The sequence below is a fragment of the Saccostrea echinata genome, unplaced genomic scaffold (assembly GCF_033153115.1).
Source record: "Saccostrea echinata isolate AGI-Se365-2 ecotype Australia unplaced genomic scaffold, CSIRO_AGI_Sech_v1 ptg000009l, whole genome shotgun sequence".
Taxonomy (NCBI): domain Eukaryota; kingdom Metazoa; phylum Mollusca; class Bivalvia; order Ostreida; family Ostreidae; genus Saccostrea; species Saccostrea echinata.
In genome coordinates, this window is record NW_026889758.1 from 26,117,769 (window position 1) to 26,179,695 (window position 61,927).

At 34.9% G+C, this 61,927-nt stretch overlaps 1 long non-coding RNA gene and 1 pseudogene across 1 annotated transcript; one reads left to right on the forward strand and one right to left on the reverse strand.

Moving 5' to 3' along the window:
• The first annotated feature begins 29,643 nt into the window (after window positions 1-29,643).
• LOC133182593 (uncharacterized) lies at window positions 29,644-59,314 on the forward strand (annotated as a pseudogene).
• On the reverse strand, window positions 45,523-48,316 carry LOC133182111 (uncharacterized). Its single transcript, XR_009720513.1, has 2 exons — window positions 47,967-48,316; window positions 45,523-46,308 (listed from the first exon to the last, which is right to left on the reverse strand). It is a non-coding gene; the product is annotated as an uncharacterized LOC133182111 (long non-coding RNA).
• Window positions 59,315-61,927: the final 2,613 nt, after the last annotated feature.

Below are 61,927 nucleotides of genomic sequence, written 5' to 3' on the forward strand. Positions count from 1 at the left end.
CTCTTCCAAAATTTTGAAATTTGTGGCCCCATGGTCAGGGTTTATAGTGTGGGAGTGGGCTCTATTGATTATACATGTACATGTATAGTGAAAATGCATTATTTGAAAATCTTCTCTGCTTCTGGATATGAATAAAGCAAAGTAAATCCATGGTTGTTTAGCAGATAAATTAAGTGCATAGTTATGGTGAGCAAGGATGCTTCCTCCAAAATTGTAAAATTTGTGGCCCCAGGGTCAGGGGTTTTGTGTTGGGGATATCTGTTGATTATATAGAGAAAATTAATAATTTCCTTGAAAATCTTTTTCTCTGCAGCTGGATATTCAGCAAAGTAAGTGCATTTATGTTAAGCAAGGATGCCTCTTCCAAATTGTTAAATTTGTGGCCCCACGGTCAGGGTTCTAGTGTGGGGGTAGACTCTGTTGATTATATAGAGGAAAATCTTTTTTCTGCTCCTGGGTATTCAGCAAACAAGGTGAATGCATATATTAATGAGCAAGGGTTCCTTTGTAAATTTTATTGCTCCTGGGTCACGGGATTTGGTTTGAGGGTGGGGCTCTTTTGATTATAAGTGAAATGCATTTTTTGACAATTTTCTTCTCTGTCCCGGGGTATTTAGCAGACAATCTAACTGCACAGTTATGAAGAGCAAGGGTGCTTCCTCCAAAGTTCTGAAATTTGTGGCCCCAGGTCAGGGGTTCTCGTGTGTTGTCTATTGATTATATATAGAGAAAATGCATTTTTTTCTGCTCCTGCGCATGGAGCAAATAAAGAAAGTGTATATATTTGATGAGCGAGGGTGCATCTTCCATAATTGTGAAATTTGTGGCCACTGTGTCAGAGCTAGGACGGGGCTCTATTGATGATATAAAGAAAATAAATTAATTCTTCGAAAATCTTCTCTGGTCCTGGGTAATAAGTAAAGAAACTATTAATGAATAGTATTAATGAGGCCCCAGGGTAAGGGGTTATAGTGGGACTGTGTTGAATCTATAATAAATATGCATTATTCTTCCAAAATCTACTTCTCTGCTCCTGGGCATCTAGGAGACAAACAGATTTCTTAGTTGTAATAAGTCAGGGTATTTTCACCAGATGTTTTAAATTCTGGACCATGCACTTGGTGGAGTATTCTGGTGCTGGACAAGCCTCTATTAATTTCTAGTCTAACGAGAGAAGTTGTTTCCATTTGCTTCCTTGACTTATGATAATCATTCACTGTAATAATGTAATTGAAAGGTCATTTAATAAAGAGAATTATACAAGAAACCTTATAATATAAAATACAAAAAGATCAGGTAGAGTTGTAAATAATTATAGATAAATAAAGAGAGAGAAATACCGTGGCTTTATATATCACTTTATTTTGATTTATTTTATACTTCTATGGATCCGGATCCTATACCATGTTTTATTATACTCAGGTCACCGTTAAGGCCCCTGGATCTTTAGTTAAAAATTCTCACCGGTCACGGTAATCCAGTTGTAGAGCGTTCGCTTCGGGATTGGGAGACCCAGGTTCGATTCTCGTTCGCCGCGCTACGTCAAAACTACATATACGACGTAAATATAGGTAGTGACTGTTCCTTCGCCAAGCAGCCGGCATTAAAAGTGAAAGTTACGGGTCTTTCGGATGAGACCTTAAGAACCGACGTCAAGGTAGGCAGGCGTTGGCACAACAAAGAACCCTCACTGCTCAATGGCCCTGATATAAGTCCAAATTTGAAGCCCTTCACCGGTAAATGGTGACGTCTCTATATGAGTAAAAAAAAACCAATCAATCAATCGCTAAGATATCGTTTGTCTGATTTTTTAAAAAAAATTGTCCCTTTATACAATGCAGACCGTTGAGAGACTGACCTTTGCGATCTCTGAAAACCTCGAAAATACACTCTCCAGAAAGCTAAGGTGGTCTCTCTAAGATTTTCCAATATCTTTCGGACATATTATTTCTACCCGTGACTAAACATTCACGATTACATGTATACAACAATTTTAGATTGATGCAAATCATCAAATCGGCCGCAAAATTTCGCATTTTGAAGTTTTTCACAAAAAAGAGGCCACTTGAAGGAATACATAAGATTTTGCTGTTGGTAATTTGGTAATACCATATGATCAAATCAAATAAAATTTTGTAGAGACTGAGTGCTAATAAGCAAGTATATTGAAAGAGTATAGAATAAATTCCGGGAACAGTTCCTCCCCGCCTTTACAATAAGTGTAAATGTTCTGATGCTCAAGCTAATGTCAAGTAAAAAAAATAATCGATCAACTTTGGAATTGATTTCAGCATATCTCGGGAAGCATACGGAAATTCGGAATGAACTTTGTAGTAAGTAGAATGTATATATTTGTAAAGATATGAAAAGAACGCAAAATTTTAGTTCATTTAATTTTTAAAGTATTTTATTGGCGAAAGTAGGTACGCTATGCAAGGAGTTCCATACCTTTAATTCTTTAACACCTCAATTTTTTTGTAAGTCACTCAGGTGACCATTTGCTATCTGTTTTTGTCCGTCGTTGTGCGTCGGTAGTAAACTTTTGAACGATTTCAACTTCTTCTTTTAAACTGCTGAACCAATTTTAACCAATTTTTATGCCCCCGTAATCGAAGATTCGGGGGCATATAGTTTTTGCCCTGTCCGTCCGTCTGTCTGTTTGTCCGCAAAAACTTTAACCTTGCCCATAACTTTTGGTTGGAGATATGGCTTTCATATTTCACATGTGTATTCCTTGTGACTTTCTTTGGGTACAATCATATTTGATCTTTTGACCTTGACCTTGGAGTTTGACCCACTTTTGCAAAATTTTATGAGACTTTAACCTTGGCCATAACATTTGAACAGTTGGTGCTTGGGCTTTCAAACTTCACATGTGTAATCCTTGTGACAAAATCTTTCTTTGGATACCAACACCTTTGACCCATTGACCCTGGAGTTTGACCTACTTTTGAAAAAACTTTAACCTTGGCCATACCTTTTGACCAGTTGGTGATATGGCTTTCATACTTCACATGTGTATTCCTTGTGACAAGACATTCCTTTTGATACCAACAACTTTGACCTTGACGTTTTACCTACTTTAATGTTGAAAACTTTTGATTGGTTGGAGCCATGGCTTTCATATTTAACCTGTGTATTCCTTGTGAAGACCTTAACTACCAACATAATTTTTGACCTTCTGTCTTTGGAGTTTGACCTACTTTTGCAAAATTTTATTAGACTTTAACCTTGGGCATAACTTTTAAACAATTGGTGCTTGGGCTTTCTAACTTCACATGTGTATTTCTTGTGATAAGACCTTTGTTTGGATACCAAACGACTTTGACCCTTTAACCTTGACCTTGGAGTTTGACCTACTTTTGAAAAAACTTTAACCTTGGCCATAACTTTTGAACAGTTAGAGCTAGGTCTTTCATACTTCACATGTGCATGCCTTTTGATAAGACCTTCCCTTGGATACTAACAACTTTGACCTTGACCTTGGAGTTTGACCTACTTTAATTTTGAAAAAATGAACCTTGGCCATAAATTTAACAGTTAGTGCTTGGGTTTTCATACTTCACATGTGCATGCCTTTTGATAAGACCTTCCCTTGGATACTAACAACTTTGACCTTTTGACCTTGACCTTGGAGTTTGACCTACTTTAATTTTGAAAAAATGAACCTTGGCCATAAATTTAACAGTTAGTGCTTGGGTTTTCATACTTCACGTGTATTCCTTGTGACAAGACCTTCCTTGGATGCCAACATCTCTGACCCTTTGACCTTGACCCATTAGTTTGACCTACTTTTGAAAAACTTTAACCTTAACCATAACTTTTAAACAGTTGGTGCTAGGGCTTTCATACTTAACATGTGCATTCCTTTTGACAAGATCTTTCTTTGGATACCAAAAACTTTGACCCTTTGACCTTGGAGTTAGACCTACTTTGGAAAAACTTTAACCTTGGCCATAAATTTTGAACGTTTGGTTCTAGGGCTTTCACATTTCATGAACATGTGTATCACTTGTGACAAGACCTTCACCATTTGACCTTGACTTTGACGTTTTACTTACTTTTAAAAACAGTTGGTGCTAGGGCTTTCATATTTCACAAGTATATTCCTTGAGACAAGACCTTTCTTTGGGTACCAGCATTTTTGATCTCTTGACCTGGAGTTTGACTTGCATTTGAGAAACTTTAACTTTCGCCATAAGCTGCTATACGGGGGGATCAGTGTTTCACAAACACATCTTGTTGCATAAAGCATCAGTTGGTGAAGGGGTACAAAATTGTAAATTACATGATCCCTACTCCCCCCTACCCCCCTGGGGTGGGGCTAAAGCCATGAAAATTGTTGATATCTTAAAATTTCTTTACTCCTGAAAATCAAGCAGTCAAACTAATGGCAAGATTGTAATAAGCTATTAGCCCTCTACAAAAATTGTAAAAATTCATGGCACAGGGTCAGGGGTTCTAAACTAGGTGCATGATTATAATGAGCAAGGGTGATTCTTGCAAAATTGTGAAATTTGTGGCCCCAGGGTCAGGGGTTCTTGAGTTAGGGCGGGGTACTTTAAAAATCTTCTCTTGCCCTGTATATTTAGAGGACAAACTAGATGCATGAATATGATGAGCAAGGGTGCCTCTTCCAAAATTGTGAAATTTGTGTTCCCAGGCATAGAGATTTGTCTTCCGGATTGTTAAATGTTGAATATGCTTCAGGTATTCTTAAAAAGGTGTTACAATAAAGATTTTGACACTTTCAGACAAGAAAAACCATGTTTAAAAAAAACGTACCACTTATATACATTACCTCTACAAGGGACGAGAGCTCTCATCTTGGAAAAAATACACCACCCACTTCACCGCCTATTTCTGGACTCTAAAGCATTAATTTATTTCTGTCTTCTACAATGATTTTCCTAAATGTTGATGCGTTTGTCAGCCGTCATCACGCGTTTAATCAACAGAAAACGGATACAATATCTTTGATTTGGAGCTCATCTCTCTAAATCAACTTTGTTAATAACATTAATAACAATCCGGAAGACAAGCACCTATGGTCACTGGGTCTGTGATTCTGGAGTTAAGGCGGGGCTCTAATAGTCATAGAAAGAATGCATCAATTCTTTAAAAAATACTCTGCTCTCTCTCTTCCTTTATATTTAGCAGATAAACTATGTGTATGGTTATGATAAGCGAGGATGCGTCTTCAAAAATTGTGAAATTTGTGGCCGCAGGGTCAAGGGTTCTGGCGTTAGGTCGGGGTTATAATGATCATTTAGTGAAAATGCAAACATTTTATAAAATATTTTTTCTTTCTGTATATTTCCTGTATATTTAGAAGATAAATCAGAGGCATGGTTATGATGAGCAAGGGTGCATCTTCCAAAATTGTGAAATTTGTGGCCTCAGGTTAAGGGATTCTGGTGTTAGGTCGGGGCTCTATTGATCATGCAATGAAAATGCATAAATACTTTTTAAATCGTCTTCTTTCTTCCTATATATTTAGAAGATATATCAGATGTATTATGATAAGCAAAGGTGCCTCTTCAAAAATTGTGAAATTTGTGGCCCAAGGGTCTGGGGTTCTTATGTTAGGGTGGGTTTGTAACGATCATGCATAAATTCTTTAAAAACCTTCTCCCCCCCCCCCCTCTACATTTAGAAGATGAACTACGTGCCTAGTTATAATAAGCAAAGGTGCCTCTTCCAAAATTGTGAAATTTGTGGCCCCAGGGTTAGAGATTCTGGAGTTAGGGTGGTGCTCTAATAATCTTATAGTAAAAATGCATCGATACTTTTAAAATCGTCTTCTCTTGTCCTGCATATTAAGAAGATAAACTAGGTCACCTCTACCAAAGGCTCATACAGTCACATCTGTCCTTGGCTCGCGTATATCAAAGTGAAAAGTACATGAAATAGTGCATTTTTAAAAATTCTTTAAATTAAATAGCTGCACTTATGTTTGTCTTTATAGGTTGGTGTATACTAAAAAGATCTGCAACTATTAGTTAAGTTTGAAATAATCCTTGGAATATCATGTTTTCTACGTTATGTCAAAAATCTTGACGCGAGCCCATTGCAGGGGTGTAGGAGAGTAACGAACGACAACTCTACATGGGAGATTGATTATGATGAACAAGGCAGCCTAGTTATAATAAGCAAAGGTGCCTCTTCCAAAATTGTGAAATTTGTGGCCCCAAGGTCAGGGGTTCTGGAGTTAGGGTGGGGCTCTAATGATCATATATAAATTAATGTATATAAATTCTTTGAAAATCTTCTGGGTATTAAGCAAACAATCAAACTATATGCATAGTTATGATGAGCAAATGTACCCCTTCCAAAATTGAGAGAACAAGAGAGACCGATGTGAAAGGGAAGGCAATTGGAATTCTAATGAAGTCCTTCTGTTTTGTTTAGTCGGAATGGTGATGGTGACAAATGGGGGAAGGTATAGAAAAGTAAATAGATCCACTTTAACATGTGTTACTGAGTATAGCTCAAAATGGCATCAAACTCCGAGATCAAGCTCATAAGGTTAAATATCATAATACAATCTGAAAGATCTTTTCATATGTTTTAATGCACAAGTGAAAAAATATGAAAACCCTGTCTCTTATGGAGCAGAGATAAAACTTTTGGTAAGTAGGTTAAATTTCTAGGTAAAGGTCTTGAGCCAAAACTGATATACCTTTTTAAATGTTGTCATAGTTAATGTACATGTAAAATATAAAAGCTCCGTACTCTTTTATTCAAAAGTTATTACCATGTAAAAAAAAATTGAAAAAAGACTAGGTTAAACTTCAAGGTCAAGGTTAGTCTGAAATATCTGACGTTTTCCCGGCTTTTTTTTTTTACTATTTTTATATTTTACGTGCCAGGAAAACGTCAGAACCGGCGCCATTACGAAAACTGGAAATTCGCCTCCTCTAACTGGAGGCGTCATTCTCGGGTTGATTTTCGATACTTGCGAACCAAATTCAATGCTGAATTCACAACTTATTAGTAGTACAATGCCTTTAGTACTCAGCAACATCGTTTTTATGGTTTGTTTATGAAATATACAGTCTGGTGAAAACATTTTATCAGACCGTCGAGTTTTCTTTTCATTTCGTGCATTTTAAAATCTTGCAAGACCTGTATCGAAATGTGGAGTGATATTTTCATATTTTCTGTGAGTACTAGAAGGATTGTGCTGCTGATAAATTGTAAGTTCGGCACTTAATTCAGTTCGCAAGTATCGAAAATCAGCTCCGGTTGGAGACAGTGAAATTTCCAGTTTTCGTAATGGCGCCGGTTCTGACGTTTTCCTGGCCACGTAAAATATCAAAATCGTGAAAAAAAAAGCCTGGAAAACGTCAGATATTTCGGACTCGATCAAGGTCACAACGTCAAAAACCAGAGAACATTCAGATAGGCATTAAACAGGTGATGCACAGGTCAAATATAAATGCCTTATCGTCTCTCATTCAGAAGTTATCAGCTAGTTTTCAATTTTTGAAAACTAGGTCAAACTTCAAGGTTAATGGTTAAAAGTCATAGTTCATTTGGTAACGTTTTGTCTCAGGTAATGCACAAGTCAATTATGAATGCTCTATCTTCTCTCCTTCAAAAGTTATATAATTATCAGCAATGATAATTTTTGAAATTAGGTCAAACCTGAAGGTCAAGGTCACTGGGTCAAATATCATACCACATTCGGAAACTTCTTGTCACAGGTAATGCACTTGTAATGTACTCATTCAAAAGTCATTCATAAAAATATTAAATTTTTGAAAGTTAGTTCAAACTTCAAGGTCATGGGGTCGAAAAGTAGAGCATATTTGGAAATGTCACAGGTAATGCAAATGTAAATTATGAATACTTATATTTTCTCATTCACAAGTTATAACTAATGTTAAAATTATTGAAAAGGTCAAACGTCAAGGTGATGGGGGTCAAAAATCATAAAATATTTGAAAAGGTCTTACGAAAGATAATGTACATGTTAAATATTAATGTCCTATCTTCTCATTCAAAAGATATAATCAAGTAATGTTAAAATCATTGAAAAGTAGACCAAACTTCAAGGTCACTGGGTCAAATCAGTATTTTTGAAAAAATTTTGTGACAGTACCTCAGCCTTCCCCGAGGTGTCATGATTTGAACAAACTTGAATCTAAACTATCTGAGGATGCTTTTATATTCGTAAGACAAATCATACCTTTGCTGTTCTTGAGAAGATTTTCCTATATATTCTATATATATATATATATATATATATATATATATATATATATATATATATATATATATATATATATATATATATATCCTATAAAAATGTGATCCCAAATTGTGGCCCCACTCTACCCCCTGGGGTCAAGATTTGAACAACCTTGAATCTACTACACTACATGCGAATGCTTCCATTTCAATGTGACTAGTTATTTCTTTGCTGTTCTTGAGGAGATGATTTTTAAAGATTTTATATATTCCCATGTAAATCTATAATCGGCCATTTGGCCGCACCATACCTACTGGAATCATGACTCGAACGAATTGAATCTACACTATGTAATAAAGTTTCAAATAAGTTTCATCTTTTCTGGCACATTGGTTATTGCGAAGATTTTTTAACTATGGATTCATAAGTAAAACTTTGATCCCCCATTGTGGCCCCACCCTACCCCCGGGAGTCATGACTTGAACTTGAATCTAGGCTACCTGAGGATGTTTCAATATCAATATGACTAAGTCATGACTTTCCCGTTCTTCTTAAGATTTGTATAAAAAATTCTATGTATTCCTAGGTAAAACTTTGATCCCCCATTGTGGCCCCACCCTACCCCCGGGAGTCATGACTTGAACTTGAATCTAGGCTACCTGAGGATGCTTCAATATCAATATGACTAAGTCATGACTTTCCGTTCTTCTTAAGATTTGTATAAAAAATTCTATGTATTCCTAGGTAAAACTTTGATCCACCATTGTGGTCCCATCTTACCCCTGGAGGTCATGATTTGAAACTTTACACTATGTTTTGAAGGTTTTACGTAAGTTTCAACTTTTTTTGGCCCAGTGGTTCTTGAGAAGAAGATTTTTAAAAGATGCCATTAAACTTTCACTAATTCTTAATTATCTCCCCTTGAAAGATGGTGTGACCCTTCATTTGAATAAACTTGAATCCCCTTCACCCACGAATGCACTGACTCAAGTTTGGTTGAAATTGGCTCAGTGGTTCTGGAGAAAAAGTCGAAAATGTGAAAAGTTTACAGACGGACGAACTGACAAAATTTGATCAGATATGCTCATTTGAGCTTTCAGCTCAGGTGAGCTAAAAATCGTGTTATAAAGAGTGGAAATGAATTCTCTGACATCACGAAGTTTTTCTTGAGGAGGAATATAACTTGAAAACTGTCACACTGGAAGGGAGAGAATTGGGAGAGGGGGGGGGGGGGGGTCCTGGATACCACGTCGGAATTTTGAGAAATGTTTTAAAGAAAATATACTAAAGGTAATTATGTTAAAATTTATACTTTATGATAAGCTCATCAAGTACATCAGGATTTCCTATAGCATCAGGTTTAACATCGGTTAAAATGTTTGTTTAGAATTGCCGAGAACGGGGGGGGGGGGGGGGGGGGTCAGATCCAGGAGGACGGGAACTTCTTTTTTTCAAAATTGAAGGTAATTTAAATTATGTTGATGAAAAGCTCAATAAGAAGTGAACACACTATTTTCTGACTTTTTGTAAAGGTGTCTCCTATCAACAAAGAACCCAGTTTTGCTTAGATCCGACACTAATTAATTGTTTGGGTGGCGCATATAATAACAGCCAACAATTGATTGAATTAAAAAAAAAATCTTATTTTTAGTCAATTTATTTTTTTCCTGGAGGGGACATTTCAATGAGGCGGGAGGCAATTCCAAACAAACAATAATTTTATTTTGGCCTTTAATATTAATTTTTGCACTCAAATATCCACATAATCTTATCCCTTTTATGTCCATCAATACACTGATAATTATGTCAAATTTATCTGACATCTAAGCAAGAATCGCTTTCTCGTACTATGTTAGCTGAACAAAATTTGCAATTCTATGTAGTATATGAATTAGATAACAAAGGATTGCACATTAAATAAGTGCTATCTTGTGATCTAAGAAAATTATTTTGCAGTTCTTCCCAATTTTATGTTAATTTTGATAATCTGTTTGTCCCTTGATGTTACTTCTTTTTGTGAACCAACGGAAAGATTTTTGTGGCCAGAGATGAAAAATGTTTCGGAAAATATCGTTAAAAACAGTAAGTTAAACTACTAATTATACTAGTTCTAAATAAACCCTTTTGACTTTTACAAACTTTCAAGCAAAAAAAAAAAAGAAAAAAGAAAAAAAAAAAAAAAAACTCGGCTAAAAAATGCATGTACATGTCTGAATCAAAGCACTGTGGTCTTTTACGATAGGACATCGTAATCATAAGCTCTAAGTAATCAAGAATAATCCTTGGTTTAGAGAGCTTACATATTTTACACAATTATTGATATTAATCGGGGTAATCAGTATATTAATTGTTTCATTTAGAAGGATAACTCCTTGTAATGAGATTATCATAACCATATTTCAGACCATTAATCAGCCAAATTGGTCACGATTTTATTTAAGCCATTGAAAAATTACAAAAGATAGAAATGTTTGTTTTAGGTATGCGTCATGTTGATAGCCGCAAGGACTGGGTCAGTGATTTTAGGGTTAGGGTTCCATTTTTGATGTCGCCATCCATTGTCTCTTCATTAAGTAATGTAAGGCGTCAGCTAATACCTAAATTATAATTTACTCTTTTAGATGTTGCCTTATATTTCCGCAGTGTTCCATTAATAGTATGTACTACATGGCCGTAGGAACCGGCGGGGGGCCGTGCCCCCCCCCCCCCCAATAATTTTGCCGATGTATAGATTGCTATAGAAATCCGAGCTACTATATGCTTGTGCCCCCTCAATAAAAACGTCTGATGACTTTTTTTTTTTTTTTTTTTTTTTTTTGCTTGTCAAGGAATTTTTGGTTTATAGTGCCTCCTCAACTGAAAATGTATGGCTGTGCCCCCCCCCCCCCAAAAAAAAAAACAACTGAAATTGCTTCCTACGGGCCTGTACTAAGTACAAGTTAAAAAAGTCCTTGCATAGCGTACCAACTTTCGCCAATAAAATACTTTTAAATCAAATGATCTAAAATTTTACGTTCTATTTATATCTATTCAAATATAAACATTCTACATTACTACCAAAGTTCATTCCGAATTTTCATATACTTCTCGAGATATGCTGATATCAATAAAATCAGTGATTTGTCGTTTATAACGCAGAAAATGTAGTTTATATCGCGTATATTTAACTAAGATGAACGTAAACAACTGATCAGCCAATGTCGCCTATGACGTATCACGGTCATGTGATCGCTATCTAATTAACTTGGATTTTTAATTCAGGGATTTGTATTTGAGTCGTATTATAATTATGTTTAATTAACGCGGAATATCTGCAATTTTATAAACTATCATCCGAAGGTACGTAATACGCTTTTAATTTCAAGTAACTGAAAAACACGCGAGAAGTCTAACTTTTAAACACCATTTATTAGTAAATATTGAAATGTTTTTCCATCATTAAAGATGTATGCAAAACGTACCAATAGTTAACACTTAGTATGATATATATTCTATATTTTTTAAGGTGCGACCGTTTGGCCAAACTTAGTTGTACTATTAGAGACCTTTACACAGATTACAATTGTAACTTGATTCGCCCCTTCAAACTTCTAATACCATTCACGGTAGCTCAGTCGGTAGAGCGCTCGCTTCGTGATCGGGAGGTCGAATCTCGGCCGAGACTGACCTAAGTAAATAAAAAAAAATGGGTAGCAACTTGTTCCTTCACCTTGCTTTGAAGTGAAAGTTACGGGTCCTTCGCATGAGACTTTAAAAACCGAGATCCTTCACTGCTCAATGGCCCTAAGTACCAATTAAAGGTCAAAATTTGAAACCCTTCAATGGTATATGGTGACGTCTCTATACGAGTGAAATATTTTCGAATGTCCAGTAAAACAACATACAATCAATCAATTAAACTTCAAACTGCACGAAACACAGTCTGGATTGTAAAGTGACATGACGTCTTATTTAAGTTGCATTTCCGTAATAGTCTTAACAGGCCTAGTGCCTAGTGCAATTTTTTTAACGGTAGGCATTGTAGAGTAAAAGTATTTTCCCCTATTATGCTTTCTGCTAGAACTTAATCTTCAAGTTTACTTCGGGTCTGTTATATTCAATATGATTGCATGAATGTCTGTTTGTTGTTTAACGTCCCTTTCGACAATTTTCCTTCATATGGAGAAGCTCACACTTGCCGGTGGAGGGCTGCAAAATCTATTATTGCATGGATTGCTGGTATGGAAAGAATTTTGGAAGGTTTCACACAAAAATTTTATAGACCAATAAAGGTTTAAAGCAGATGAAGTTCTCAGGTTTTTTTTTGTTTTGTTTTTTTTTTAGATTTTCTAAAAGTTACCATGGCCACCAAGACACATGGCGACCAAATTTTAATTGATTTACATTTCTGGTGTAAAATTTTAATGTGAGGTTTCACCATGCAAGCTGGTAAGTGGTTACAGAAAACTACACAGTCTTACAGCCAAAACTTTAATTTCACATGGAGTTAAGAAAGAGTATATATTGCTCTCGTCTTCGAGGCATAAAATACCCCTGTATATGGTCATCATTAAAGGAATAAAGTAGTCAAAGAATAGATAAAACGATCAGACTATCAATGAACTTCGTCTTTGGCTTTGAGACGCTTAAATTAAATTAAGCATTGATTGAAATTTAAAGCTTGGTTGTAGCGATAAGATCAAGGATTCATTTCAGGCTGATTACCGAAGATACAAAAATTCTGTAAGGTATAAAAAGTTTTAATCTCTTTGATGGGGGAGTCATTAGGATTATAGAAGGCAACCTTTTTTATGCTTACAAGTACAATGTAACTGAAAGGAAATTGATCGATATTTTGGATTTAACGTCTTTTACTTTGATATTTTCTCAGTTCTATACAAGTTAGAATATTTTTTGGTTTGATTATTTATAATTTGTAGCTGGGCACCAAATATTAATACTTGATTCTATGGAGCATTTCTTATTATGGTTCAAATATTTTATAAATGTCTTGCATTTCATTTTCAGAGACTGAAAAAGTAGCCTTTCGGAATCTCTGTAAAGTAACTTCTTGCTTTGAATGGAATTAAATATAGAGATAACGAACATTGTTCAAGCTCAAAAAAGTCCATTAAAATAATACAAATCTTGAGCAGAGCAAACACGGACTTCTAAAAGCATCAGAGGTGCGATCAGGTTTCATGGAGGAGTAAGTATCTCTTGTCGACCTTTCACACGCGCTGCGTGCTCCTTGTCATGATTGGGCAAACAGAAAAATCCGTAGACAATTCAGTTCGTAAATATTGGCCTAACAATGAAAAACGTCAGTCAGCATTCGACTTAATAGATCGTATTTGCTGTTCAGGTCATTGTGTCGACCTCAAATGCCTAGTAACCCATTGCAACGAAAAAAAATATTTTATGCAAGCTTTTGTTTTGCAATAATATTTGATATAAAAACCAGAAGTCTCTGATGAGACTGTAGCTCTACTGGTCTGTATGTATAACAAAAGAAAAGTAGCACTTGGATTTGAAACTTTGCAACATGCAACAATAAATAGAATTACGTATCTTAATGTAGTCGACTTCTGTGCCAAGTTATATTGAAATCAAATGAAAACTGTAGGAGGAGTAGCGTTTTGAAAGTATTTCACGGAGATTTCTATTTTTAGTAACCATGACAACACCATTCACCGAAATAAAAAAAAAAACAGAAATACATATTATGTATCGTAGTGTATTCTAACTGTGTGCCAAGTTATATTGAAATCGGACCAAAACTGTAGGAGGAGTAGCGTTTTAAAGGAATTTCACAAAAATTTCTATTTTTAGTAACCATGGCAACACCATCCATTTAAATCCAAAACTTAATGCACTAAATTATGTATCCTAGTGTAATCTACCTGTGTGCCAAGTTATATTGAAATCGGACCAAAACTGTAGGAGGAGTAGCGTTTTAAAGGAATTTCACAGAAATTGCTATTTTTAGTAACCATGGCAACACCGTCCATCGAAATTAAAAACCGATGCACTAAATTGTGTATCTTTGTGTAGTCTACTTGTGTGCCAAGTTATATTGAAATCGGACCAAAATTGTAGGAGGAGTAGCGTTTTAAAGGAATTTCACAGAAATTTCTATTTTTAGTAACCATGGCAACACCGTCCATCGAAATCAAAAACCGGTGCACCAAATTATGTATCTTAGTGTAGTCTACTTGTGTGCCAAGTTATATTGAAATCAGACCAGAAATATAGGAGGAGTAGCGTTTTAAAGGAATTTCACAAAAATTTCTATTTTTAGTAACCATGGCAACACCGTCCATCGAAATCAAAAACCGATGCACTAAATTATGTATCTTAGTGTAGTCTACTTGTGTGCCATGTTATATTGAAATCGGACCAAAACTGTAGGAGGAGTAGCGTTTTGAAAAATTGTTTACAGACAGACAGACAGACGAACGGACGACGGACACCTTACTATCGCATAAGCTCTTCTGGTCTCTGACCAGTAGAGCTAAAAATGTAATCAGTGTATTTTTCTGCACTCTGTTCTTCATACTGCTTTGAAGATGAATGTTTATTTAATTTTGGATAATAATTTTACGATTTTGGATACAATTCCCTATAAATGAGACATGTTTTTAGATGTTGACTTCTGTTGTGAAACCACCGTAAAGGAACACATGTTTTACAATTTTACTTCAAATGTTGAGTAAACGTTGTAATCTTATAATCATCACTCACTGTTCTCTGTTTCTTCAATATTTGATGAACTTAGCTCTAATCTAAGGCCTAGACCACGAAGGCATGAATATAAAATTTCGGTAAAATGAATATGAAGTACTCTTTGTAATAATATAATAAATTTGCCCACTGTATTTCTCTTGGAAGATAAAACATTTTCAAAGTACATGTAATTAAAACCAACGTTTAAAAATGTTGCTTGCCCTCTGCCGACTCGGGATAAAAACAACTGGGTAGGTAGGTAGGGGATTTCTTTTTAAATTCAGAAACGCTTGCGAATATAAAGTTAAAATATTTAGTAATGGGATAAGAAAACTTCGCATTGAATAAAAAATTGTTTCCTGTAGGTTAAAAAAGTGTAACCTCCAGTCAGAAGAGGGCAAAGAAACATTTCTTTTAAAGAATGACCAAAGTATTTTTTATGTAAATTTATCCTTCCCGTGGCGCAGTAGTTAGGGCATTTGCTCTAGAGTCGTGGAGTAAGGAATTTATCCTTAGGTTGCGAATTTGAATCCGAATCTCGAATTACGTCGCGGAATCAAATTCGCGACATGGAGACCGGTCCATCGGATGAGATGCCATAGGTGATGGCACGTAAAAGATGCCTCACTGCTCAAAGGCCGTAAGTGCCGAGTACATGTTCTAAATTTGCAGTACTCTACCGGCAAGCTTGAGCTTCTAAATATGAGTTAAAAATTGTTCGAGGGGATGTTAAACAAACAAACAAAATCCTTACCTGGGATCTAATCGCTGGACTCGGGACCCGTGAATTTTATTTTTTTTTTCAAGATGTAAGTACGTATTGAAATCATGCAAACGGTTTGCTCGCTACCTATATATGTCCATGAGTAAAGAAGAAAAGTATAATTTCTCTCAATGAGACCAATTTAATTCATACCTTGAATTTGACCACAGGGCCATGAATTTCACAATTTTCTTAGAGGGTAAGTTATGACTACAGATGTATGTATACGATTTGGCTACTAAATGCCTGTGAGTAAAGGAATTAAGAAGGAAACATAATTATAAGAAATTTGGTAAATTACACATGCAAGTATTCATTCATGAAATATATGGAGATAACGAACAGTATTCAAGCTCAAAAGTCCATTATACAATACAAAATAGGAGCAGAGCAAACACGGACCTCCAAACATCAGAGGTGGGATCAGGTGCCATGGAGGAGTGAGCATCCCCTGCCGACCGGTCACACCCGCCGTGTGCTCCTTGTCATCATCGGGAAATAACAGAAAAATCCGTCAACAATTCAGTGTGTAAATAATGGCCTAACAATTAGTATGAAAAACGTCAGTCAGCATTTGACTCAATGATAAATTGTATTTGCTGACAAGGTCATTTTATCGACCAAAGAGCTTACGAAATGATGACTTTAAACGAGACAGCTGATATTCTTGTTTCATCAACTTATTTGTCAATAATTTACCTCGTTTTAGAAATTGTACATACGTAGAGCATGCTCTTGCGTATCGAATCAACTGAGAGATATATACCCCGTATGCAGGTGATGAAGGTATATTGCTGCATAAGTAAGGGAAGTTGACGATTGAAAAGTTAAAGTCATCACGTTTATCATAAAGCTTGGTTGTTAGATTACCATTAACGTCTTTTTCAAGTAAAATATCCAAATATGAAACAGATGTGTCAGACTCTGTGGTATCTTTTATCTCAAGTTCACCAGGATATATCGTATCGACATAAGAATGAAAATAGCCACTGTTGATTGACAATACGTCGTCGATATATCTAAATGTCGAGTTGAACTCCACAGCAAGTGTTTTCTTCTTTTCACGTACAAGATTTTGGACAAATTCTGCTTTATATGAATACAAAAAAGGTCTGCTAATAACGGGGCGCAATTGGTACCTATAGCAATTCCAATAGATTGTTGGAAGTTCTGGTCTCCAAAAACCACATAGATATTGTCAATCAGAAACTCAAGCATCTTTTTAATGTCAACTTCAGAGTACTTGTGTGTACAATCAGAATGTTTTTTAACAAAATAATTTTGCAAATGACCAATGACAAGGTAAGTATATTTACGAGTTCCATTTTGATTGAAAAAGCAGCTGTCAATGATATCAAAAAGCCTGGACTTTAATTTATCGTGGGGAATGGTTGTGTATAAAGTTGAAAAGTCGCAAGTTTTTAAGCTGTTGATTTTGGTAAAATCTTGTGATTTCAAATTTTCCAAAAGTTCCTTGGATTTTTTAAGTATCCACATCTGATTTACACCACTTCTCGAATATATTGTTGCACAGTACTCTTGAAGTTTCTCCTTCACCACTGTTAATATCTTAGTGAGGAGTAAAGATAGAGGCTTTGTTGAACATTTACTGGAACCCCCTATGTATCTTTGTTTGTAAGGATTTTTATGAAGTTTCGGAATCCAATATAAATATGGTTATTCGAATTCATTTTGGTTGTTTGGAATATTAAAATTATTCAAAACTGACATATGATTTTGAAGAATTTCTTCCTTAGAAAGGGAACTATGAGTAAAAGTTGGATTACCACTTGTAGAATTAAATCCAAGTTCCTCTAAAATGCATTTAATATAATGAGCCCTACAATGTACAAACAAAGACAATGTTGTTACCTGCTTTGTCAGCAGGGACCAGTACGTACTGATCATGTAATCTATCTAATTCTTTTTTCACTTCTGGATTATTGAATACAGAAGGATAGATGATTTTCATATTGCCTCTCAATTTTTTAATGCGCGATTTTAACATACATCTGATACATTTAATCCATTCTGACAAAGTGTCAAGGTCTTCTTTTTCATGTCTGGCCCATCGCCTGGCGTCGTCCTCTACAGAATCCATGATATTTATGAAATTCTTACGCCAGTTGAAGGATCTGGGTTCCCTAAATTTAGGACCTTTTAAAATTAGTGATCTAAGGTCCTCATTATTAACTATATTTACGTCGCCAGTGATAACGTGTCCAGCAGGACTATAGTTATAGGGCGAAGAAGAACATGAACACGATGGAGGATTATGTTTCAGATATTCGATATCCAGGCCCTGTAAAGTTTTCTTGTAATTAAAAAGTTTGGAAGCAATAGTCGATGTATATTTGTAGGAAATACAAGGTGTAGTCTTTAACTTGAAATATGGTGGAATACAAGACTGGACCCTTTTGTGATTAAGAATATTACTTATATTAACCGCGTCAATTCCTTTGTTGGCATATTGAAGTTTAAGGAAAAAACGGATTGTTTTAGCTGCATTTTCTTCAGTAAAACGCGGGGGTTTAAAAAGCCTATGATTGGCAATATCCATAACTACAGATCCGAGCCTATATTCTGGTATCGAGGAATCAAAAAATGGACTTTCCTTGACCTTTTCAAGAAGACTATTTAAAAGTTTCAAAGGGACAGAGTAAAGTTTGGTGCGAATATGATGTAGACCTAACTGTTGATTTACGTAAGGTAGTAATGAATCAAAAGAGACATCGTGTATTAAAGGTTTATTGTAAGACCGATGCCCATGACTACGCTTACGTCTCTGTGTATGGTTAAAAAGTCCCATCACATTTACATTGTTACACTGTGGACTGGAAAGATTTCCAACACTATCGACATTGTCATTACATCCATAGGGAAAGGCTGTCCCTAGCTTTCTTATCCAAAATTCTTCTCGTTGTCTACGGAAAGGTGTACTCAGTGATGGACTGTTTGTGTGGTGGTAAATCTTTTCCAGAATTCTAACTTTCATTGACAAAATAGAATGATCAGGTAAATTTAAATTAAAATGTTTGTATAAAAGTTGCTGATCCCCATTATTTATCTGAAATCTATGACCTGATGTTCTTATATTGAGTGATCCCTTGGTTTCACCAACATAAACAAGTCCACAAAGATTACATTCTATTCCGTAGACAACATTAGAAGATTTGCAGTTCAGATTTTCCCAAGTTTTGGTACAGAAGCTCTGTCTAGTAAGATTACTGGTGAAAGAAGTGTTAGTTATGAAAATGTCACAGGTTTTGCAGTTTTTCGCAGAACATTTTGAAATAGAAGACATGGGATCGGAAAAGGAGTCTTCGAATATATCTCTGATAGAAACTTTACATTCTTTCAATTGTTTGTATGAACTATTGGTTTTATACCAAAACTGGGAATCTGAAGACTGTACATATGACATATGTTTAATATCCCTGAGGATTATCCGAGGGGCACCGAATGAACTCCTTGAGTCTGTGTCCCTTATAGACTCAAAAGAGTGACGCCTTTTTATACTGGGCGACGCGTCTGCCAGTATCATTTCGTTATTCTGTGTACTCATAAATGAATAGGTACCGAACGACAAGTATCCTCGGGGACAGACTGTCCACCAGCAGAGATACATGTTCGGTGGTTAAAATGAAATATATAAAACAGTTTGCCTGCTAGATAAGAAAGATTTCTAAAGATTTAAATAAATGCATTTTCAAATATACAAGTGTGTGTTCAACTTGGTCCCATGCTGGAGCCTGAAACCTGAACTTAGCGGTCTTGAATTTTACAAATTTATTAGAGGGTTCAGTGCTTATTATAATCATGCACAAGTTAGACTGCTGGATGTCTAGGAGTAGAAACAGTTTTGTTTTTTTTGATAATGTAGTTTTTGCCTGAGAGAGTCTTGAAATTCACAAATCTTGCTTCCCTCTGCCTATAACTGCATGATACCAAATTGGTTCAACTGTTCCTAAGAAGAAACTATAAAAGAAAATATAATGTTCAAAAGTGTACGAACAAATGACGGACATAAATAGATAGGAAAGGTCACCTGATTGACTCAATTAATTTATCTGAAAATATCAAAAAATTTTAGCCCTTCATAGGCCTTAATTAGTATAATTTTTCATTTAGATTCTGAAGTGTATTTGGTATTTATTCTCTACTTAACCTTTCTCAGATAGCATGATTTGAATGCAAACATCGCTACTAAAGAAGTCTGATCTCTTCTTTCTTTGCTTTTATGCCAATTTTATGACATTTATCAAATACGAAAACATTGTTTAGGATGAAAATGAGACTGTTTACTGTGTTTGACCTCCAACTGACACTCGTTTATTCAATGTCATTGTTAAGTAGCCCCCTGCTTCATTAGCTCTTGTCTACAAATGATTTGTACAAATTTCAAAGTGACCAGACGGCTCAGCATTAAATAGAGTTAATTATAAAATCAGAGACAATTGATTATTTGACTAGAATGTCAGTTCCTGGGATTTATTAATTACTTTTCCATATAAACATCGGGGTTATCTAGGGGTGCCATTCTTACTATGAAATAATGGTGCTACTACTTAAGTATACCTCTATAGTACTTCTTTTTATATCCAATATTCTATTGTAAATTAAAGATCATTCGATTTCAGCTTCTTTAGCTGTTCTTTGAAGATATATATTCAATGTACAGTAAATTTTCAACGTTATATTTATTTGAAGATCTGGCAAATAAGTAATAATGGTTTATGTTGGAAAGAGACTTTCCTGATAATATAAAATGTATTGAGCTTTAAATGTAGTAACTTTTATTTGACCTAGTTATGGTCTAGTTGAAAATGATATACCATGTCAGGAGCACAACAGAAAAGAAATGTAGTGTTACCCCCCCCCCCCCCCAAAAAAAATAATTCATTCTAAAAACGTGCATAACGTCGAAAAAGAATTTTTATATGTAAAACAATAACTGATACGCATGTACCATTTAAAAGTTTAAAATGTTTTATGAAGTAGCATTAATGAGAGTCAAGTAGATGTATATTATGTCAGGAGTGCAACATTTGACGTTTAGCTCCGTACCATGGAAAGATTTTTATCAGTATATGACTCTTTGTTTTCTATTTTGGAAAATAAATACACAAAGAACATTTTTATCAAAAAAATCTATCAATTTCAGGATGTGACTGCGTTTCAGATCCATATTTCTATAGTCGGGAGTGCAACACATGTTTTAAAGATCCAAGTTTAATGATGAAATGACTTTTATTCATACTAATAAGTAGTCTTTGATCAATAAGGATGTATTTGAACAATTCCGTACTGACAGTTTTATTATTTAAATCTTGTCTCGTTTTCAATTTTATCAAACCATGTGTCTATCTTTAAAAAAAAAAATTATGAAATCAAAAAAAAAAAAAAGAAAAAATGAAAAATTGTTATAAATTTCAAGTTACTTCAAATCAGAGGTTCTTTGTTACCAAGTACATGTACTATGTGACTTGGCTCCCTGCATCTGGTTCCAAAATCAAGTTCCAAGTTCCTATTACAATGAGCTCTCGGTGCCTCACCCTTACTCAGGATTACTACACCTTGTACTTCACCACTATTCTTTTGCTAAACACACACAGGTGCTCTGTATCCTAGCCTCAATTCTCTTTCACCTTTTGAATACTTCTGTACTAAAGTTACCTTCTTTCTTCTGCTGAACCGCTTACTTCTTACTATGGTTTCAGAATGATACCCTGTGCACAGTTTTATATAGCAAAGGACTATACCTATCCAAACAGGGGTGATCAGGGTAACGAATGTTCCATTAGTCCGAGCCATATCAGTGTTTCGAAGGCATATAGACCCACTGTATCATACATTACTCATTACAATAGTTTTTATTCTTTAATTTATTTGTTGATCAATTTTCTATTAGATGCTTTCATTTACGTATCCTGAAAATATCTTCGATATGTGATAATGCCTATATAATATGATTAACTATAACAATAAATTTTGGGGGGAAAATACCGTGGGTAACTTCACATTACTTTATGAATTCAGAGACATTTTTGTGAACATTTTCATTTACTAAACTGCCGTTTTTTAGAACCTGAGGATCGGACTACATTCAGGAATCACTCTAGATTGTTGGGTATGCCAGGACATCAATGATAGATGGAAACGTGGGATAATCTGCGAAGTTGATCCTTACATCGCGGATTCGAATCCCAGTGTGGGACGTGGAGACCTGTCCTTCGGATGAGAACGTATAAACCGAGGTCCTGTGTCGCAGTAGGTGTTGGCACGAAAAAGATCCTTCACTGCTCAATGGCCCTGAGTGCCGAGTATAGGTCAAAATTTGTAGCTTTCCACCGGCAAGTGGAGGCTCCATATGAGTGAAAAATTCTCGCGAGGGATGTTAAACAACAAAGAAAGAAACAAAACAATATCTTCAGTATATGTGGAAGTAGATATATATTGTATTGTACATTTGTTTGAAGTATATCTGACCGTCACGGTAGCTCAGTGATGGGAAGGTCATGTGTTCGAATCACGGCGGCGACTGACCTAAGTCGATAAAAATAGGTAGCAACTGTTCCTTCGCCAAGCGCTCGGCACTTTGAAATGAAAGTTGCGGGTCCTTCGGATGAGACCTTAAAAATCGAGGCCCCGTGTCACGGCAGGCGTTGGCACGATAAAGAACTCGCACTGCTCAATGGCCCAGAGTGCTGAGTAAAGGTCTAAAGGTCAAAGCCTTTCACCGGTATTTGGTGACGTCTCTATATGAGTGAAAAATTCTCGAACGAGACACAAAATACAATCAATCAGTCATGAAATATATCTACGGTTCTCCTCTCAAACTTGTAGGCAGTTCTTGTATCCAACGATACCGTTATAACAGTGATCAGGTAATATGATAAGTAATAAAACATAATTAAAACAATGTTTAAAGACTTATTTTTTTGCATTTTACTTTAAAAGATGAAATGTATTTCATTCTAAAATGTGGAGTGTCAACGTGCGTTGTCGTGAATTGGGTGGTATTGCAGCAACTGCATGGGAAAAGGTACGGTGGTGGGGGTAGGGAGGTGGTGAAGAGTTGCCTCCCCTATGTACTCACAAAGTTGTAAATGTATATATGATTGTTACACTTATTTAAACATCCTTCCAATACGTGATGAAACAGAAATTCTTAAAAAGCTGATAATTGGGCACATTAGCTTGAAAGTCATCATTTAATGATTTGTTCACATACCAAATTCCATGCACAAGATGACCTTTTCAATGCTAGAAAAATTAAGACTTGTTGGATTTCCTAAACTGCATTAATAAAAACATACTTAATGAAATCCCGCGCAAGCGCGGGAATTGATTCTTCGTCTTCTTCTTCTTTTTTTTTTTTTGCTGACTGAACAATTCGCATAACATACATGTACAGTGTATCTTATACTTTCTACTAGCAGTTACATATGGCTTTATAGTAGGAAGAAATACTTTGCACAAAATCCCACTATAAGTTTAGGAGCAGAAGTGGGTAAGATATACACACCCTTCTTTTCTTTTTAACTTCAAAAATATTAATTTCATTAATTGACGATTTCTATTTTCATGTTAAAATCTTTATATTTTGATACCTGTTATACTGTTTTTGTATAAATTAAACTTCGAGTACCCTGTTTCCTTTCCATGAAAGATAAAAAGAAAAATACAAAAGACTGCCTCTGCATGTATGTACAAAAAATCCTGCAATTTATCGAATAAAGCACAAATTTATTTTTGACAGCTTTAATAAATTAAGGAAACGTAGAATAAATCACTTTTACTTCATATTTTCTAGACGGTACTATATTTATTGACATTTTCTCATCAGCAAGCTATTGTACATCGGGTTCGTTACCATAATGCTGTGGCGAAAATGCAAATTTTAATGCTAGATCTGTTAGCACCACTTACTAAAAGCTCTTCGATATATAAATATTTTCATGACTCATAGTGATATCAATTGCTTTACCATTATTTCCCTGCACATTCACATTTTTCCCTAATATTATGCTTTGACATAAAACGCCTCGTTTTTCTTTTTTTAATATCGGGTTCGATGCCATCTGACGTTCTAGAAATTTGTATCAAGTCTCAGATCGGATATAAACTGAAACGATTTGCACATTTTGTTTTGTAATCAGTAATCAGAACTTATTTCTTTTGTATAACATAAAACAAATTTTAATTGAATAATTCTTTAATAAAGTTTTATCAAATAATTAAACAGTTGCTTGTTGTCAGTTTCATTAAAATTTGTCACTAACTTGGATCCGCCAACCGGAAACACCACCTTACTCTCCGTTTTGCTATTTCACGGCTGTTTATCGAAAATAGACTTTTAATTTAATTTTTGATAATTACTATGCAAGTGAAATCTCAATATAGTTTACTGACATCATCTCATTCCTAGTGTAATATTAGAGGAGCTAGCACTTCAATGCAGGCTTTTTGGAGTTTATTTACAAAATTTATTAATTTATAAGTAAAGATATAACCGTTTAATGGTCTTAAATGGTGTAATCGCCATAAAATACATTTAACAAAATCTAAGTACTGCTTGTCACTAAAACAGTCCAAGATGTCTAATGCTGTGGGACTAAGAAGACCTGGTATTTATTGTATAAACTTGACACTAAAATACAAATTAAATTTGAGTTCCGTTGAGTCCATTATCGCACTTTTAATACATTCCAGGCATTACAAAGAGTGGTGTTCACGATACTGTACAGAGAGTCAACCGTTAAAGAGGCTGGGGGGTCAACAAATTAACCATCAGATATAACTTAAGCTGTCAACTTTCATTTGGCAAAGAAAAATTTCATAAATTTTAGTTTTAAAATTTGATCATTTTTGTATATCTTTATATGGAGCTCTTCTTCTAAAGGAGATCAATATAGTCTGAAAATGGCCACAACCCCCCAGCCTTCTTAACTATCTAATCATCTCCAGACACTTAATGAACTTCAATGTTACTGTATACGTACGTAATTGCATGTACCAAGATTTAGTTTTTTAATTATTTATTTACAAATTCGCATGTTCATATGAAAATATCATTTAAGGTTTGAAAATAATTTTCTCTGGGTGCAGAACATTTATTAAAAAATAAATAGTATTTAGCAACATATTTGAACAATATTACAAAAAGTTTGGTTTACTTTAGCATATCACTGATTGACCTGATTTTAAACAAAGTGTTCTGCCTAAAACATAAAAATGAGCAATAAATGATCTTGAGTCAATTAATATGTGTACTGTATATACATTTCAGCACAAAAATTAATTTATTTAAATAATTAATGTTCGTTACATGTACATGTGTATCTCCATATTTGATGAAAAATATGAATTCTGTGTCATATATTGTATTTTCTAGTCCTTGACAGTATACTCAAATTCAAGACAGCGAATTTATACTTTATATTATGGAAGATTTATTACAGCTTGAAATTCATATTTCAGTAGGGGTTATACATATTATCAATAATGTGATAGTCATTATTTAATATTTACATTTCCAAATATTTTTCCTTAAGATTCTTTGCAAATTAGAAAAAGTTCATGTTCTCATGAACTACCGTGGGATGAGTAAGAATATTTCCATTGTGATGTGATTGAAGTCAAAAAATAGTGCAAATTTTTTTTTTCCGTAAAAATTATCGTGTAATGACAAAAATATGTGGCAGGATATCAGAAAAATAATGTAAATATAAGAGATGAATTTAATTTTTGAGAATTCATGAGGTACACGATCTACAACGATTCACACCTGCATGAATTTAATTTTTGAGAATTCATGAGGACATGAATTACACCGCTTCACGCCTGCATATTTATCATGCAGCGCTAACGCGCTTCATGAAATATGCCGGCATAAAGTGTCGTAGTTCATGTCCTCATGAATTCTCAAAAATTAAATTAATCTCTTAACACAAACTTTCAAAGCCATGCCTTAAGATTCATGAGGTGAACTATTATAGTGGTACTCCAGTAACATCCTCCATGCAGGGCTTTTTCATAAACTATGGCACCATCTGAGTGTTCTTTTCAATACTTCTTGTAAGGGAATACGTTCCTGGAAGAAGTGTAAAGCCACTTTACTGATGACATTAAAACCGCATGCTTATGTATGCTCTTTTTTGATATAAATCATTATTTTGAAACAGTCGTGCTATATTTTTCTTAAAAACCCTAGCAACTCATCTAAATGGTATTTGTAATGGACACAAACAAGTTTCATGTAATCATGTTTGTGTCTATCGTTTACTTTTATGAAGTGTTTTTATGTGGAGTTTTCTAACATTCCTTTTTCAACTAGCTGCAAAACCGTAGCTCCTTGGGAAAGATTGATTGATTGTTTGTTGTTTAACGTCCCTCTCGAGAATGTTACACTCATATGGAGACGCCACCACTTGCCGGTGGAGGGCTACAAATTTTGATCTATACTCGGCACTCAGGGTCATTGAGCAGTGAGGGATCTTTATCGTGCCAGCACCTACTGCGACATGGGACCTCGGTATATACGGTCTCATCCGAAGAACCGGTCTCAACGTCCCGCGGTGGGATTCGAACCCGCGACGTAAGGATCAACTCAACTCTAGAGAAGATTCAGATAAACATCTCTTGGATGTCTGTCTGAATTTTATTTACCAGAGTTCTGAAGTTATTGTACAATCTGAAGTGGTGTTTTGCTTGCTTTCTGGTTATGCCCTCATTAATTTAGATAAATGTAGCTGAGTACTGATGTTTTCAATTTTTATTTTGTTCAACTTCGTTCTGCATTACATTTTTTATATTTCATTTAAATATCTTGAATGAAAATAAAAGTGAAATCGTAGCCTCCACTCCCCTGTAACGTGTTGCATTTCGTTTAAGAAATATCATATAGTATAAATAACTACATCAGTTTTAAAAAAATGTTAATTGTTTAGTATCGAACATTCTAGATAATACTTTCAGTAAAACAATGTAATTTCCGTACTTACATGTTACACGTAGTGATGTAGTGCAGTGCACATATCTTCTGAAGCTATTGAAAACTAAAATTGTTTTTGCGAATAAAAATTCTAGCCAATTCCACATTTGCATCATACAGGAAATTTGCACGACAGTAACAGAGTTAACAGAAAGGTCACTGTTGTCATTGTAAACAAGGTATGGTTTATAACCGGGAGTAACGCTGTGGAACATTTTTAATGCGACATGACTAAACACTGAATAAATACGGTGTTCCGGTGGAACTCGAAACGCAGCTATTCGCTTGTATGAAATTATGCGGATACTTTGTTACTGTGGGCTGTCACTGGGCTCCGTTTAGTATATGGCATGTGAAAAGGAGTAAGTGTACGTGTATATATTAAAAGAAAAAATGAAAGCGATTTTTTTTTTTCAGTTCTGTTTGTATAAATTGACAAAGAAATGATGATTTGTTGGTGAAGGTGCACCTAATGCACGTTTGACTGGATCCTAAATATTTCTATTTTAAGTGCTCAAACTCTCGTGTTCTCTTACTGTATCAACAATTAAGGAAGCTCTAAACACTAATGAAAAATGCTTTTTGGACTTTGAGAAAAATATATCATATATAGATGCACATGTTCAGTGTATCTAGTTCATTTTCAACATAGTGTGCCCGCCTTATTTCTTCAGAAAAAATGTTCAAGGACAATGAACTATTTGTGAACAGAAATTACTGCTGTTTAACTGCATCGGGAAAATTAATGGAAATAATGTATTAAATAACTTAATCTTGGTCTAACATAACATTAAGAATACTTTCATTCATAAGAAATTGTGTCATTAACTGTAGATTCCCATTTATTCTATTTTTCATCTAAGGAAAACTCACTCTAACTCACTAAAACTACCCTACAAATAGAACTCTTTAGTGTGCAGTGTTTAGAGCTTTCTTAAGTCACTAAAATCTCAATCCCCTGTGCAGAGTTGTCAATCATTAATTGTTTCTTAACACACATTTATTTATTTATTTAATAATATAGTTAAAATGCATTTCTTCGAAAATTTTCTATGCTTCTTGGCATATTCGAGGCAAACAGAGAAAAGTTTTAATATGCAAGGGTATTTTTACCAGAATTTTGCACACCTGGAACATTTAATCAAGTATTCTGGTCCTGGCCAGTGCTCTATTAACTTGTATTTTGCTGAGCAAAGTTATTCCCCTTTGCCATTCACCTTTGATAATAAATCACAGTGACTGTAAATAATGTATTTGAATGCTTAATAGAATAAGAGAATTATGCAAGAATATTTTTGTATAACACAAAAAGTACTTTCATAGCTGTAATGATCAAGTAGACTTGGAAATAATAGATGAATAAAATTTGAGACAAAAATAACTTATCTTTTTTAATTGTTCTTCAAAGGATGTGAGAAGTAATATAGGGTTAAAAAAAAGTCAGTTTGTTAATCTCTGCATGGCAATAGTGATAAATGGAGGACAGACAGATATTAGACCAATTATTTTGTTGATGCAAATCTTACTATTTTTCTTGCTTTTGGGCAACAAAGCTTCATTTATCAGTTTATGGATCCTCTAAATTGTTGTATTGTACTCAGGTGACCGTTAAGGCCCTTGGGCCTTTTGTTACATTTTCTACTACTATATGGGAATATGTAGAAAATTTCAACAAATCTTTTCAAGAGAATCTGGGCTACACTAAATCTTATTAATATGCAGATATTTTATGCAGTGGTTATCTTTTTTTTTCAAATCATGGACTTTGGGGTTAAAATCAGGGATCATATTTTTTGTAAACAGTAAAATAAAAATCTTTTAAAAACCCCCAACCCAGAACAGGAAGCCCATGTAAGTCCTTGATCATGTGGTGGGGTTGCAATATGGGGGGGGGGGGGTCGGTACAGTATAGAGAAATCTTTTTAAAGTCTGAAGAATCAGCAGGGCCAAGGTGACTCAGGTGAGCATTGTGGCATCTGTCTCACACAAAATATCTCTCCTACATTGTCTAAGAATGTTGCTGCTACATTAAACACCAATAGATCCCAATATAATATTGATGTGAACTTCCTCTTTAATTTAAAAATTATTACAAATTGGAATCAAATGCTGCTATTTGTCAAAGTAAGTAATATTGTAGTATCCTTTTTCATTTTAGGCAAAGCAACATGTTAGGTCTAACGGAAGTGACTCTCGAAGAACAAGAGTTTGGTGTAGAGGAGACAGAGGGCGAAGAAGCAGAAGATGAACGGGATATACAGGAGGAGGTGGGTTCTGGCTTCATACATATAAAAGACGAGGGAAATGTGCATTTGTTGACTCAAGATGAGACCTGTTTTGTTTACAAGAAGTGTCTACTGAGGTTAGTTGAAAGGTGAAAGGTTGCACAAGTCCAGTGAGCCTACGCACAGAAAATATAGGATCAGCGCTGTATATATACTGGGAAATTCATCTTGTTTCCCAGAAAACTACTGAGTTTTCATTTTACCATAGAAATAATGCTTACGGACATTTAAATTTTTTTTTTCATTTTTAAGGAATGTACCAATAAGCATGAAGCGTATAGATGGTGTTCCCAACCAGTGCTCAATAGAAGACTTCATAGAGGTGATGTCCAAATTTCCTCAGCCATCCTAACATCAGAAAATAATTTTGCAAAGTGTGCGCTACTTGCAAAGTTTTTGAAGCTGTATTTTCCAAGTTGTTCAAAGTTTACCACTCTTCAAAGAAAATACCTTGTACCAACCATCAATGCCTTCTGGAAGGAGCAGCAAAGGGAAATCATTGAAAATTTGCAAGTACAAAGTATTATTGCTTTAGGTTTTTGTATTTACTATTCACAGAGATATTATTGTTGTCTTCTGAGATAAATACTTTTAGCAGTATGGACAATGAATTACATTTTTCTCATTTATTTTTCACTTGGGTGATGGAAGGTATGACAGTCCAGGTCATAGTGCACAATATTGCACATACAGAGTGATGGACAACAGTACCAAGATAATAGTGTCTCTGGTAACATGGACAAAAGAGACAGGGAAGAAAATTGTAAATATGGAGAAGGCGTGTTTTAAAGGAAATAAAGGATTTAGAGGAGAATGGTGTTGGAGTTTCTGAAGTGGTAACTGATGCACACCTGCAAATTTGATCAGTGGTGAATGAGACTAGTATATGATAATCTCTCTTTTTCTCTTTGTTCATTTCTGTGTATTGGTGCAACTTTTTTTCTGACAACTTTTGCAGAAAACAGGTTTTCAGGAATTAAACACTCTGACGATATTTGGCACGCTGCTTAAAACATGAGGAAAAAAATTACAGTTGTTGGACATAACAAGGAATGTAAACCACTTTTAGAATGGAACAGGGACATCATAAACCACTTTTGGTATTCATGCTCCTATGCCACAGATAGGACAGCTTTATGGTGAGTACCATATTGAATAAATGTACATATACGGTGCAGGGAACTAATTTTGTTACGTATACCAGCATAAGCATTAGTAGCATCAGGATCGAGCTAGCATCAGCATCACCATTTAAAAAACAGCATTACCAGGATCAGCATCGGCAAGAAAAGGATAAAACTAGTATAGCTTGTAGCATTGACCTATTTAAAACCCAGCAATGACCTACTTAAAATGAGGATTATGCTGGTTTACTAATAATACAGATTCGTTTTTCACAAAACGAAACAGCAAGAAGATATTCTTATTTCAGTCGGGAACAATTACGAAAAATATATTTCTCGCGGTTAAATTATCCAATACAATCTTAAGATAAATATTAAATTAATTTAATAGCAATAATCCCGCGATATTTTTCAATCTGAATCAGCTGATCACCAAACGTCCTATGGAGTCCACTGCTGAGGCCTCGCCACGGCTTGATGTTATTGAAATTGGTGATTAAAGGGTAAGTAGTAACACTTGGTCAAGAAAAATAAGTTTAATAATACAATAAAAGTATGATGTTTGGTGTATAACTATTTACTATAATTTTTATTTGGTTTTATGTGCATACACTTATAAATATGTAAAATTCCGGAAATTTATAGTGTGACCATTCGGGTTTAGCTATAATGTTGCAGATGTAAACTTCCGTGTTAAAAGGTATATAAAGGCTGAATCCCGGTATAGACAGTCCTTTCCAGTGCAAGCTGTGGAAAGTGTAAGACCGTTAAGACGTGTTTGAACATAACAGTGGTAAGTGAGACTATAGAGAAATAAAGTCAGCTTACAGAAGAGGTTGTCCTTTTGAGAAAAGAAAGGATAGTTATAAAAAGGCTGTTGTGTTTTGGAGTGGCAAGCCATTCAGAGGCTAACCAGCAACGGAGGTGAGCTACCTGTAATTCCTCTAATTGACCTGTCTGGCGACCAGGCTGTTGTGCGCAGTGTGTCTGCCTGAATAAGGCTAGCAGTGTGTACAGCAGTTGAAGGGCTGTCACTTGTACTGACTGTGTCCTGAATAAGGCTGCAGTACAAGCGCCAGTCTGTGGTTGGCCGGTTTAAGGGATAGTCTACCCACTGCATTTACACAATCGTTTGTAACTAGTTGATTACCTATTTCATATTGTCGTGATTATTAACCTAGATAAGGTTAGGCCATATTATTTGTATATATTTGCAGGCCTTTGTTGTCAATCATTTGCCAATCATTTATAAAGAAAAATTATTATATTGAAATCATCCCCCAAAACCTTCAATCGACAAGGTACGACCCCCGATAGAAGACATTCCGCTCGACACGTTACACTTACTATTAGAAGTAATTCACAATTCGAATTTCCTCTAAATTGACGGAAACCAGAAATAAAAGTCGCAATGTCTTTGATAAGATAATCATAGAGGTGTATTGAACAAAGCCTAATAATTAAACCAAATAATTGATTTTGTATTATTCACAGTATTAAACGAATCTGGTTTAAATATTTTAAATGCGGAGGTTCTTAAATTTTATAAAAACATGTGCAGATAAATTTGTGTATGTACCAGAAAAAATTTCACTTTCAAGTAGCTAAAAAATAATTATCATTATAACACAATATAATATATGGGAGAGGATCTATGCATGAAAATACATTCATTTTAAAGCTTTTACACTACATATTCTTTTCCTTGTTTGATGAATTGCATTATTCATCATAGTGGTACATTGTGTAAACTAGTTTGTATAATTGTCCTGGTATGTAGAATTTTATTTTAAGTACTTGAATCCATTAATACCCTTGCAAAGAAGATCTCAATTCAATTAAATACACCAGATTTTACCAACAGAAGTCTATAAATCATTATCTGAGTTTTTCCCAAATTAAGTTTTGCAAATATATATATATATATATATGTATATATATATATATATATATATATATATATATATATATATATATATATATATATAAAAGATGATCAATGAATAAATCTTAGCTTCTTTGTATAATGTACTTTTATCTTTATTATAGCTCTTTGTGGAAGAACATGAGAGTACTTGATAGAAATGGAGTGCTATGAACAGTCTACAGTTTGTTGTTTCAACACCCCACATGAGAATCTTTCATTCATATGGAGACGCCAACACTTGCCGGTGAAGGGCTGCAAATTTAGACCTGTACCCGGCACTTAGGCCTTTTAGCAGGGAAAGATCTTTTTTGTGCCAGCAACTTCTGCTACACTGGAACTGGGTTTATATGATCTCATCCAAAGGACTGGGGCAATCTACAGTGATGTCCGAGAATGATGATTCAAAGAAAATTCTGTTTGGAAAATGATTTTTTTTTAAAAAAAGAGAAATGTTCTTGATTCCTAAAAGTAGAGGGCATGGACAGTATAATGTGATGGTGAAAACTTACAAAAAACAGTTTTTCAAAAAATGAACTTGTTGAAAGAAACTTTGCTGGTACGGTGGTCAAGAAAAAAAGCTTCACTTTTTCATGCAAACACCATTCTATTTATTTGACTTTGTGGACATAAATTTATCAAACAAGTGAAAAAGCAGTGAATATGGGACGTGAATTGTAAAACTATTAATCTGATTATTCCATCATTACACCATTTCATAAAATTCTGAAAGTTGTTATGGGACATTTTGTGATTCCATTTATTAGTAATTATAATTATAATTTGGTTAAGTTAAATTGGCACTGACTCTAAACGAATTGCAATTTTTAGACACTGGGAATATTGTTTTTATCGTTTCCATGAACTTAAAATTTTACATGTATACTGTGTTGTTCTACAATAAATATAATATAACCTTTATTTTGTCCCCTACTTCAAATATATTGTGCCTTACAGCACAATTTGCTTCTAAGGAGTGGTAAAAGAAAAATTTGGAAAAGATGATATAAGAGTTTGTTATATTTTCAGAAACTGAACATTTTACTAAGGCGGTACACATCTAGAAAAGAAAACCTGATAGAAAATATTACTGTAAATTTCATATAATAGGGTTTTAATAATAAAATTGTGAAATTTGTTTTGAAATGAAGGAGAACAGTTTTAATGTTATATCATCAAGGTGGAAAGATATCTGGCTAGCATCAAACTCTTAATATGGTACACCATAGTATAATAAGTGAATGATTTAAACCACTGGCTTAAACAATGAAGAAAATGTACCTATACAATATGTACCATGATGTAAGAAAAGAAATATCTATAGAGTAAAACATGGTTATAACGAACACGCTATAATGAATTCATGCTGATGGCGAAATGATTTTCATTCCCTGTGGTTTTAAAATCCATTGGAAAGTAAACATATAACAAATCAAAACTGTTTATCCCAGGCATTTTGCTGTGAACTTATTTTTCTGTATTTGAATGATATACTTCTAAAATACCCTACATGATAATGTGTTATCCCCCATATTCAGTCTCTTAATGCAAATTATGGAATTTTCCATTTAACATTTTGAATGAAATCCAAATAAAGAAATGTTATTATTTCAAGTTTAAATATTAAGATGTCAATGAATGGGGGACATACCAATATTACTATTGTTGTCTAGTATACAACTCATTAAAGCTGAACATGATTCATAAAAGAAATTTGTCCGCCATATTCGATTGGACTTTTGCTATATCTGAGGGACTCTATATATAGAGCCGCTCACTTAGTCACTGTAATCAATCGTCACCGGTGCAGACGGATGTATGCTATATAGCACTCGGTAGCGACAAAAAATAACTGTTTACTTCTAATGCAGGATAGTAAGATACCAAAGGGACTTACAACAGTTGCACAGGTCAGTGCAGTATACAAACAAACACAAATACACGTAAATGCAATAAAATGTAAACAAAGTAATGTAAGATAACCAGCACGAACAGGGGTCGCCATACCACGCCGATACCCGTGACAATAAAACATTCAGGTGTAACGAATGCGAAAAGTATACTCCAGTGCTGATATCCTAGATAGTAATATCGAAAATGGCGTATGCCTATTTACGAGTCGTGTTCAGCTTTAACCTTGGCTTTACTCAGTATTTAACCATTACATGTATAATATTCCATTCAGTTACCTAGTTACACAATTCTTAGCTCAAATACTGTATATATACTCTGTATAGTGTAAGCAAGTATATCCAACTCAAAATTTAGTGAAAAGTAGGAACATCAGTGAATATTTAACCAGTCATGAATTAGTGTTTCATTTTTTAAGTAGGGGTGTAAGTGATCAAAAATTTTATTTTTTTTTAAGAGTATTCATGAAATAAAGGATTGCATAATAATAATGATAATAATAATACTTTATTTATAGAAGGTAACTCGATTAGTGCAAGCACTAGTCTTCCTCGAGGCCTTCTTTATAACACATATACAATCTATATATAAAATAAACGCAAATCACAATTATGACATAATAAAATATAAACACTATGTTACAACAGAATAAATAAAAACAACACAGCTTAGTTCAAAATGTGAAAAGGAGGGGGGGGGGGAAGTCACATATTTTTACGTAGAACTAGTACGTTTCGTAAGTAAAAAATTTTCAACATTACTTTTAAATAATGGAAGGGATTGGGATTTCCTGATACTAATAGGTAACTCATTCCAGATAATAACCTCTGAATATTGTAAAGAATTTTTAAATAAATTTGTTTTATATTTTGGTAAACGAAGTTCGGAATTTGTTTCTGAGCGTAACGTGTATGATCCAGAACTTTGAAATTCAAAAAAATTATGCATATAATCGGGAGACATACCATGAAATGTTTTGAATATTAGAATGCTTTTCTGTAAGTATAGAAGTTCATGAACCGTTAACCAACCTAAAATGTTAAATAAAGGCACTGAAGGTGCATCATATTTTTCATTTAAGATCATCCTTGCTGCACGTTTTTGAAGTCTGTAGATTCTGTCGATGTGCGTTTGAGGAGAGTTACCCCAAATAGATAGACAATATAAAATTGATGGTAAAATAAAAGAGTTCTAAAATAGTTTTCTAGTATGCAGTGGAAGAAACTTTTTAATTTTTCGTAAAGTAAATAATTTATATGTAAGAGTTTTGCAATCTGCATCTACATGACAAGTATATTGAAGAGTATGATCAATGTGAACACCTAATAATTTCTGCATTTCCACGTTTTCAAGGGGATGACCGGAAAGTTGTAAATGTAGACTAGTGTTTTCTAATTTTGATTTCTTTTGTTGTTTTCCCATTAACATACACTTTGTTTTATCAGTATTCAAAAGCATCTGATTTTGTTGACACCACCAGTTTTGTATTTGATAGAGGTCATGATTAAGAGTTGTTTCAATACGTGAAATATTGTTACCATGAAAATGCATTGTAGTGTCATCAGCAAACATATCAATATTACAATGTTCAACAGACAATGGTAAATCATCAATGTATAATAGAAATAATAAAGGGCCTAATATAGACCCCTGTGGCACACCTGCTGTGACTGGCAGTGATTCAGATGTGTATGCACCTATTTTTACACTTTGAGTTCGATGATATAAATATGATTGAAACCATTTAATTGATATTGGATCAAAGTGATAGCATTTAAGTTTTCTAATAAGTATATCATGATTAACAAGATCCAATGCTTTGCTAAAATCCAAATAAGTAATGCCAACGAAATTTCCTTGATCTATTGCATGCAGCCAATTATCAGTTTTGTGAGAGCTGTCTGCATGAGTGAAATTCTCTAAATCCTGACTGTGCTTTCATTAATAAATCGAAGTGAGAAGTAAAGATGTGTATATTTTCTGCTATATGCTTTTCTAAAACTTTCGATATAGTTGGTAAAATTGAAATTGGGCGATAGTTTCCTGGGTCTGATTTATCACCCTTTTTAAATAAAGGAGTTACTTTTGCAACTTTTAACTGTGAAGGAAAAGACCCTTTGATTATGCTAGAATTTATTAGATGTGTTAGAGGTTTTGATATTATACTAGCTGAAAGTTTAAGCAATCTAGGCCCAAGAAAGTCTATGCCAGCAGATTTGTTTACATCTAGCCTCTTTAACACGAAATACTTTTTCTTCATTAATTAAAGGAATTTCAAACAAGTCTTGATCTCCAAGTTTTGCGTCAGTGTATCTTTTCAATTTTCCTGATTCAAAAGTAGTAAATGAAAGATTGTTTAATAATTTTCTTGGAATTTGTGCAAAATGTTCATCCTGTAAATTATCAAGATCTAACCCGTTATATGTTATATTGGAAGGGGATGAGTTTTTGTCTGATTTTGAGGCCAGCTGATTTAAGTGACCCCACATTTCTTTTGACGTAGAACTATTTTCAATTATATAATATGTAGATTTTGCATCATTAATTAAAAATGTGACTTTGTTCCTCCAAAATTCAAAATTTTCCATGTCTCCCTGTTTATGGAATTGATCTCGTAAATTCCTAGCATCATTTATTTCTGGAGTTAACCATTTAGTGCGGAATTCTGATTTCACACGCTTTGTTTTAACTTTTGCATGCTTATTAATTATAGCATTAAAAATATCATAGAAACAGTTTAAGATGTCATCAGGATCATGCAGTAGAATTAATTCATCAAAATTTGTATTGTTTAAATCAAGCAAAAATTCTGTTTCATTAAAATTTTTAAAGTCACGATATTGTATTTCAATATGTTTGCCTTTACGTTTCATGCTGTTAGATCTTCGTGTGGCACATATTGGATAATGATCAGACATTGCTACAGGGGTACTGCTATTTCACATATGTTAGCAGGGTGCGTAGTGTAGAAATGGTCAATGAGAGTTTTAGAGCTATTGGTAATTCTTGTTGGGGTGTTAATTAATTGTGTTAATCCAAAATCTACAATTGCAGATGACCAACTCCTTGGGGGGTTCTTTGAGCATATCGATATTGAAATCACCTGCAATAATCACTTCCTGGTCATCACAGCAGGTAACACACTGTAACTCTATGACAAAATCATCAACCCAGCAGGAGGGGACAGATGGTGGACGGTAAACGGAACAATAAAGTATAGGCTTAGAATTTTTAAGATTAATTTCAAGCCATATTGTCTCAATATTGCTAATTTCTAAATCCTTACGGCGTTTATACTTCAGATCATTTGAGATATATGTACACTGTAACAAGTCTACCACCAGCCCTTCCTACTCTGTCATTTCTTTCAAAAGAATACCCTTTTATATTTATAACACAATCATTAATATTTTCATCTAGAAAGGTTTCACATAAAGAAAATATGTCAATGTAATGCTGATCTTGGAAATACAAAACCAATTCATCTAAGTTTGGTAAAATGTGACACGCATTCAAATTGACAAAACGTAGACCCTTTTTCATTAAAACAAGATTTGATTTACATATATTTTGTTTTCCTTTATTTTAAGTATCTGGCATTGGAGGAGAATTTGTAGGGTTTTGTTTAAAATTTGAAAATGTGTTTTTCTTATTTATACATGCATTTACATGTTCAGATGTAAAATTTAAATCAGTTGAGCAATTATTAGATAAAGGACAGGTGCAAATTGGTTCATTACAACCAAAACAGAGATTATTCAAAGGATCAAAATAATTATTGACATTGATAATGGGACAGTTATTCGTATTATCGACACACCTTTCATTGCCGCGATCCTATTTGGTACAGAACTTCTGCCTGTGACCTTGCTCACCACAGTACCAACAAACAACTTTGTTCCGATGTCGGCAGTTACGCGAGGAATAATAATAATAATAATAAAACTTTATTTAAAGAAGGTAACCTGGTTAGTGCATGCACTATTCTTCCCCAGGACCTTCTATATATCAATTACAAAGATAAACAAGTACACATGTAAATAAACAATTCAACATAAAACAGATATAGTCTTAAGGAATTACAATCACAAAATTATGAATTAGAGTGTCCATGTCTGGTAATATGTACATACAACTAACAATCACATTGTAGATAGGATATCAAAATCTTACTGTGCTCAAATACATGTAATTGTACGACAGCTGATGATGTAATTTTCTACATTACACTTAAATGCTCGTAGAGATTGAGAGAGTCTTATGTGCTTGGGAAGTTTATTCCATAGGTGCACACCTGAGTACTGAAAAGAGGTCTTGAATAAGTTTGTACGGAACTTAGGTAATTTAAGGTCATAATTAGTTTCAGATCGCAGGTTATAAGAAGCTGAGGAGTGAAATTCAAATAAATTACAAAGATATTCGGGAGTCATTCCGCTGAAAATTTTGTATAATAATATGTATTTGTATAGATCAACTAGCTCATAAACTGTTAACCATCCAAGTTTCTCAAACAGTGGTTTAGAAGAAGAATCGGGACTTGCGTCAAGAATAATCCTGGCTGCCCTTTTTTGTAATTTAGATAGTCTACCCATGTCCTGCTTGGGGGCATTACCCCAAATAGTCAAACAATAGTATATAGATGGTAGAATATAAGCATTGTAATATAGTTTTCTGGTATGTATAGGGGAAGAAATTTTTTTATCTTGCGTAAAGTAAATAACTTATAGTTTATGGTTTTACAAACTGAATCAATATGATTTGCATACTGTAACTTATCATCAATATGTACACCAAGAAGTTTCTCAGTTTCAACCATTTCAATTGTTTTGTCTGAGGCATAAAGTTGTAAATTTGGATTATCTAGTTTTGATTTTCTTTGCTGTGTCCCCATTAGCACACATTTTGTTTTGTCTACATTTAATACCATTTGGTTTTGAGCACACCATTTCTCAATCTCGCAAAGATCTGAATTTAGTGTATTTTCTAAACATCTTGCATTATGATTATTAGAATACAGAGTTACATCATCAGCAAACATATCAATATTTGAATTGTTTACATGTAATGGAGGGCCATTTATGTACAATAAAAATAAAAGTGGACCCAAAATTGAGCCCTGTGGTACTCCTGCTGTGACGGGTAGAATATTGGAGACACATGTTCCAAATTTAACACACTGGGTCCTGTCGTAAAGATATGACTTAAACCACTTTATAGCTGTATGGTCAAATTTGTAATGGGTTAATTTCTCTAGAAGAATATTATGATTCACCAAATCAAATGCTTTACTAAAATCTATAAATGTAATACCGATTAGTTCACCACGATCCATTGAATTAAGCCAACTTTCTGTTAGTTTTGTAAGTGAAGTTTGAAACGAATGGAGTTCTCTAAACCCCGACTGGGATTGTGTTAGTAGATTAAATTCATTAGTGAAATTTTGTATTATTTTAGCTACATGTTTTTCTATCAATTTAGATATAGTCGGTAGAATAGAAATTGGACGATAATTATTCGGGTCAGCTTTGTCACCTTTCTTAAAAATAGGTGTTACTTTGGCTTGTTTTAAATTTGTTGGGAAAATACCACTTACTATGCTAGCGTTAATAAGATGAGTTATAGGTTAACATATATATTTAGATGCGACTTTCAAAAGACGCGGTCCAATAAAGTCAACGCCAGCTGATTTATTGATATTAAGAGAATTTAACATGTTAAAAACTTCACTTTCCTCAATTAGATGAATACTAAAAAAGGTTTCATCATCAAGCTTAGACCTAACAAAATTACGTAATATATTTGGATCATACTCATGTTTTGGCATTTCCAAAAGAAGCTTGTTTGAGACATCCGAAAAGTGGTTATTAAAAGTATTTGCAATATCCTGTAAATTATCAATAATTCCCCCGTTAGAAAACACATGAGATGGAGTTATATTCTTTGAATTACATGTTAATTGATTAAGATAGTTTCACATTTCTTTGGGATTTGAACTCTGTTCAATCGCTGTTTTATAGTATGAAGATTTTGATTTATCTATAAGAAGACTAACTTTGTTCCGATCAAGTCTATAGTTTTCCATATCTCCTTCTTTGTGGTAAGAGTCACGTAAGTGTCTAGCATCGTTTATTTCTTGTGTCATCCATTTAGGACGGATTTCACTCTTTACCCGTTTGGTTTTAACTTGTGCATGCTGGTGAAGTACGCTATTAAATAATTCGTAGAATTCAGTTAGTATTTCATTAGGGTCATGCATCTGGAGGAGATTGTTAAAGTCTACATTTTTTAAGTCTTGGAGGAATTTATTTTCATCAAACTTTATGAAATCTCTATACTGAATTTCTATGTGTTTTCGTTTTTGCTGCATGCATTTAGTTTTTCTTGTGGCACATATTGGGTAGTGATCAGAGATGGCTATAAAAGGTACATTTACTTCACACATGTTATCTGCTTTATTGGTGTAAAAGTGATCTATTAGGGTACTTGAGGTATTAGTTACTCTGGTTGGTGCTGTAATTAATTGTGAAAAACCAAACTCTTCTAAAGCATATGTCCAACTTTGTGGGGGTTCTTTGAATAAGTCTATATTACAATCACCTGTTAAGATAATTTCTGCATCGTCACAGCAGGAGGGACAATTTATTTCTCTATCCAGATCCTCCGCCCAGCAGGAGGGAGCAGATGGTGGACGATATGCTGAACAGTAATAAATTGGTTTAGAATTCTTTGTATTTAATTCCAGCCAAATGTTTCTAAATTATACCAATTTCAAAATCAGGTCTACGTTTGTATCTTATATTATTAGAAATATATACCACAATTCCACCACCTGCCCTCAATGTGCGATCCTTCCTTTCCATATCAAAACCATCAATATTCAACTCAGAATCACTAATGTTATCATTCAAAAAGGTTTCACAAAGTCCTAGAATATTAAGAGTTTGTTTGTTTTGGAGCAGAATTTTAATTTCTTTAATTTTGGGCATTAGGTGGCAAATGTTCAGGTTCCCAAATTTTAAGCCTTTTTTAATCAAACCAAATTCATTATTGCTTTTTACCCTGTCATTTTTTGTTATAAATACAGTAGATTTGTCTTTGTCTGAATGTGAAACCTTCTTGGTAGCAGTTCTATTGATATTCCTATTTTTCTGAATGATTTTATAAGAATTAGATAAAGTATTTGAATTAATACTAGAATTTTGAACAGATGCACAAGAATATTCATAAACACGACATGAACAATAAACCTTATTACATTCTGAGCATAAACTATTAAGAAAAGAATATACATTATTAGGGCCCCGCTCTGCGGGCGCCCTATAGTGATCAGTCTGTCCGTCCGTCAGTCTGTCCGTCCGAGATCTCTTGTCCGAAGCATATCTTCTCTCTCCTTGGCCCAATCTGGCTCATACTTCACCCACAGAGTGTCTTTGGGTAAAGGGTGTGCAGTGACCTTGAACCATGTTTCTAGGTCTAAGGTCAAAGTCATAATAGAATTATATGGAAAATCCTTGTCCGGAGCATATCTTCTCTCCTCTTGGTCCAATGTGACTCATACTTCACTCACAGAGTGCCACTGGTCAATGGATGTGCAGTGACCTTGAACGAAGTTTCTAGGTCAAGGGTCAAGGTCAAAAATAGCCTCTCTGTTTAAATTCTTGTCCGGAGCATATCTTTTCTCTCTCCTTGGCCCAATCTGGCTCATACTTCACCCACAGAGTGTCTTTGAGTAAAGGGTGTGCAGTGACCTTGAACCATGTTTCTAGGTCTAAGGTCAAGGTCATAGAAGAATTATATATATGAAAAATCCTTGTCCGGAGCATATCTTCTCTCCTCTTGGTCCAGTGTGACTCATACTTCACTCACAGAGTGCCACTGGTCAATGGATGTGCAGTGACCTTGAACAAAGTTTCTAGGTCAAGGGTCAAGGTCAAAAATAGCCTCTCTGGTTAAATTCTTGTTCGGAGCATATTTTCTCTCGCCTTGGCCCAATCTGGCTCATAGTTCACCCACAGAGTGTCTTTGGGTAAAGGGCATTCAGTGACCTTGAACCATGTTTCTAGGTCTAAGGTCAAGGTCATAGAAGAATTATATATATGAAAAATCCTTGTCCGGAGCATATCTTCTCTCCTCTTGGTCCAGTGTGGCTCATACTTCACTCACAGAGTGCTACTGGTCAATGGATGTGCAGTGACCTTGAACAAAGTTTCTAGGTCAAGGGTCAAGGTCAAAAATAGCCTCTCTGTTTAAAATCTTTGTTCGGTGCATGGTTTCTTTCTCTTATTAGTCTAGTCAGCCTCAAACTTTACCAATTGACGTAGGGTACAGAACATTTGTGAATTTCCTTCCATATTTTGGTACATATGCAACAGTTTTCATAGAGGATATGCAACATTTGTGATTTTTGTGCCGCTTTTTGATAGAGGGTATGGAGCACTCGTGATTTTCATGCCATTTTTTATTATAACAAGGTTGACATAGAAGCCCTTTAGACTCAAACAACACATCCCTTAATAGTACACAAGTGTTCCTCTTCAAAATAAACCCTTTTCAGCTCCTTTACTTTTTCATGTTCCTTTCTGAAAGCGGGGACCTTTGAGATGGCCACCATCTCAATGATATCTAGTTGTTATTAATTAACACTCGGGAACTGGTGACGGCTACACTTTCATTGCCTGTTTCCTAGTGGCTATGCGGACAGAGCTTGGTTTTGTGTCCTAGCTTTCCACAGTTCCAACAGTCCAGCTTTCTTCCATGTCTGCAGTGTCGCGATATATGGCCACTTTCCCCACAGAAATAGCAGAAGGTTGAACGGAAGGAATCATCGCCAACCGATGTTGTCATTTTTTTAACATTTGCTCGCATATTTCCTATTTTCAGAATATTCACATATCCTTGAAAATTTTTCAGCAGTGCTGCGGTACCTCTGTCTGACAGGTGGATTCCATCTTTCCAGTAGAATCTCTGTTTAAACTTTCCATCTCCAAAGAACTTTGAAGTAGGTATCACTGTGACACCATACATTTCACAAACATTTTTAATAATTCCATTTATATCACTGATGTCCGTATCACGTCTTGCTAACACTTCTGAAATAAACACATCTACACTGGGGTTCCGATTTTGGAGATCTGCAATTATTTCCGCAAAATCGTGTTCAATCCCCTCTGCATCTCGCTGTTTTGATGCATCATTTCCTCCAGCTAAAACAATAATACTCTGATAGGATGATACGTCCATTTTGGAAAGTTTTGCCCTTATATTAGAGATGGTTGCTCCTCGATTTGTGCTGACCTGTACTGTTGAATGCAATCTTCTGGTACGGATCCTTTGTAATATCGAGCTCCCAATGATGAGGACAGATTTATCCTTTGGTTTCTTTCCAGGTTGATTTTTCCCCCTTGTGAAATCTGTGGGATCGGATAAAGCAGGAGAAATCTTGATATCAGAAGACTCGCTGGTATCTGTCATAGTACTGCTACTGATTAAGGGAACTTTAATGTCACACTGACTATGCCTTGATACACCAGATCCAGGAATCTGAATTCCTTTTGTTGATGTCTCCTTTTCCTTTGTCTTGTTTGGAACTGTTTGGGTACTTTTTGTAAGAAAAGCTGTGGCCTTCCTTGATGCATTCAATTGTTGTTTAAGATCATTGACTTCTTGTGACAGAAGTTGGACAGTGTCTGAAAGTTCCTTAATGAGTTTTGCACTGTCAATGCACTGATGGCAATTCATTTGGGGGTGTTCATCATTTTGTGGGGCTTTACCTTTAGGAGTAGATGTACACTGGGGAGATGTGTCATCTATGGTCTTACATCTTGTCTCCAAATATATATTAGAGGTCTTCAAATCCTTGAGAAACTCTTGGCACCACGATAAATACGAGTCTCCTTGGATGCGAAGGGTATTTGTTTTCTCATAAATGGTAACTGTGACAGAGTCATCTCCAGATTTATAAATAGATCCATGTCTTCTTTTATCACGATTTTTAAACAGTACAAGTTCACTCTGTAGTAGGTCCAAGATGATAGGGTACTTGTCACCATCAAAAGTTATTGTGACACTCTTCTGATTTTCCTTAACTTGCAGGAAATCTGGCACATCTAAATCTAGTTTCACAGATTCATTTGGTAGATCATTATTTACAATAAATGATCTTGAAAATCCAGTAAATGAGTCCAAAAGAAGAGGTTAGAACTATCACTCAAACTCATTATTATTCCATTGTAAATACTAAGTATAGATAAGAAATGCAGGAGCTCTTAAAAAAACACGTCTGGTCACCTCGACTGCTTATCAGACTATGTATATGAAGATACATCAAATGCCACAACCATCACAGTTGCTTACTCGGTAGTGCACTTGCTCCGTAGTAGAAAGGTTGTGAGTTTTAATCGATAAAAAATAGCTAGCAGCTGTTCATGCAAAATGCAATGGGCACTTTGATGTGAAAGCTGAAGGATCCTCAAAGGAGACCTTCAAAACCGAGGCCCTATGTCACAACATGACCTTGCTCTCCACAGTAATAGCATGTCTGCACAGATGAGGGCCGTTGTTGTTGAAGAATTTTTACATGTGTGTTGTACAGCTTAAGAAGCAAAGCAGTACCGCGATCAGCCAAGTGGATGCCATCTTTCCAAAAGGAAGGGGAATTCCAGTGCTTGAATGATTTGCTGGTCTCGATAAGCGTAGCACCATATTCCTCACAAATATATTTTATGCACTCATTTACTTCAGTAACATCCGCATCACATCTTGGAATCACTTCCGATAGAAACACTGAAATTGTATGATTTCTCTTCTTGAGATCAGCAATTATTTCAATGAAATCATCCTGAATCACATCGATGTTGCGCAAGTTAGCTACATCATTACCACCAGCCTGGATGATGACATTTTTGATGGAAGATACATCACATCTCTGTAGTTTTGTGCGGATGTGTGAAATGCTAGCACCACGATTAGTACTAACATTCACACTAGAATCTAAGCCTCGGGTTTTGATTCGTTGAAGAATAGAACTTCCCATGACCAGGGTAGTGTTTTTTCTTTCCTTCTCTTGTGGAAATAGATGGAGAAATCCTTGTGAAGTTGCCTCGTTCTTTAGGAGTTGATATAGGTTGACTCTCTCTGGAAGGGTGTAAGTTAGGGTTGTCCTTTGTCGCAACCATTTTGATTTTCTGTGTGGGTTGTAAGTTTTTCCATACGGAACTGGCATATATATCTGTTGATGTACTGGTGTTTTTTTTTTTGTCGACACTAAAAGTACATTGGCTGTGTCTCGATATTCCAGTTTTAATGGAAAATCCTTCAGTTGAAGTTCCCTTCTGTTTCAATTGTATTCCCGGAGTTTGTGTGGAAGCGTTGGTACAGGCTTTTGTTTGTTGTGCTTCCAGAAGCTGCTTCAATAAGAACACTACATGTAACAGAAATATTGCCTGTCTACATCATCTCCGAGGCAGGGATATCGATGTTGGTGTTATCAAAAAAATATCAGGGGTATTATTTTTTATGTTTTTTTTTTTGAGAAAATGTGTACTACAAACACAACTTGGACATGGAATTTTATATATACATGTATCTCTCTATTAGTACTTAAAACATCACACTACTGTAAAATATATGTGTTCATTTATTTGACAAAATCAATTATGTGGACAATCATATGAACAGTTTTAAGACTGTACAAAAGAGCAGGTATGTATTTGAATTTTCATACATCTCATATGTAATCATGTACAATACATAAAGCACTTGAAGTCCACTTTAAATTCTGTACATTACTTTTTAGATCTACATAGAAGATAACTTAAAAATGTACATGTATGTGATCAATGAATTTGGCACACTTCATCACACAGGTTTTAATTAAGGACATACGCAACGTAGTTTGAACTTCATTGTCTTTTTCCTTGGAGTTGAAGAGTTCCGATACTTAATGGAACTGTGTGCTACATTTTAATGTCTATAAATGCTGTTGTACACTTCTTCTAAAACAAGTTTGGATAGACAAAACGTGTAGAATATATGTTTAGTAATTTTTGTATATTTTTCTTTGAATTATACAAGAATTTTCATCAATTGATATCTTTTCAAAACCCCTGGTATTGCATGCTGATTTTTCGTTTACGAATATCTGATGGCACTATAATCTTAAATTCACAATATCTTGAAAAATTATCAGTAGGTAAGGTACGTTGCGTATGTCCTTAATGCCACTGTCTGATTTACAGAAGTTGATTATTATAGTTCTTGGCTTCTCACTATTTTTTCAGATAGAATTTCATCAGCTGGATTTAGGTCCAAAGAGGAGGCCAGCATATCTAAATCATTCTTCAAAATATTCTTTTTTTGCCATCAATCCCCTGGTGGACTTACTGAAGTGTTTACTGTCATTGGCCTGAAAAATATGTGATATTTGTGATATTAGGTCATGATTTAATTTAAAAATTTTATCAAAGTAAATTAAGTTGATTAGTTTAATTTCTCTTCTTGCATGGACATTAACAAACAATCTTCCAAAGAGAATCTGAATATAAGTTTTGGTTGGAGATTTTTAAATTTCGTATAATTAAGAAACTCATCCTTGAATTATTTTAACTTTCAAACAGACTGCTTAAATAATAAAGTTAAATGGTTATTAATTCCAATATCAAAAATGCCAAATGTTAAAAATACAATGTATATACAGTTCTAACTACAATTTTGTTAACTTTATACAATTACGTGTACATCGCACGTACAAATATACAGAATACAAACTTGAGGAGCAAATTGTATTACAACAAGTTTCAAAGCAATTATTTTTTTTTTACAGGTAAAACAAAATAAATTGGCACTACTTAAACTTGAAAAGTACTTGCATCAATGAAATAGGGGCACAATTAGTAACTTAGAACATAATTTTGCTTTTTAATGTCAAATTAATGATCACAGTTTCAAACATTAATTTCTTTTTTCTTTAACTCCAGTAAAATTTAAAAGGAGCTATTAGGGCTGAAAAGATTAATCGATAATATTGATTCTGTGTGAGGATGGTACGCATATCAATATGTATGTAAAAATATTTAAATATCGCAAAAAAATTCAGGCGTTTTTCTTTGTTTACTTACATTTTGGGTTTAATATACACGATAAACATGTTAAATAGAAATATTTATTTAAAATACATACCGGTAATAATTTACACCACTTTTGTGAAATAAGTTTGTTTTACAACGGATATACAGCTTATTCTTTAAATAAATTATTCATAATTGTGAAGAAATGTTTTGTTCTTTTCAATACAAAAATAAGACTCCATGACCAAATCAAAATATTTGATATATATTGTATCGTAGCTCAAATATCATGATTGATACATATCAATGTACGTATCAATATAAAAAAAATTGTATCATCCCAGCCTTAGAACCCTTCCCATCCCAAAATAGTTTTATTCGACTTGGGACAACTTTCTTTTTTCCTTATTTTTTCTTGTAGCATTTTATTCAGGTATTTTGTAAGTTACTTTTCTGCCTTTTGAAAAATGTTGTTATAATATATCTGTTGAAAACCTTACGTACAATCTACTCGTAAACCAGACACAGGACAATTACATGATAAGGTACACTGTACAACTTAACTTCTCCCCTCAAAGCTAAGACTGCAAGGGTAAATTCCGTAACCATACTTTTGTTTAAGAGTTGACTTCTAGATTTGGTAGACTGGCCTTGCCTGTCTGATATGCACGATATACATGAACGTACGAAAGAGACAGGCAATACCAGTCTATAGATTTGGTCATGAATTGACATACTAGGTTTGAGTGGACTTGGTTATCAGTCAGTCAGGTTATGTATTGATTTGATACCATGTGAATTAACTACAGAAGACTGCATCTGAATCTCTAAAAAATCATACATTTAATTCTTTCTCAGTTGTAAAAATTGACCTTTAAAATCACATGGGTTTAAATGCCTGAATCGCTGAGAATTTTGAGTGTTTATTTATTTGTAAATCTGTTTCACCTCATCCTTATATAATCTGATAATTAAAAAAAAAACATTGTTTACATACCCTCTGAGTCATGATAGTGTACTGATGATCTGATGGTTCCTTGGGAAACGGCTTTTACAACTTGAAGCATAATATTTTTGCTGAAATATTCACACGATATATGATAAATTTTCATCTGGGTTTGTCATAAACTTCATCATGTTCATTGTCCATCACGTTTCCTTGCTCACAGTCACATGTTGAACACATTGGGGCTCTTCTCCCGAAATTGCTTCAGAAAAGGGATAAACCATCGCATCGTTGGTGCAATCAATACCTCATAAGAATTATCTGGATTGCAGTGGGCAACTAGCCTTTGTCAAACAACTCTGTTACGATAACTTCGCAAGATTTACTTCCAACTTTCTCTGTGTTGCCATTTTTGTTTTCAATTTTACGATTGGAATTTGACAAAGCGAAATTCGTTAAAAATCGCTAAATTTCTTTCGGTAAAAAATGTAAACAGATAAAAGAAAGTTATTTAATACAAAAAAAAAAAAAAAAAAAAAAAAAAAAAAAAAAACTTTTTTATGGCTTAAAATAGCAATGCTGAAATTAAATTATCCACTTCCGCCAGCATTAGAAGGATAATCCTACTTTCGGTAGCATTACTAGCATTGACCTAGTTTTGAACCAGCAATGGTAGCATCAGGATAAGGATCAGATCAGGATAACTAGCATTAAATCAGCAAGCAAAGGAAGCATTCAAATCAGCATTGATCCTGTAACAAAATTAGTTCCCTGCACTGTATACACCAGGTATTTTGTAAATCATATATAATTTATGACATTAAATTTGCTCAGTTGCCTCATTTTTCATTTATTAGCTCTACTGGTCAGAGACCAGAAGAGCTTATGCGATAGTAAGGTGTCCGTCCGTCTGTCTGTCTGTAAACAATTTTTCAAAACGCTACTCTTCCTACAGTTTTGGTCTGATTTCAATATAACTTGGCACACAAGTAGACTACACTAACATACATAATTTGTTGCAGCGGTTTTTGATTTCGATAAGCGGTGTTGCCATGGTTACTAAAAATAGAAATTTCTGTGAAATTCCTTTAAAACGCTACTCCTCCTACATTTTTGGTCTGATTTCAATATAACTTCACACACAAGTAGACTAAGATACATAATTTAGTGGATCAGTTTTTGATTTCGATGAACGGTGTTGCCATGGTTACTAAAAATAGAAATTTCTGTGAAATTCCTTTCAAATGCTACTCCTCCTACAGTTTTGGTCTGATTTCAATATAACGTGGCACACAAGTAGACTACACTAAGATACATAATTTAGTGCATCGGTTTTTGATTTCGATGAACGGTGTTGCCATGGTTACTAAAAATAGAAATTTCTCTGAAATTCCTTTCGAATGCTACTCCTCCTACAGTTTTGGTCTGATTTCAATGTGATCTGGCATACAAGTAGACTACACTAAGATACATAAGTGTATTGGTTTTTGATTTTGATGAACGGTTGCCACTGTTATTAAAAATGGAAATTTCTGTAAAATTCTTTTAAAACGCTACTCCTTCTACAGTTTTGGTTTGTTTTCAATATAACTTGGCACACAAGTAGACTACACTAAGATACTTAATTCAGTGCATCGGTTTTTGATTTCTATGAACTGTGTTGCCATGGTTATTAAAAAAGAAATTTCTGTAAAATTCTTTTAAAACGCTACTCCTTCTACAGTTTTGGTCTGTTTTCAATATAACTTGGCACACAAGACTACATTAAGATACATTATTCTATTTATTGCTGCATGTTGTTTCAATTGCTGCATGGAAGTTTCAATTCCAAGTGCTACTTGTACTGACCAGTAGAGCTACAGTCTCATCAGAGACTTCTGGTCTATAAAAGCTTAATAAAGATTCAGTATTCTGTAAAAATATAAATACATTTCAATAGCATGATCTTGTTTTTTTTTTAATTAATGCTTTTAAGTATCACAGAAGGTATGGTGTGGAGTTGTCCACCACTTCGTAAATGAGCATGAATGGAATACGGTATGTCCTATTTCAGCAATTTTTTGGTGCCAGCAGATGCATGCATGGTCCTATAGAGGATGGGCACAACAACTGACTAATTCATTTAAATACATAATATTAAATCTACCTTCCTTCCCACCAGTTGTTTTAACTCCTATTTAATGTGAACTGCATATGTTTATGTCTTTTGTTTTGTGCAGTTCAGTTCACGTGCACATTCCAATCAACCTCAAACTTCAGTGATTTCAAAATAACTTGTACAAAGTATTGTGTGTACAACAAAGTGTTTGTATATATTTTAACACAAAATATTCCTGTTATTTGTTCCATTGGTTTGCTATTATTTTCCTTGTTTATTTTTTTCATTGTTCTGTTGTTTTAGGGTTTTGACTTAAACTTTATAACCTTTTTAATTCCAATTGTCATGCTCTATTTATTCCACTGAATTGCTTAGATTCTGAAGCAGTTGTCCCATTCTCTGTGTTACTTTTATCAAAAACAACCATTGCAGCATTTTTTTTTTATTTCCTATAGATTAATACCGTGCTGCAATCGGTCTTTTTTATTTCTCTTATAGGTGTATGCAAATCTTTCTCATTCCATTTTTCTTTTTGTGCATTTTTATTGCATGTTCTCTATAGCATGATCAAAACATTCTTAAGATCTACGACAAGTATTAATAGTAACATGGCAAATCGTGTTGTATGGTTTTTTTTGCTATCTTTCTAAAGCATTTGACAGAGTTTGGCACAAGGGTCTTCTTTTCAAATTACAAACATATGGAATAGCTGGCGATCTTTTACTATGGTTTACAAGATACTTGAAAAACAGATCACAAAGAGTTATGTATAAGGATTTGTTTTCATCCAGCCTCAATATACACCTACTTCTCTGGGGCAATGAATATTTATCATTAGAGTTAAACAATGGCCTTTTTGCTGCTGTTCACAAGTTCATAATGAATCCTATCGGTTTAAATAGCTAAATTAATATATGTAACTATTTTATTTGTTTAAGTTTTTGATATTGTTTGAATGACATTTGTGTATTATTATGTGTTATATTAAGGAGAGGAACTTGTAAGTTGATAGTACTTGTTTCTGATCCTTTTGATTATCAATAAAATATGTTCAAAACAAAGCAACTGGCTAAAGAAAGACATTCATGCCCATACAGCTCTCATCCGAATTGTGTTAAATAAGCGATTTCTTAGCCAAATACAGTATGATGCAATAAATATTCGTACAAAATGGTTACATTCGCGACGAAAAGTTCTCTGCTTTAGCTAAAATAAAAGTTGGTTAAAATAGCTATGGCATTTCATTTGTTATTTTTAACATGCTAAAGTCATGTGACATCGAAAGGTCATGTGATTTTGTTGTCGTCTGCTGTATTTCCGGAAATCTACTAGTCTAAAAGAGAAAGGGTAGAAAGAGGAAGGAATTATCTGATGATGTTAAAAAAGCTGTGTGGAGACTCTTAGATCAAGGAAAGTTCATTCGAAAAGTGTCAGAATTATTAGGAATTTCTTTTACTACTGTTTCGAGTGATAACCGCCGATTAGAAAGGTTGGTGAAAACAAATAGAAGGGACAGTATGTTAGTTATTACGAACAAATTTAACGAAAATGTTGATAATCACGTTGCTAAACCACGGTACAACTCCATCTTCACAAACATGGGTACTCGAAAGGTGTGTCTAGGAAAAAAGTTGTTGTAAAAAAGGGTAACAGGAAAAACGATTGTCATGGTGCAGAGAAAAAAGACGATTATCAGTTGATAATTACTGGAGTAAAGTGTTTTCGGATGAATCTAAAATTATGATTGGACATAATTCCCGTGTATATGTGTGGCGCAAAAGGGACAAAGGATGGAGTCCTGATATAATGACACCACGACAGGGTAAGCCATGTTATGTGATGATCTGGGGATGTGTAACATGGAACGGTGTGGGAACTATAACATCTGTAAATGGCAATATTAATGCTGAGAAGTACAAGGAAATCCTTGATGAGAACTTGTGGTCAGTTGTAGTCCGTCATTTCCCTACCGAAATTTACATATTTCAGCAGGACAATGCTCCGTCGGGCTAAAAGTCTCAACAGTGTCTTCACAAAAATAATATTACAACCATGAGCTGGCCCGCACAGAGCCCAGATCTTAATGTTAATTAAAACCTGTGGCTGTTGATTAAAAGGAAGCTTCAGACGCGAGTGGGGAGGATCGGGACAAGGGATGACCTCTTCCGCGAGATTCAGAACATCTGGACTGGGATCACAAAAGACTATGTCAGAAGCCTCTACCGATCGATTCCTCGCAGATTTCTCAGTGTAATTGGATTGAAAGGACATTTGACAAAGTATTAGGTGAGTTTAAATTGTTTTATTAATTTTGAAAACGTCTTACGTACAGTTTTTAGACTGACCTACTTTCGTCGCGAATGTAAACACGCCGAACTTTGTACGAATATATATTGCTGCATCATACTGTACATTATTATGTGAATTTCAGGTATTCTCTCCTTTTTTCATTTTACACTGATTTATACTTGTCACAATCAAAATTTAATCCCGATTATTGTTTTATTTATGTTTATGATTTTTTATTATTATTTTTCCTTTACGGGACCTCTTTATTCTGTTACCTGTAATGAACCTCAAATTTAGAAATTGCAGGCATTGGTCAGTTACAGCCTATTGTATTTAGAGTATTTAAATCGCTGCATTGCTGACCAGGTAGCCGGGGTCCACGTTTTCATACTTTTTACATGCTTGACGTACAATCCAAGATGTGTAGATAGGTAGTTTTTACAACGGTAACCATTTCTCCATGAGGGGTAAGTTAAATTTTCTTATTATTAAGTGTTTTGATATTGCATTAAGATTTGTTAACTTTGTAAGAAAATGGGTTAAGTAATGTTTTTGTTACTGTTTACGTATACAAGTTTTGCTGAGTAGAGTTACTCATGCGTGTAATGTTCTGGTTTTGTGCATGTACTAAGTTATGTACGCACGCAATGTATTTTGGGTTTTTTTGCCGCTTATACAGTCGGTGTCGTGGGTTTAGTTGTTAAAACCACTTGTGTTAAGAAATTGTGTATTCTTAACGCTGTCTACATATATAACAGTGTTTGGTTAGATTTACTGTTTGTACGGTGTGCCATTTGTGCAATGATAGTCAATGGTGACTAGTCTTTTTTTTAAAGGTATACGTAACCTGTGACTTAAAAATGTTATTTAATTTAAAGGTTCCTGATATAATCCTGATAATATCTAGTCATGTGTGTGTTGGCAATGACGTTCAACAGACCGGAGACCCACTGGGAGCCAGTTGGCGGGAGTCCGTCGTGAAACGGGGCGTGTCTGGACGTGGTTGTGAGCGAACACCAAGATGACGTGGATTGAAAGAGACTTTTAAGATATACATATTGTAAATTATAACTATATAAATATTGTGTAAATATTGTTAATACTGATTTTATTTATATATAAAAAAAATGTAAATAGAAAAAAAAATCTTGTTGTGTCTGACTGAACAGAACACGACGGCTGTCGTGACAATACTCTTTATTTTTGTGTGAGGAATGTACTATTTTTTTGTTTTGATAATTTATTTGCATTTTAGAAACACAGCAGAGTTGGAAAAATTCGACAATATGATACTTATGTACAGTGGTAAACGATTTGCCTTCTCACCTCCTGTTTATCAAGCTAGAAGCCAGTTGAAAGCATTGGATTACAATGCAAATGTGGACAAAGAAGTCAATAGAAATTCTGATGGCACAATTTAGTAAATATTTTTAAAAAATCCACATTCAAATTTTAGCTCATTTTTACCAAAGGCTTAAGTGAGCTTTTCTGATCACAGGGTGTCCAGTGTCTGTGTGCCATGTGTTGTCTGTAATCTTTCACATTTTCAACTTCTGCAGAACCACTCTGCCAATTTCAACCAAACTTTCCAAAAAGCATGATGCCTCTACCCCTAATTAGCGCTTTTAATTTAAGAAGAGAAAAAAAAATATAATGCAAGCATACTTTAGAAGTTGCAGCAAGAGATTCTGTAAGGGGGGGGGGTAATAAATATATTGTGCATAGGCAATAGGCAATTTAAAAAAAAAAATCTTTTTACTTAGCTTCTTGTAAGTGATTTCCATTTCAGGCAATTTAAGTATATTTTAGTATAAACAACTGACTACAGAAAACAAAAGCAGCAATATGGTATTTTTTGTGCCATTTCCACCCATTTTTAGCTCACCTGAGCCGAAGGCTCAAGTGAGCTTTTCTGATCACATTTTGTCTGTAGTCCGTCTGTCCGTCTGTCTGTCCGTCTGTCCGTCTGTAAACTTTTCACATTTTCGACTTCTTCTCAAGAACCACTGGGCCAATTTCAACCAAACTTGCCACAAAGTATCCTTGGGTAAAGGGGATTCAAGTTTGTTCAAATGAAGGGCCACGCCTTCTTCCAAGGGGAGATAATTAAGAATTCGTGAAAAATTTATGGCATCATTAAAAAATCTTCTTCTCAAGAACCACTGTGCTTGAAAACATGAAACTTATGTGGAAGCATCCTCAGGTAGTGTAGATTCAAGTTTGCTCAAATCATGACCCCCGGGGGTAGGGTGGGGCCGCAATGGGCGATCAAAGTTTTACATAGGAAATATACAGGAAAAATCTTTAAAAATCTTCTTCTCAAGAACAGCAAAACTATAATTGGTCATATTTATATGGTAGCATCCTCAGATAGTGTAGATTCAAGTTTGTTCAAATCATGACCCCCGGGGGTCGGGTGGGGCCACAATGGGCGATCAAAGTTTTATATAGGAATATATAGGAAAAATCTTCAAAAATCTTCTTCTCAAGAACAGCAAAGCCATGATTGGTCATATTTACTTGGAAGCATCCTCAGGTAGTGTAGATTCAAGTTTGCTCAAATCATGACCCCCGGGGGTAGGGTGGGGCCGCAATGGGCGATCAAAGTTTTACATAGGAAATATACAGGAAAAATCTTTAAAAATCTTCTTCTCAAGAACAGCAAAACTATAATTGGTCATATTTATATGGTAGCATCCTCAGATAGTGTAGATTCAAGTTTGTTCAAATCATGACCCCCGGGGGTCGGGTGGGGCCACAATGGGCGATCAAAGTTTTATAAAGGAATATATAGGAAAAATCTTCAAAAATCTTCTTCTCAAGAACAGCAAAGCCATGATTGGTCATATTTACTTGGAAGCATCCTCAGGTAGTGTAGATTCAAGTTTGTTCAAATCAAGACCCCCGGGGGTAGGGTGGGGCCACAATGGGCGATCAAAGTTTTACATAGGAATATATAGGAAAAATCTTTAAAAATCTTCTTCTCAAGAACAGCAAAGCCATAATTGGTCATATTGACTTGGAAGCATCCTCAGGTAGTGTAGATTCAAGTTTGTTCAAATCATGACCCCCGGGGGTCGGGTGGGGCCACAATGGGCGATAAAAGTTTTGCATAGGAATATATAGGAAAAATCTTTAAAAATCCTCTTCTCAAGAACAACAAAGCCATCATTGGTCATATTTATATGGTAGCATCCTCAGGTAGTGTAGATTCAAGTTTGTTCAACTCATGACCCCGGGGGGGTCGGGTGGGGCCACAATGGGCGATCAAAGTTTTACATAGGAACACATAGTAAAAATCTTCTTCTCAAGAACAGCAAAGCCATGATTGGTCATATTTATATGGTAGCATCCTCAGGTAGTGTAGATTCAAGTTTGTTCAACTCATGACCCCCGGGGGTCGGGTGGGACCACAATGGGCGATCAAAGTTTTAAATAGGAATATATAGGAAAAATCTTTAAAAATCTTCTTCTCAAGAACAGCAAAGCCATGATTGGTCATATTTACATGGAAGTATCCTCAGATAGTGTAGATTCAAATTTATTCAACTCATGACCCCCGGGGGTCGGGTGGGGCCACAATGGGCGATCAAAGTTTTACATAGGAACACATAGTAAAAATCTTCTTCTCAAGAACAGCAAAGCCATGATTGGTCCTATTTATGTGGTAGCATCCTCAGATAGTGTACATTCAAATTTGTTCAAATCATGACCCCCGGGGGTCGGGTGGGGCCACAATGGGCGATCAAAGTTTTATATAGGAATATATAGGAAAAATCTTCTTCTCAAGAACAGCAAAGCCATGATTTGTCATATTTACTTGGAAGCATCCTCAGGTAGTGTAGATTCAAGTTTGTTCAAATCAAGACCCCCGGGGGTAGGGTGGGGCCACAATGGGCGATCAAAGTTTTACATAGGAATATATAGGAAAAATCTTTAAAAATCTTCTTCTCAAGAACAGCAAAGCCATAATTGGTCATATTGACTTGGAAGCATCCTCAGGTAGTGTAGATTCAAGTTTGTTCAAATCATGACCCCCGGGGGTCGGGTGGGGCCACAATGGGCGATCAAAGTTTTGCATAGGAATATATAGGAAAAATCTTTAAAAATCCTCTTCTCAAGAACAACAAAGCCATCATTGGTCATATTTATATGGTAGCATCCTCAGGTAGTGTAGATTCAAGTTTGTTCAACTCATGACCCCGGGGGGGGTCGGGTGGGGCCACAATGGGCGATCAAAGTTTTACATAGGAACACATAGTAAAAATCTTCTTCTCAAGAACAGCAAAGCCATGATTGGTCATATTTATATGGTAGCATCCTCAGGTAGTGTAGATTCAAGTTTGTTCAACTCATGACCCCCGGGGGTCGGGTGGGACCACAATGGGCGATCAAAGTTTTAAATAGGAATATATAGGAAAAATCTTTAAAAATCTTCTTCTCAAGAACAGCAAAGCCATGATTGGTCATATTTACATGGAAGTATCCTCAGATAGTGTAGATTCAAATTTATTCAACTCATGACCCCCGGGGGTCGGGTGGGGCCACAATGGGCGATCAAAGTTTTACATAGGAACACATAGTAAAAATCTTCTTCTCAAGAACAGCAAAGCCATGATTGGTCCTATTTATGTGGTAGCATCCTCAGATAGTGTACATTCAAATTTGTTCAAATCATGACCCCCGGGGGTCGGGTGGGGCCACAATGGGCGATCAAAGTTTTATATAGGAATATATAGGAAAAATCTTCAAAAATCTTCTTCTCAAGAACAGCAAAGCCATGATTGGTCATATTTATATGGTAGCATCCTCAGGTAGTGTAGATTCAAGTTTGTTCAACTCATGACCCAGGGGGGGTCGGGTGGGGCCACAATGGGCGATCAAAGTTTTACATAGGAACACATAGTAAAAATCTTCTTCTCAAGAACAGCAAAGCCATGATTGGTCCTATTTATGTGGTAGCATCCTCAGATAGTGTACATTCAAATTTGTTCAAATCATGACCCGCGGGGGTCGGGTGGGGCCACAATGGGCGATCAAAGTTTTATATAGGAACACATAGTAAAAATTCTAAAAAAAAACAATTTGTTAAGAATAGCAAAGCCATGATTGGTCATATTTATATGGTAGCATCCTCAGATAGTGTACATACAAATTTGTTCGAATCATGACCCCCGGGGGTCGGGTGGGGCCACATTGGGCAATCAAAGTTTTACATAGGAACACATAGTAAAAATCTTCTTCTCAAGAACAGCAAAGCCATGATTGGTCATATTTATATGGTAGCATCCTCAGGTAGTGTAGATTCAAGTTTGTTCAACTCATGACCCCCGGGGGTCGGGTGGGACCACAATGGGCGATCAAAGTTTTAAATAGGAATATATAGGAAAAATCTTTAAAAATCTTCTTCTCAAGAACAGCAAAGCCATGATTGGTCATATTTACAGGGAAGTATCCTCAGATAGTGTAGATTCAAATTTATTCAACTCATGACCCCCGGGGGTCGGGTGGGGCCACAATGGGCGATCAAAGTTTTACATAGGAACACATAGTAAAAATCTTCTTCTCAAGAACAGCAAAGCCATGATTGGTCCTATTTATATGGTAGCATCCTCAGATAGTGTACATTCAAATTTGTTCAAATCATGACCCGCGGGGGTCGGGTGGGGCCACAATGGGCGATCAAAGTTTTATATAGGAACACATAGTAAAAATTGTAAAAAAAACAATTTGTTAAGAATAGCAAAGCCATGATTGGTCCTATTTATATGGTAGCATCCTCAGATAGTGTACATACAAATTTGTTCGAATCATAACCCCTGGGGGTCGGGTGGGGCCACAATGGGCAATCAAAGTTTTACATTGGAACACATAGTAAAAATCTTTAAAAAAAACAATTTGTTAAGAATAGCAAAGCCATGATTGGTCATATTTATATGGAAGCATTCTTAGATAGTGTACATTCAAGTTTGTTCAAACATGACCCCTGGGGGTCGGGTGGGGCCACAATGGGTGATAAAAGTTTTACATAGGAATACATAGGTTAAATCTTTAAAAATCTTCTACTCAAGAACACCAAAGCCATGATTGGTCATATTTAAATGGAAGCATCCTCAGATAATGTAGATTCAAATTTGTTCAATTCATGACCCCCCCCCCCCACACTTTTATATTTAAACTTTTCAACCTTTCAAGATTGAAGTGATTTCTGCTTTTTCCTAGTCATAGTGCTCAGGTGAGCGATGTGGCCCCTGGGCCTCTTGTTATTTATATCCTATTGGGCTTTCACGTACTATCTATTTTTAAAACTTGCATGTCAGCTGTGGCATTCCTATCACACAGACACATCTAGTTTCAAAAGAACTACAGGGTATGTTTATATATATTAATTTGCCTGAAATCAGGTATCGTACATTCAAATTCAACAAATCAAGATCACAAGGGATAGAAATGTTATAGGAACATAGAAGGAAAAAAAAATTTAAAACTCTTCTCAAGAAAAGCAGGGGCCAGTGTGCCTCATGTGAGCATTGTGGGCTCATGTTTAATTCTGATTGTGAAATATGTTATTTAAGTATGAAGTTCAATTACCGGTAACTATATCAAATTACTGGTCTTGGCATAAGCTCATTAAGTCTATGTTTAATCTTGATTCTAACATTAAATTCTCTTGATTTACTGTATGGAATACTTGCATATTGTTTGTTTTTTAAATAGGCAACACGGAAATTTTAACAAAAAGTAGCATTGGAGTGTCACACCGGTAAAGGCTGAAAAAAGTTATAATCATGTTGAGGTTCTAATGAATCGAATATCAGTGGCTAGGCTGAATGATCAGGAGGGGATTTGTCACCCAGTAGTGCTTGACATCCATGAGCCACGGTTTCTAAGCAGAACCATTTCTTCAGTGGATCCAAAGCCAACTGCAGTATTACTAGAGGAGAAAGTTTCTCGTTTCATGGCAAAAGACTACCATTCAACTGAAGTCTTTCAAATTTGTCAATTTTATTGATGTCGTTAATTTCATTGTACTGACATCAATTTATCATTACTGTTTTTTTTTTCACAAATCTAATCTCCTGCATGATTGTTTCATTGTACACAATCGCTTCACGTGAAATTATTTTTTACCTCACCGAAGCTGAAAACTTGAGTGAGCTTTTCTGGTCCACATATTGTCCAGCTTCCGTCTGTCGTCCATTAGTAAATTTTGGACATCTAAAGAACCACTGCGTAAATCAATTTTGTGCAAGTTTTAAGTTGGGTGTGATAATAGGCCAATCCACTTGTAGACTTATTTTTTATACAGTTTTCATGTTATCGTAGAATATCTGGTGCGATAAAAGGCAGTTCCACATGAAGACTATTATTTTTTACAATTTTTGCATATAATATCCTGTACTAATGTAGCATATACCACTGTATTAATGGGCATAAGTGTGCATGAACAATTTCTAAAACGAGGTAAGTTATTGACAAACAAGTTGATGAATCAAAAATATCAGCAGTCTCGTTCATTTTGTAAGTTCTATGTTTAATACTATGACCTTGTCAGCAAATACATGTACAATCTATCATTAAGTCAAATGCTGACTGACTTTTTTCATACTAATTGTTAGGCGATTATTTACACACTGAATTGTCGAAGGATTTTTCCGTTTATTTCCCGATCATGACAAGGAGCACACGGCGGGTGTGACCGGTTGGCAGGGGATGCTCATTCCTCCATGGCACCTGATCCTACCTCTGATGTCTTAGAGGTCCATGTTTGCTCTGCTCCTATTTTGTAATGTTTTAATGGACTTTTGAGCTCGAATACTGTTCGCTATCTCCATATATTTCATTGCAAATGACTTTTTGTGAATTTTCTGATTCATGTATTTTTAGCTTACATGAGCTGAAGGCTCAAGTGAGCTTTTCTGATTGAAATTTGTCCGTTGTCTGGTATTGTCGTCGATGTTGTTAATTTTTCACAATTTCATCCACTTCTCTAGAACCTCTGTTTTTATTATTCTTAAATTTTCCTTATGTGATATTTAAATGCTTATGATGTTGTTATTAACACATTTCAGAGCCAAAATATAAAATCTTACAACAGACCTAATTGTGTTCCTGTTTTTATACCTATACTGTTTTTGATTGTAAAATGAGAAGTTTCTTAAACCATGATAAAGAATATATCTCTGTGAAGAAGATTCGAATACCAAAAATTTGTATATACATGTAGCATTTATTCCAAAAAGGAAACATGAATTGTTCTGCTGAAATCAAAACGATCAAAATTGATGCGATTTTCAAAATATGTACTCCTGCATAACATTCAAACTTTTAGCACAATTAAAATTATGAGCCTTTACAAAATTGTAAAAATCATGTACCTAGCCTTCAGATATATAAGGCTAAGATTGTCATGTATTGAAAACCTTTTTTATTTCTTTTTCTCAACAGTAGGCAATGTTTGCATGATTAAAATACAGTGAAGGTAGCCTCTTACAAAAATTCTAAACTTTTGACCACTGATGCATGTAACAGGCTCCAGGGTGGGTCTATTTTGGTCATATTTTGAAATGTTTATTATACGATGTATATCACCTAAACTTCTAGAAGAAAGCTTATAATGTTACATAGTTCTCATTAGACTATATAATTGTTATCACAGAATACAGAGTTTCAGTTCAAAGTAGGCCCAATATGGCCATTGCAAGAGAAACTCATAACTCCCCAAACCCTCTTTCTATAGTATTGTAATGATGCAAACTAAGACACAATTGTGTTTATTTTATCCTCTAATAAATGCTTCAATTTTTAGTGACATATTATCTTAAACTTCAATTTATAACATATACATACTAACAAAGCCACAAATTCTAAAGGAATTTATTGTAAAAGGCCATCTTTAAACCCTAAGGATCAGGGAACTTCTCCCTGATCCAACGCACACAGCAGCTGGGAATAACTGTTCAGCCCCCCACTTGGAGTTTTCCACGATGCCAACGAACAAATTGTTTATATTCAGTATGCCTGTGTGCTCTGTTTCTGTCTTCATCCTCCGGCATGGCCAATATATCCTGTCGATATAGTCTAGCAAAGCTTAAGACAAGGACTGCCTCATCTAACATCAGAATACTGAAATCCTGAAAAAAAAACATTGTAACAAGAAACCAAGCCACAACCCTCACCTGAGTAACTTTGGTCCTGCTGTTCTTCGCCAGATTTACCCCTTGTCATACTTATTTAACCCACCCCAGCCCCCAGGGGCCATAATCTACATGATCTAGAATTTACACTACCTCAGCAAGCTTCGAAATAAAATTAAGCTTTTCTGGTCCAGTGGTTCCTCAGAAGAAGATTTTTGAAGATTTTTCCTATATATTTCAATGTAAAAAATTGATTTTTTATTGTGGCCCCATCCTTCCCCTGGGGATTTTGATTTGTACAATTTTGAATCTACACTACTCAAGGATGCTTTCATATAATTTTCAGATTTTCTGGCTGTAAATCTTTGATTCCCTTTTGTGGCCCCATCCTAACCCCAGGGGTCAAGATTTGAATAATTTAGAATATACACTAGCACAGCATGCTTCCACATAAGTTTCACTTTTCTGGACTAGTGGTTCTTGAGAGG